At 49.7% G+C, this 69,425-nt stretch overlaps 6 protein-coding genes, 2 long non-coding RNA genes and 3 pseudogenes across 9 annotated transcripts; 3 read left to right on the top strand and 8 right to left on the bottom strand.

Annotated features, from left to right (window-relative positions):
* Positions 1-14,486: 14,486 nt before the first annotated feature.
* Positions 14,487-15,926, bottom strand: LOC112897913 (BTB/POZ and MATH domain-containing protein 1-like). The gene is made up of 2 exons (XM_025966316.1): positions 15,767-15,926; positions 14,487-15,570 (listed from the first exon to the last, which is right to left on the bottom strand). Coding segments are annotated over exons 1-2 (1,011 nt in total). The 5' UTR covers positions 15,768-15,926; the 3' UTR covers positions 14,487-14,560.
* A 1,263-nt stretch (positions 15,927-17,189) lies between these two features.
* On the bottom strand, positions 17,190-18,185 carry LOC112897516. The gene is made up of 2 exons (XR_003229673.1): positions 17,962-18,185; positions 17,190-17,801 (listed from the first exon to the last, which is right to left on the bottom strand). It is a non-coding gene; the product is annotated as an uncharacterized LOC112897516 (long non-coding RNA).
* Positions 18,186-19,226: 1,041 nt separating this feature from the next.
* LOC112898340 lies at positions 19,227-20,434 on the bottom strand (annotated as a pseudogene).
* Positions 20,435-22,868: 2,434 nt separating this feature from the next.
* Positions 22,869-23,755, bottom strand: LOC112898341 (annotated as a pseudogene).
* A 2,167-nt stretch (positions 23,756-25,922) lies between these two features.
* LOC112898342 lies at positions 25,923-30,268 on the bottom strand (annotated as a pseudogene).
* A 3,182-nt stretch (positions 30,269-33,450) lies between these two features.
* LOC112897026 (berberine bridge enzyme-like 18) lies at positions 33,451-35,260 on the top strand. Its single transcript, XM_025965190.1, has one exon. The coding sequence runs from the start codon at positions 33,496-33,498 to the stop codon at positions 35,071-35,073; it is 1,578 nt and encodes a 525-aa protein (XP_025820975.1). The 5' UTR covers positions 33,451-33,495; the 3' UTR covers positions 35,074-35,260.
* A 4,885-nt stretch (positions 35,261-40,145) lies between these two features.
* LOC112898344 (pentatricopeptide repeat-containing protein DOT4, chloroplastic-like) lies at positions 40,146-42,182 on the bottom strand. Its single transcript, XM_025966677.1, has 2 exons — positions 41,116-42,182; positions 40,146-40,293 (listed from the first exon to the last, which is right to left on the bottom strand). The coding sequence occupies exons 1-2, from the start codon at positions 42,180-42,182 to the stop codon at positions 40,146-40,148; spliced, it is 1,215 nt and encodes a 404-aa protein (XP_025822462.1).
* A 1,831-nt stretch (positions 42,183-44,013) lies between these two features.
* LOC112898040 lies at positions 44,014-44,827 on the bottom strand. The gene is made up of 3 exons (XR_003229820.1): positions 44,436-44,827; positions 44,241-44,337; positions 44,014-44,119 (listed from the first exon to the last, which is right to left on the bottom strand). It is a non-coding gene; the product is annotated as an uncharacterized LOC112898040 (long non-coding RNA).
* Positions 44,828-46,675: 1,848 nt separating this feature from the next.
* Positions 46,676-52,363, bottom strand: LOC112897485 (lysine-specific demethylase JMJ30-like). 2 transcript variants are annotated; one of them, XM_025965787.1, is made up of 7 exons: positions 51,547-52,363; positions 50,578-50,787; positions 49,914-50,042; positions 49,680-49,823; positions 48,357-48,449; positions 47,526-47,604; positions 46,676-46,830 (listed from the first exon to the last, which is right to left on the bottom strand). In XM_025965787.1, exons 1-7 carry the CDS (start codon positions 51,994-51,996, stop codon positions 46,766-46,768), a joined length of 1,170 nt encoding a protein of 389 aa, XP_025821572.1. In that variant the 5' UTR covers positions 51,997-52,363; the 3' UTR covers positions 46,676-46,765. The 2 variants fall into 2 exon arrangements, with proteins under 2 accessions (XP_025821572.1, XP_025821571.1); XM_025965786.1 differs by having other exon boundaries at positions 47,488-47,604.
* Positions 52,364-58,797: 6,434 nt separating this feature from the next.
* On the top strand, positions 58,798-62,064 carry LOC112896431 (ETHYLENE INSENSITIVE 3-like 3 protein). The gene is made up of 3 exons (XM_025964396.1): positions 58,798-58,980; positions 59,582-61,567; positions 61,691-62,064. The coding sequence occupies exon 2, from the start codon at positions 59,949-59,951 to the stop codon at positions 61,560-61,562; it is 1,614 nt and encodes a 537-aa protein (XP_025820181.1). The 5' UTR covers positions 58,798-58,980; positions 59,582-59,948; the 3' UTR covers positions 61,563-61,567; positions 61,691-62,064.
* A 1,276-nt stretch (positions 62,065-63,340) lies between these two features.
* Positions 63,341-69,225, top strand: LOC112897406 (probable lipoxygenase 8, chloroplastic). The gene is made up of 6 exons (XM_025965697.1): positions 63,341-63,898; positions 65,801-66,099; positions 66,639-66,879; positions 66,968-67,291; positions 67,410-67,495; positions 67,607-69,225. The coding sequence occupies exons 1-6, from the start codon at positions 63,457-63,459 to the stop codon at positions 69,047-69,049; spliced, it is 2,835 nt and encodes a 944-aa protein (XP_025821482.1). The 5' UTR covers positions 63,341-63,456; the 3' UTR covers positions 69,050-69,225.
* Positions 69,226-69,425: the final 200 nt, after the last annotated feature.

Raw genomic sequence — 69,425 nt, forward strand, 5'->3', positions numbered from 1 at the left:
TTTGAGCCTCTCTAATTCTATCCTCTAGTGTCGATTGAACGCTTAGCACTTGGCTGGAACCTCGAGGAACAATGTGCACGTTTAATCGTGCCATTTCCTCGCGTAGATGGTCATCCTCGGGTCCATAGCTTTTCCGACTTAAGGCATCGGCTACTACGTTTGCTTTCCCGGGGTGATAATGAATTTCCAAGTCATAGTCCTTGACCAACTCCAATCATCTTCTTTGCCTTAAGTTTAAATCCGGCTGGGTAAAGATATACTTCAGACTCTTGTGGTCGGTGTAAACCTCACACTTATTTCCCATCAGGTAATGTCTCCAGATCTTAAGGGCATGCACTACGGCTGCCAATTCCAAGTCATGGGTCGGATAGTTCTGCTCATGAGTCCTGAGTTGGCGGGAAGCATATGCAACGACTTTCCCGTCCTGCATCAGAACACACCCTAATCCTTGTCGGGATGCGTCACAATAAATGATAAAATCCCGGTGAATATCCGGTAGGGTTAGCACTGGGGCGGTTGTCAACCTTTGCTTCAATTCTTGAAAACTTCTCTCACAGGATTCTGTCCAAGCGAACTTTTTCTCCTTCTTAAGAAGTCCCGTCATGGGTCGGGCTATCTTGGAGAATCCCTCAATAAATCTCCGATAGTACCCAGCTAATCCCAGAAAGCTTCTGATTTCACTAACGTTAGTCGGTCGCTGCCAGTTGGAGACTGCTTCGACCTTTTCTGGGTCCACTGCTACACCTTCCGCGGTCAGAATGTGACCAAGGAAAGCTACTCTCTCCAGCCAGAATTCGCACTTGCTGAACTTGGCATATAACCTATGCGTTCTCAGCTTTCCCAATACTACCCGCAGATGTTGCTCATGTTCCTGAATACTCTTAGAGTAGATAAGTATGTCGTCGATAAAGGCTACAACAAACTTATCCAGCTCGTCCATATATACTTTGTTCATGAGGTTCATAAAATAGGCAGGGACATTGGTTAGTCCGAAGGACATTACGGTGAACTCAAACTGCCCGTAGCGGGTGACAAAAGCTGTCTTAGGGATGTCACTTTCTCTAATCTTGAGCTGAAAATATCCTGACCTTAGATCGATCTTGGAAAAGTACTTAGCTCCTTTTAGCTGATCGAACAGGTCATCAATCCTGGGGAGGGGGTACTTGTTCTTAATGGTAACCTCGTTCAGTGCCCGGTAATCTACGCACAACCTCATACTCCCATCCTTCTTTTTGACAAACAGAACTGGGGCTCCCCACGGCGACGAGCTTGGTCTAATGAAGCCAATTCGTTGCAGTTCTTCTAGTTGCTTCTTTAACTCTGTCAACTCAGAGGCCGCCATCCTATAGGGTCTCTTGGCTATCGGAGAGGTTCCGGGAATAAGGTCTATGACGAATTCTATATCCCTGTCCGGCGGCATACCGGGAAGCTCTTCGGGAAATACATCTGGGTATTCGTTTACTACTGGAACTCCTTCTAAGGGCTTGGCTTCCATGCTAAATACCATTGGGTCATACTTACTATCCCGGGTACGGCAGATCACTTGTACTCCTTCGGGGTTTGTTAGGTGCACCACTTTGTCAGTGCAGCCTATGAGACCATTGTGTCGGCTTAACCAATCCATCCCAAGGATCACATCTATTCCCCCAGGCTTAAGTACTACCAAATCTGCTAGAAAGTCTACCCCACTTAAATTGATCCTTACCCGTGGACAACCTAATTGACAATTGATGTCGCCTCCAGGCGTCCGGGTTAATAGGGGTGTTTTTAGTAGTACTGTAGGTATTTTGTGTTTCTCCACATAGCTTGAGGATATAAACGAGTGTGATGCTCCAGAATCAAATAGTACTGTTGCCAGAGCTGAGTTGACTAAGTACTCACCGAGCACTACGCCCTGAGCTTCTTGAGCCTCCTGCGCGTCGATGTGGTTGACGCGGGCTCGTCCAAATGATTGCTGCTTCACCTGCTGGCTGCCGTCGTTGTTGCGGACGGGCACTCGGTTGGCACCGGTCAGGGCTGGTTTGGGTCCATTCACCGAGTTGGAGAAGGCTGATGTGGCCGGCTTGTTCTTGGCATAAGGGCAATTGGCGATGTAATGCCCTATTTCACGGCAGTTGAAACAGGCCCTAACATTGTTGTTGTCGGGGGCGACCTGGCTTGTATTGCTCTGCGGAGCCCTCGTGGTATTCTGGCTCCTGGGCGGGGCCTGTGGTCCTGTCACTTGCGACTGAGTTCTATACTGCATCGGGGCCTGGGATCCTGGTGCAGTGTAGTTGGAGTTCCTCGGCTTCTGGTAGCGGTCTTGTTGGCGGGCCTTGCTCTCCAGGAATTTCCGCTTGCTGTCTTTCCACTCTTCGGCTTTGGCCCTTTCCGTAAGGATAGCCTTGTTCATTAAAGTGTTGAAGTCAGGGTAAATCTGAGGGGTGAGCAGGGTCCGGAGTTCTGGGCTCAGTCCTTTCTTAAACATATCCTGTTTCTTGTCGTCGTCATTCACTTCTTCCGGCGCGTACCGGGCCAATTCTATGAACCGGTGGGTATACTCTTCCACCGACATGCTTCCTTGCTGTAGTGCGCGGAATTCATCCGCCTTGCGCTTCATAGTGGCCGAGGGGATGTGGTAGCGGCGGAACTCCCTTACAAATTCTCCCCAGGTGATGGTAGAGGCATCTTCGGCTGCGGCACAATAGTTTTCCCACCAGGATAACGCTGTTCCGGTGAGCTGGTGGGCTGCCAGAAGGACTTTATCCCGGTCCTGGCATTCGAATGGTTCGAGCTTCCTCTGAATTACTCGCAACCAGTCGTCAGCATCCAACGGGTTGCAGGATCCGGCGAAGGTAGGTGGCTTGGTCCTTAGAAAGGCCGTCAGCTTATCGTTCATATTCTGCCCTCGTGGCTGCCGGTTAATGAGGGCATTCGCCAGAGTCTCCAGTATGAGGGTCTGGTTATGGATGATCTGCGCCAGGTCTCCGAGAGGTGGGGGTGGTGGTAGTTGTTCTCCTTCTTGACTTCCCCCTCGGTTCTGGCTTACTTCTTGCTCTCCTTGGGGAAGATCTTGTTCAGCGGGATGTGCTCCGACACTAGCGGCTACGGGGTTCCGGCCACGGGAGGCCCTCGCGACATTCCGGGGGTCACCTGTTGATCGGGTAGATTGGGGTTACGTTTATGTGATGTTTAAGTTGTTTAATTCGTATATATATAAGGCAGAATCTACCTCCTGCCGGTACTCATATAAATAATCAGCACACAGCAAACCAGCACACAACATCACAAACAACAAGCACAAACCATTTTATTACTGCAAAGGGGTACAACTTAGGGTAAGACTAGGTCTCGTACTACTCGTCTGGGATCAGGCACAACAAAAGTGGCTGGGGACACATCACTAGGGTGGCGCCGGTCCTTTTACTCGCGGGGCAGGCCTTCTTCTGGGGCGGAGAGCGCGAGTGATCCTTGCTCGCCGTTCTCCGGGTTTCCATCGGCCAGGGGTTGCGTTTCAGCATCCCTTTCGACGGCGGCAGCAGAGGTTTCAGGGTTCTCGGGTGGGGCTTGTGTGTTTCTGAAGAGTGTCCCCCATCCTATGATGGGTGTCCCGAGTAAAACATGGTCTTCCCCTATTGCCGGGACTGGCGTCCCACTTTGGGTCCAATCTTGCATACGCCGGTCTCGGGCTTGCCTGAGGCTCTCTTGGGCAACCGCTTCGCTACTGACCGCGGCTGCGGCTCTCGCCTCGGCATGGGCGGCTCGGATCTGCTGTATCCTCACCGCGAGCTCTGCTTGCTCGGCTCGATGGGTCTGTTCCCTCAGAAGGTTGGCTTGCTCATCAAAGAGTTGGTCCAGGGCGGCTAGGTATGTAGCCACTTGGTACAGGGGGCCTTCTTCGTGGCGACGTCGTTCCAGGTTTCTCATGCGTGCTTCCCAGACTGGGGTTCTGATGGCCGGCGGGAAGAACTTCGCCGGTGTGGGGGCGAGGTGTTCTTCAAAAATCCGGCACAAATAACGGAGTGCTTTTCGGATGGCCAAGGGGTAGGTGTCTTGGTGTCTAAACCCTGTGGCGGTCGCTCGCCAAGGCTGGATGTCGGGGTAGCGGTTGCTCCTGGCGATGACCAGGATCACCCTGCAGCGGAGGGTACCATGGTGCTCGTACTCTCGGCTGTAGTACCTTGGGCGCTCTGTAACGCCAAGGCCTTCCAGGGTGTCGATCAAGAGGCTGGGAAATCCAGGTGCAGCTTGGCAATCGCCCTGGGTCCATCTTTCCTCAGCCATCTGAAACAGAAACAGGGTAAACAACCTGGTACAGGTGCAAAAGGGAGTAGGTGATATTTATCATTACAACAAGGGTGGTACAGTTTTCATGGATACGTGGTCATTAGGGTAAGGTTTTAGCTAGAGGTGCTAATCCTATCATGGGGATTCTTCCTCGGTCCTGATAGAGCGCTTCTTTATTGGAAGAAACCGATCCATCTCGTTTTCGGTCTGAGTACCCTTATTCCAATGGGTTTCCATGGGTTCTTCTTCTTCTTCCTCGATCCATCCACCTATTCTGTTGCGACTCTCGTACTCTTGCATCTGGGCTTGGAGGGCGGCTAAGGAATACTCGGCGTTTGCAGCTCTTGTCCGTTGTTCCTCCAGCTCCTGGGTTAACTTTTCAATCCCATGGATTAGCTGCTTCAGTTGTGCCGCCTGTTCGCGGTAGAGTGCATTCAAGCCAGTAAGGTAGATGGACAGGTGGGAGACCGTATCTTCTAGGTCTTCTTCTTCTCGTCCAAGTCCCCTCATTCGGGCAATCCAAGTGCGCCCTCTTCCCTCAAAGGGTGGGAAAAATCCCATAGGGGTCCGCTGAAGGTGGTGCCTGTAGAGCGCACGCAGTCGCCGCAGGGCTTTACGAGCGGCCTTTCGATAGGTGTCGGGGAAGCGGAAACCAGTGGTGGAGATGAACCAAGGGTCCACATCAGGGTAGCGGGTGCTTCTCTCCACAAAAACCATCATGTCGCACCGAAGGGTGCCTCCAGCGATGTACTCACGGTAGGCATACTCCGGTGATTCCATAATCCCGACGCGTTCCAGGCTGAGCAACAATAACTTAGGAAGGCCAGGCTCTGCGTGGCAGATTCCGTTGACCCACCCGTTGTCAGCCATCTGGAACAGGGTAAAAAAAACAGTGGTGAGTGTTTGTGCAGAAAGTTTCTAATCCGGGACAAGTTCTAGGGTCTGAAAAGGGGTCTCGTTCCTAGGGTCACGTCCTACGGCCAGCCTACGGCTCTGATACCACCTGAAGCGTCCCCCCATCAGGGAAGACTTAAAAGTGTTGCTTTATCAGTCCCAGGAGGCTGATAACACTTTTATTACATCAGATGGTACATCACCGTACAACTCTACGCGGTAATGGGCAGTGAAGCGCCACTATCGCGAGGATTACAGCCAAAACCCACACAACTACACTAGCTACGAACAAAGGATCATCAGAGTCTTGCGCCATGCGGAATCCAACGGTGGCCTCAACCACAGGCAAGACTGGGTGCAGGACGAAACCCTACTCGTTGTCTTCGGGGACGTAGTCTGGGTCTTCCGCTGTAAAAATAGTAATGGGGTGAGTACAAACGTACTCAGCAAGTCCAATCACACCCACGGAGGGGGTATAACAGAAATTAATGCAAAGGACGATCCAAGGGTACGGTTAGGGTTTGTTTGCGGAAAACTCGGTTATATGCAAGGGTTCCTTTTGAAAATATTTTCAAAACAAGTTTTCCAATACCAAGGAGCACACGATGTTGATCCACACAGGATCCAAGTTTTAAACTGCTACCGGACTCCCCGTCCGCCGTAGCACACGGCACAACTGCCGGACACTTTCCAAACAACTCACACCAGCCCATCCATTCCCAGAGAAACACTAGTTATGTGACCACACCATAACCTGCCCAATACCGTGGGCACGGCTATTCGAATAGATTTTTAACTCTGCAGAGGTGTGCAACTTTACCCACAGGTGGGGTACCACAGCACGGACACCTTAGTGCCGGTGCAGATCCCAACAAAGCCATTACCCACCTTAGCTAGGCCTGACTAGCCACCACGGGATCCATCAAGGGGTCATTCAACCTACCACCGAGGTTTAACCAGGGCATAAGTCACACAGAGCTTATCCCTTCTCCTTGATCACCCGTTGCTCTCAGCTCTCCTGATGACTATCAGGCTAACTAGTGGCAAAATTCTTGAGAGCACTCATGCCAAGTTAGAGCTTGCCCACTCGTCGGTGTAGTTATTTGCATCGTTCAACCGACGAGTTCACTTTTCAGATCATCGGTTCAACCGGCGTACAGATGTAGTTCTGGCAGAGTTTCTGGTAAACTACACCGACGAAATCAACCGGTGTTCAAAACCTAAGTGTCGGTTCAACCGGCGATAAGAAGTTTCGCGGGGTCCACATGTCATATTTCTCTTGACCGGTCACGACTTCTCACTCGCGCTCGTGTTTTGCTCGTCCCCTCGCCTTCGCCCTCGCTCCCGTCACCGCCGCCGCCGTTCGCCGCCGTCCACCGTCCGCATCATCCGCCGCCGCACACGCACACCTTGCGCGCCGCCGCCGTCACCTGCCGCCCGCGCATTCCCGCGCTCGTTGCGCCGTCGCCCTTGCATTGCCGCCGTCGCGCCGCCGCCCGTACGCTCCCGCTCTTAGCCGCGTCGCCCCAGCCGCCTGCATACTTCCTGCGCCGCTGCCGCCTGTCGCCCGTGCGCACGCGCAGCCCCATCCTCTTCTGCACCCGTGCAAACCCTAAACCCTGCGCCATCGTGCCACTCGCTCATCACCGTTCCACCACCACTGCTGCTCCGCGCATCACCTGCACCGCATTGCGTCGCTTGCGGACCGTACATTGCCTTCGCACCACCGCGTCATCGTCTTGTGCCACCCGCGCAAAACCGTCACCGCACCGCTTTCTGTTGTTTGTCGAGATGGGTCGTGACAAGAGAAAGGGTAAGGAGATAGTGGTCGAGGAGCCCGCTCGCAAGCGGACTCGCGCAGCGAGAGAGGCCGAGAGGGCCGAGATGGTGGCTAAGGCCGCCGAGGAGCAGGCGTCAGGCCGTGCTCGTCCGTTCACGATCAGAGATTCGCCAGCCAGGGGCAGAGGTAGAGGCAGAGGGATGGGCAGAGTCCGAGGTGCCAGGGCCACCAGAGCCACAGCCGCAGCAGCAGCAGCAGAGTCAGAGCAGTCACCTTCAGCGGCAGAGTCCGATTCAGATTCAGAGACAGAGCAGTCTGAGCAGTCTCAGGGGCAGGATACACAGCAGTCACCAGCTCTACGACATTCTGGCCGCACCCGGCAGACGTCCCCCACAGAGGAGACTTCACCAGCGACCGAGCGTCGCACCGGACCGAGGACGCGAGGAGGTCACCAGCCATAGGAGCCTCGCAGGTCCACAGCAGCAGCAGCAGCAGCTCGTCGAGCCGAGGCCCTAGCGGCCGAGCGCGCAGTGTTCCGCATGGACACTGTCGTGCGTCTGGAGCCAGGTGTGCTGCTCCAGAACTTGACCAAGGCCAATGCGGCAAAGGTCAAGAGGCTCAGGTGGAGTGTACAGGAGGAGGAGTGGTTCCCGGTGACCCGTGACAGCAGGGTCGATCGTAGATTCTGGCACTCCTTCAGGCCAGCTTCTACGAGACCTATCAGAGGCGGGGCCACAGGATTTTTCCTCACAGAGTACTAGACTGGGTTTCACTGAGGACAGCCGCAGGGGGAGCCGATGTCAGGGAGCACTTTGATCACTTCAGGGGTCTGCCCAGGTTGCTCTCGATTGAGAGGAACAGATACATTGAGGATTGGGTCAGGGTTTTCTATGCCACAGCTTGGATAGCCCCAGAGCGCAGAGCTGTTCACTTTATGTTTGGAGGGCAGGTATTTGGTTTGTCCAGAGCGACACTTGCAGGGATTCTAGGAGTTGACCTTGTTGACGTCTCTTTGCACGAGATGGTCTACGGTGATGCAGATCCACCTCGCAGGGCCATGATTGGCGGGATTGCACCTTCTCACGAGTCGATCTCTCAGTGCTTCCGCCAGCCCTTTCCCGCCTCCTACGCCAGAGTCCCCAGTCTGCTGACCCCAGAGGCCTACGCTGTTCACATGGCACTCCGAAGGACCTTGCTCCCGAGGAGTGGCTACCCAGAGGGATTCACAGGACTGCAGCAGCTGCTACTTCTTCACATACTCACTCATGAGCCATTTGACATAGTTGATTTTATCTTGGCTGAGATCGAGGATGTCATCACTGATGGGATGGGGGTCGTGCGTCAGTTTCCATATGCTCACTGGATCAGTTTTATCTGCTCTATGATTGTGCCAGCTGAGTCACCAGTCAGTACAGTATACCGCCAGGACGAGGTTCCATGGTTCCCCGTCTACCGTCCGACAGCTCCTTCGGACCGGAGGAGAGGCAGGCAGGCTGATAGAGCTGCCATGGCACGGCTGTCACCTGAGGTACAGGCACGTGTAGCTCTGGAGGATGAGGCGCTGCTAGCCGCTGAGGCACAGCTTCCCGGAGGAGATGATGAGATTCATTGGTCAGACCTAGAGTCAGACTCCTCCGAGGACGAGGAGTACTTCCCTGCACCTGCTCCAGCGAGTCATGATCACGAGGCAGGAGGTTCCGGAGAGCCAGCTCCAGTGACAGCTACTGCTACTACTGTCTCAGAGTCACAGGTGTCTCAGCCGTCTGAGCTCACCGCACTTCTGCAGCAGCTGGTCACACAGCAGAGAGAGGACCGCCGTGCACAGGAGGAGGCCAGGAGAGCCCATGAGGCCCAGCTTGCAGAGATTCAGAGAGAGGCCGCCCGAGAGCGAGCTGCTACAGAGGAGCGCTTTGTCGGCCTCATTGACAGAGTATCTCAGAGGACAGACGCTCAGTTTCAGCAGATGCAGCAGGGCATGATGGCGATGTTCGGGATGATTTCACAGCTATATTCTCACACCGGACTCGCCTCACAGCAGCCAGGACAGACAGGCCTTCAGAGTGCTGGAGCACCACCACTTGTAGTTACACCAGCTCCAGCCTCCACTACTCCAGCTTCTTCCGCGACCCCGGAGATCATGTTCTCATTGTCAGCATTACTTGGGTCTGCGAGTCGTCCCCTCTTCTCTCCGCTGCCTGCGACCTCACTCTTCCAGGAGTCACCCTCAGCAGTGCAGTCAGTTGGCCTCCCCGTCGTACCACAGCCACTACCTTCAGGGGGAGGCGGAGAGGTGTCCTTAGTTCAGCAGTCGTCACAGCCGGCAGCATCAGCTCTTACTACTTCAGATGTTGACACATCTTCTGCTGAGCCGGCTACTACTTCCACGGATCCTCTCCCCGGCAGTGCTAGCACCAGAGCCTCGACGACAGCTACACCTCCAGTCAGCTCAGCACCTGCCGGCACCTCAGATCAGCAGCTACCTTCAGTCTCCGAGGATCCACCATCCGACGACGACGACGACGATGACCCATGTCGCTTTCTTGCAGTACCTCGTCAGCTGGATCCGTAGATCGCCCCTTTTTGGGCTTTGATGCCAAAGGGGGAGAGGGAGTCAGGGGGAGGGTAGCATTAGAGAGAGCTCGTGATCAGGATTTTGTTGTTTCTTATTGTATTATATATTGTATTATATTTGGTTTTAGTTCATGGATATGTACATTTGTCATTTGAGCATGCTGAGCTTTTGAGACATATCTATGGATTTCGTTTGAGCGATTGAGCTCTTTGGTTCTTTTCTTTCGAGTTTGCTTGTGTTTATTCTTGCCATATCTTTCTAGCTCTCTCGTTATTTATGTCTGTGTTGTCATCAATCACCAAAAAGGGGGAGATTGTAAGCATCTAGGCCCTTAAGGTATGTTTCGGTGATTAATGACAACCATTATTGTGACTAATGAGTTTGTGCAGATTTTTAGATCATTATCGCTCATTTGGTTATATGTCAAAAGAGGCCCCTAATTTTCATTATTCAAAAAGGCGATCTCGGCATTCAACTCAATAATATGTCAAGACTAAGGATCTTTCTAGTTCTAAGTGTCATAAGGTTGAGAAGGACACTTAGGTTAGTATAGGTTTTATAGTTTTGTAGTGATCGCACTATTAAGAGGGGTTTAGGCTTAGTAACTTGATTATGGACATGGTCATTTGAAAATGGATGCACACAATGGTCACTCAAGTTTCTAGAAGCTCAAATAAGTGGTTCTCAACTTATATCTCAAGAAATATTTGAATTTCATTCAAGACTCAAGTCAGAAAAGGCAAAATCAGAAAAATCCTATTCACCGGTTTAACCGACGCTTCAACTCTTCTATACGTCGGTTAAACAAGGTCAGCAGAGTTCGACAAGTCAATTCACCGGTTCAACCGATGATATTTGAAAAAGGTCGTCGGTGCAGTTGTCCAGAGACTTTGTTTTTCAGTTGATCAGCGGACAGCTACACTCACCGGTCAAACCGACGATATTTGAAATTGGACGTCGGTGCAGTTGTCCAGAGACTTGGTGTTTCAGTTGATCAGTGGATGACTACACTCACCGGTTAAACCGATGTCACGTCGGTTAATCTTCCCAAACAGTAACGGCTAGTTTTCAGAAGGGGAGTTTACATTCACCGGTTAAACCGACGATGACTATTGGAGGGACGTCGGATTAACCGGCGCTACGCAGTTTTCTGGCAGCTTTTTCTCCAACGGCTCTATTCGTGTGAGCTGCCCATATATACCCTTCCAATGGGTCATTCTACTACTCTTGACACGAGGAAACATCCAAACATACATACTATAGTCAAGAGCCACCTTGAGCTTCAACATTTCATACACTTGTTCATACAATCATTCAAGAAGCAAGATTAAGGACTTGAGTAGAGAGAAGCTTGTGTGCATCCATTCTTGGTGATTGGTTCTTGCTCAAGTGAAGGCCTTAGCTTGTTACTCTTGGTGATTGGCATCACCTAGGCGATCTTGGTGATCGAGGTGATTCTCGCGGAGCTTGCCAAGGATTGTGGAAGCCCGGAGAAGAGATTTGTACGTGGCTTGATCTCCACCACACCGGGATGGTGAACGGAGACTCTTAGTGAGCGCCCTCGTCTTGGTGACTTGGGAGGTGACAATACTCTTTGTGAGTGTCACAACGTGGATTAGGGGTGTGTGCCAACACATCGATACCACGAAAAAAAATCCGGTTGTCCCTTGTCCACTTTACTTATTCAAGCATTATCTTTCATGCAATTCATTCATGTGCTTGATTTAGGAATCACTAGTTAGTTCTACCTTGCTAGGCTTTATCTCTTTTTATCTTATCTAGCTTGTGTAGGTCTTTTAGTTATCCGGTTGTTGAATTGGAGCCTTTCTAGTTTTGCATAGGTTAAGGTTGCTTTATCTTGCTTTAGAAATTGAAATAGGCCCAATTCACCCCCCCCTCTTGGTCCATCGATCCTTTCAGTACCGGCACCCGCCGACGGCCCTAGGGAAGGGACCCAAGATATCCAACCCCCACACGGCAAAGGGCCAAGAGGGTGGAATCATCTGCAGCGCCTGAGCTGGAGTGTGTATCTGCTTTGCATGGAACTGACACGCTTTGCAGGACCTTACCAACTCAGCTGCATCCTGGAGTGCTGTCGGCCAGTAAAAGCCGTGTCGGAAGGCTTTACCGACCAGCGTGCGGGATGAAGAATGACTTCCGCACTCGCCTCCATGGATCTCCGCGAGCAAGTCACGGCCCTCTTCCTGCGTAATGCACCGCATGAGGATGCCGTTGCCGCCACGGCGGTAGAGATCCCCTTCTACCACTGTGTATCGCTTAGCAATCCAGACTATGCGCTCAGCAGATGCTTGGTCTTCAAGAAGAAAATTATCTTTCAGGTAGTCCCGGACCTTAGAGGTCCATGCATCGGGACCTTGCTGAGAATTTGGGCGTGGCTCCCTGAGGTCTTCGGGACCCTCGAGGGACCCTACCTGGTGCGCCAAATGTCAGTGGAATTCTCAAGCCGGGTGGCGGAAAGCACCCGCCTAATCCTAGTTAAGGATGGGTTTGGAGGAGACTAGAAGCGCTCGATCGATGTGCGGATGAACGCAGGAAGGACGCGAGGATTTAGAGTGGTTCGGGCCGCCGGAGCGTAATACCCTACGTTCACTTTGGTGTTGTATTGACTGTGTAAGCCTGAATGGAGAGCAGCGTGAGTTTGTGTGTGTAAAACTTGTCCTCTAACGAGTACACACTCCCTTTTATAGTTCAAGAGAGGTGCTTACACTGTGCGGGACCCCGACAGGTGGGCCCGGCCAACAGGGACCTACTCTATGTGATATGGATATCTCCTTCTCCAGCCCCTTGTCGCAGCCCTCACGATTGAGAAGATAACGTGCGTATCCACAACCCGGATACGGTCGTGTGCTATCCTGCAGGCACAGTGACCGCTGTCAGTGTTACCCAACAGTGGTGATGTGCTGCCACTGTTGGGTGCGACTCTGACAAGCGTGGGGGCAGTGCTGACCCACCGCGCCATTGCCTCCGCGCGCACTGTGGTAGCGCACGCCTCGGCTCTCTTGTTACAGCCCATCATTACGCCGCGCGCGGCGCTATGACGGGACTGCACGCCGCTGGTGCACAGTACACGATGACACGACGCGCCACCTTGGAAATAGGCGGGCTTACCGTGGTGTCAGCCTACCTGCCCCGTGTGTCAGTGGCAGGCCATGCTTTTTGACTTGGGGGAGCCCAGCCCAGCTACCGCATTAAATGCTGGTAGGTGGGCTGGAGACCCGCGAATGGCCTCCTGCCACACGCACGTGGCAGGGCCAGCCCCGCTCCCCCCGCATGGGTGGCACGTGGCAGCACCGGACCCCTCCCCGGAGGGAGGGGGATCCGGGCCCCCGAGGCCGGTTGGAGCGGTCAGGCCCGTGATGGTCCGGCCATCACACGCGGCGGCCCCGGACCTCCCTGGGAGTCCGGGTCCGCGGGGGCTACCCGAGAGCTCCCTTGCCTTCCGTGGCATGCGGAGGCCCCGGACCTCTCAGAGCTCGGGGAGGGTTCGGAGACCATGGTCCCAGCTGTCAGGCCCGGGCCGTATGCCACGTCACCCAGAAGGCGAGGGGGAGATCAAGTATGGTGATACGCTAAGGGCCTGGACACCCTAGCAGGAGGTACCCCTGTCTGTATGTACCGACAGCACCGTTGTGTAGTTAAGAGATATGTTAGAGTTTTTTTGGACCCAATAATGCTTATAATTTTATATGTGATTATTGATTATTTTATCATTCTGCTAAAAGTTTAGCTTTCGCTATAGCTTTTAGAGAAGGCTGCCGCTAAACTTCATAGCCCGCTATTTACAACATTGGTATTTACCCATAGCAAATAGATATTAAACAATAGATTCACCAAACGATATTACTGATGAAAGCAGTCGATGCTGCTATCTCCTGAAGAGTCACCGTCAATTTCAGGACCAAACGAATTAAACAATAGAAGCTCAGATGAAATTTTAGGAACGGTGTACAATATCTCCAACATGCTTAAAAGGATCAGATATCACTCATGCTTGGACACCACATCATAGTTAGGCAGTTTGCAGCAGCACAGAAAATTAGAACTAGCTAGTAAACACCACAAGAGGTTCAAGCATAGCCCAGCTTCATGACACGATAGAGAAACAAAAGCTAAACAAGTCTACTAAGGGTACGTAACATCCATAGCTTTGTGCCTGATCTGTGAGGCCATATCCTCCACCTCGCTTCCACAGCTTTGCATCTGATCTGTGCCACAATATCCTCCACCTTGCCTCGCTTAGACCGACTCCAGCGGCGTACTGTAAACGGTTCGGTTCTCTATTAACGGAGGCTACTGTAGCACCGTATCGCTCCATCGGTATTCTCCAACGCGTGCGGTAAAATGGAGGATATCGCCTGCGTCCCGCACAGAGGCAGGCAGTACCGGCGTCCTCCATCGCTCTCGCCCTCCAGCGCATCTTCACGCGCGCGGGCTGCGGGGCGGCGGGGCGGCGGGGTGCGCGGGGCGGCGCGACTGCGGGGGCGGCGGGGCTGCGCGGCGGCGCGGGAGGGGCGGCTGCGGGAAGCGGGGGGGCGGCGCGGGAGGGGCGGCACGGGCTGCGGGACGGCGCGACTGCGCGGGCGGCGGGGCGCGGCAAGGGCGGCATGGGAGGCGGCCGGCGGGGCGCGGCAGGGGCGCGGCCGGGAGGCGCGGCAGGGGCGGGGCGGCGCGGGAGGGGTGCGGCCGGGGGGGGGGGCGCGGCAGGGGCGGCGGGGCGCGGCGCCGTTCGGGAGCGGGAGCGGTTGGAAGAAAGGATAGAAAAGTAAGATTGTGGGGTATAGAAGATGGAAATAGAGGATGTTGTTGGAGTTAAATTTAGTAGAGAGAATGAAGTTGATACGGAGGAAAAAGATACAGAATGAGATTTGGAGGATATCGCTGGAGATAGCCTTATCAGTAGCACTCGGCGACAACAAAGTTCAATACTACAAGAAGATGACTTTAAAGCTTGGAAATACATAAAAACATCTGGCGTCTGAACTCCATGCCCAGCCATGCTTGGACGACAGAACTGTATGCATGGAGATTCAGGACCCAATCCTCTCCCGCAGCTCATCAACAACTGAAGGGAACTGCTGCACCAACTGAACGAAACCCTTCGTCAACACGGCCTTCTTGAAGTTTCCCCACGTCGCAAAGAAGCCAATGCACCTGTTCTTCAACTCCGGGCAGCTGTACGTTTCAGCGAAGGCTAAGGTAGAAGCAACCGTATCAGCAGACACGGCTTCCCACAATTTCTGCGCGCAGAGAATCTTCAGGCGGTCCAATGCGTACCGGTCAGCAGCAGCTAGCAGATCCTTCATCATCTCGGAGGGAGAGCCCCCAAGCTCGCTGTCTGCAGGCAAGGCATCGGTGTACACGAACCGAAGCATGACCCTAAATGTGGCAGGGGCAATGTCGTGGAGGGTGATGTTCGGCATGGTAGCCTCGGCCATGGATCCGAGGAGCTCAGCTCTGAAGACCGCAGAACGGGCAGCGAGAACTGCTCGGTGGGCACGGAACGTCTCGTCGCCAATGGTGAACGAGACATCCGCCCCGTCCGAGGTCTCCAGCAAGGCCCCGAGATGCTTCCCGATGTCCGGAGCCGGCACGGGGATGGAGCTTCCACGAGTGACCATGACGGCGCAGACGAAAGTGACGTGCCCCTCCGTCAGGCAATGCTCCTCCAGATCAGGCTGGGAAACGAACCGAGAGCAGCCGGACATGCCGCCGGCCCCTGGGAACCACCGAACACCCGGTATGTCCGCACAGTAGCGTGGATGGCCGTCCTTGCCCGTCACGAAGGCCTGGCAGATGGCTGGGACGTTTGCTTTGCTCAGCAGCTCGAAGAAGATGGAGACGTAGCCCTTTTCCGCCTCCGTGAACCCTTGCGGGAAGTACTTTACCCTCCACATGTACCCGCCGGCGGGGAAGGCGTCGGAGGAGACGAGCGTGCCGGCGGCGAGGTGCTTGGTTTGCTCGTGGTCTACCCTGAACTCATGGAAAGCGGAATCGATGGTGCGCCGCTCCAGCCGTGGCGTGCGACTTCGCTTGGCCACTGCATGATCGGCAAGTAAATTGAGTCTCAGCCAAACAAATTATTAGCAGTCAAATTTCACAACAGATTACGAAGAACCCGGCAAATTCTAGTAGTACTCCTAATTCCCAATAAGCATTTGATGCATCTGAGAATTCAGACCAATTCAAAGACAATCCCGCAGCTGGGCTATAGTAATCCAAATAGGGGCACTCACTGCCAAACGCCGGAGATGGAAGCGGCGCCTGCCCCTGGTGCTGGAGACCGAAGACGAGTCGCGCGCACGCTCCGGCCTCCGGTTGCGCCGGAGACGGAGATGGAGACCTCCCTGGACTACTACTTCAACTAGCACTCGCTTCGCTTGCCGTTCGCTAGGGGTCGTCTCTGCGGTTGCCGGCACAAGAGTGTCCAAGTGGGGGTAGTGGGGTACTTATTTTTTTTTTGAGTGGGGGGTGGTGGGGTAGTGGGTAAAGAGAATCCTGGAACCGGTTCCCTTAATGTAACCTCCACTGCTAAAGCGGGCCTACATATCAGCGACCACGCTCGTTAATGTAACTTCCCCCTGACAAAGCGGGCCTGCATGTCAACGACACGCTGTTTCAAGAATCCCACGGGCCACGGGCCTTGTAGACGTCGGTTCGGTGGCAAGGTTTGCGAGTTTTTTTTTAAAAAAAATTGGAATTTAAGTCGAGCATAAAGAAGACAATACGGTTTCTGCAGACCTGGAAGAAAAGAGACGACACTGATACTTAATGAAAGAATAATACCTTCCAAAAAGAAAGAATAATGCTACTTAAGAACGGAGGGAGCACCCAAACGACGCCGGTCTCTTGATCTGTGAAACACATCATGTACTAAAGTCGCCGTTGATTTCAGTTACCAAGCGAATCAAACAATTGAAGCCCATATGAAATTTGAGAAATGGTGCAGAATTGTAGTACGACAGTTACAAGCAGCTCCAACTTCCAACATGCTCAAGAAGGTGAGCTCCCGTGGTGTTCAGACTTCAGATTTGCAGTAGCATATAGAAAACGTAAACAGCTGAAAAGGTTGCGCCCAGCCCAGCCTCAGTGGTTCAGACTACATAGTTAGGCAGTTCGCAGTGTCATGGCCAAAAGGAACAGAGAAACGAAAACACAACGAGGCTACCAAGTGTGCAAAATACCAATAGCATTGTGCCTGATCGGTGTGACAGACTGACAATATCCTCCACCTCACCTCCATAGTTCTGCACCTGATCTGCATGACAACATCATCTGCCTTTCTTCGCTTATCGCCATCTGCTAATCCTTCAAGGCTCCAAGACTATCATCTGGCAGCAACTTAGTTCAATACTACTACAAGGCAATCTCAAAGTATCACTATGCTTGGACACCAAAATATCAACTGGTCTGAGATACCAGTCACCAAAATATCAGCCATGATTGGACCCGCACTACGTCATAACCCAACCCTCTCTCGCAGCTCGTCAACGATGGAAGGAAACTTCTGACCCAACTGCCCAAAACCCTTGGTTAGCATGACCTTCTTGAAATTCCCCTCCATCACAAAGAAGTCAATGCACTTGCTCTTCAACTCTGGATCGGACAGTTGTATCAGCACATGTTAAGGTAGCAGCAACTGTATCAACAGACACAATGTCACCCAATTTCTTGCACATATAAGCTTCAGCTGTTCCAATTCGTACCGGTCAGCCGCAGCTAGTAGCTGCTGCAACATCTCAGAGGGAGAGTCCCCAAGTTCGTCATCTCCAAGCAAGGCATTGTTAGGGTTGATCTCGTCCGACTCGGTCGTTACCGAGTCGGAGTCCTGATCGCGCTATGATCGGGGACATCCAACCGAGATGTGGTTGGTGGGCCCCCATCGCCCAACGCTATATAAGATAAGGTGGGGGCTGCAGGGGCATGGACGCCAAAGTTCGCTGTGCCCCCTAAACCCACCGATAAACCCTAATCCGATCTAGGGAGTGCTGTGAGCGACCGGAAGCGCCGCCGCCTTCTGCACTGCGCCTCCATCGTCGACCACTTCACCGACACGACCTTTGCGCCCTCGACGCCGGCGTCCTCGATCGCCGACATCACTTCTGCATCCACTGCACCACGTCGGGGCCGCCTCCTCAGCCCTCCACATGTGGCCACCGGTGGGGAAGGCATCGGAGTGGACGGCGACGCCGACGGCGAGTTGCTTGGCTTGCTCGTAGTCTACTCTGAACTCGCGGAACGCGGAATCCAGGGCCCGCCCCTCCATCGCCACTGAACAATCGGGAAGCAAAATTAGCAGAAATCCTCACGAAATCAACAGATTCTAATCTGATACTGCTACTGAATTAGTAGACACTCGCTGAATTCAGCGCCAACTCAAAGAAACCCTCAAACTGCAGGGCATTCAGGAAGAGAACGGAAGGGCACTCACTCGCAGCCTATCCGCCGGTGGTGATGGTGGCGACCGGAGAGGAGACCAAGCCGGCCGCTCCCCCGTCCTTCCCGCTCCTAGCCTCCATGCCTCCCCTCCCTTTCGCTTGCCGGGGCCGGAGCGCAGCCTCCGCGTGTACCGCCGAGGATCGCCGCGAGGGGCCGCCCTTGACCCCCGCAGCAACCCCCGCCTCCGCCGCCGCCGCCCGCTGGGGCTCGGGCTCGTCTAGCGGTTACGTGATGAATGCCAGAGGTCGGCGCAAGGTGCTGCTTACGCCTGGGCCTGCTGGGCGGTGCGGATGGCTGGGCTGTGGAATCGGCCCATTTTTGTGAGCCCAGAGTTTTGGCCTGTCATCCAGCCAGGTGGTGTGCATCTGGGCCTCTCTCAGTTGTGGATGGGCCCCTCCCGTAAGGCCGTAATACTTCTCGTATATATGTGTATTTTCTCTTAAGAAACTAAGATGTACGAATTCAAAAATGCAGCACCGCTCTATGCAGTAGAATCAAGCAGTAGAAGCTCACGTATGGAGGTTTGCAAATGGCGACGAACATACTGTACGTACGGGTGGTAACCAATCATGATTCTAGTACTTTCTTTATAATTCAATTTGATCTTATATAATTTTATCTTAAAATTGTATAGAATTAGAGTCCGATTCTTAGATTATCAAGACTAAAATTTAAAGTTCTTTACCACCACTAACTGTACAACAATACATGTTGTACATGTCAAGTACTATAACCAGCATTCTTGAATAGATGAGATGGCACTCATGCATAAATATACTACTACAAGAGCACGTGCATATAATTAGTAGTTAATTGTAGCATACCAAGAGCAAAAATCTCAAAGAGCATCATAACCCAGCAGCTTCGGGACAGGGTTGGCAAGAGAACAAAGAATTTTAAAACGCAAATCAGGCTACTAATTTATGCATGGTCTCTTGCTTTGCACTGCGCCTGAGCTGTGTGACAATGTCCTCCACCATGCATCCTTTACAGTGTCACTTGAAAGCAATTTTGTTCAATACTGCATAACTGCAAGAAGGTGGCATAAGTTGCAGTGTACTTAAGAAATTACTATACATGTCAGATAGCAGTCACCAAAATGTCTTAATTAACAGCATACAAAAATACGCCCGGACACTTTATTATACACTAATAAATAAAAGACGATGCCGTAATCATAAGTTTATAACCCCACCCTCTCTCGCAGCTCATCAATAACCGAAGGGAACCTCTGAACCAACTGCACGAAACCCTTGGTTAACACCGCCTTCTGAAATTTCTCTTCGCCGCAAAGAAGTCGATGCACCTCCGCTTCAGCTCCGGGCAGGCGTGCATTTCAGCGCAAGCTAATGTAGCGGCGACTGTATCCACCGTCACATTGTCCCATAGTATCTGGGCGCACGCAAGCTTCAGCCGGTGCAGCCCATGGCGGTCGGCCGTGGCGAGCAACCGCTCAAAGATCTCGGTTGGGGAGTCCCCGACCTCGTCGTCTCCTCCGGCAAAGGCCTCTGGGTACATGGCCTGAAGCATGGGTCTGAACGTTGCAACAGTCGATGGGTATTGCTGCACCAGCTGCACGAAGCCGTCGGTGACCATGGCAGCTTCCAGGTTCTTCTCATCGGCGAGGAAGGCGATGCACTTCTTCTTCAGGTGCTGGCAGTTGTAGGTCTCGGCACAAGCTAAGGTAGCAGCGACTGTATCTGCCGACACGTTGTGATACAGTTTGTGGGCGCAGATAGCCTTCAGACGGTCTAAGGCGTACAGGTCAGCCGCGGCAAGAAGATGACGCATCGTCTCGATCAGGGCGTCCCCGATCTCGTCGTCGCCGGGCAGGGCGTCCGCGTAGATGAAGCGGAGCATGATTCTGAACGTCTCGGGATCAATGTCGTGCAGGGTGATGGAAGGCATCGTGGCCTCGGCCATGGAGCCCAGGAGCTGCGCCCTGAAGACCGGCGAGCGCGCCGCCAGCACAGCCGGTGGGCGGGGAACGCCTCGCCGCCGACGACAAACGCGACGTCCGAGCCGTCGGCGCGGTCCAGGAGGCGGCCGAGGTGGTCCCCCACGTCGGACGGCGGCGGCGGGGGCGGGTCGTCGCCGTCGCGCACGACGATCACCCCGCACACCAGGGTGACCAGCCCGTCCGCCGCCAGGTAGAGCGACTCGAGGTAGCGCCGGGTAGAGGTACGGTGGGCGCGCCTGTGGCCGTCGCACCACGACGGCGTGCCGTCCGCGCCCATGGCGAAGGCGTCGAAGATGGCCAGCACGTTGTTGGAGTCGCTCACGAGCTGGAGGTAGATGGACAGGTGCTCGCCGCGGTCCTCTTCCTTGCACCCGCGCGGGTAGCAGTTGACCCTCCAGAGGTGGCCCCCGGCGGGGATGTCCTCGTAGCTCACGATGGCCCCGATGGCGAGGTGCTTGGTTTTCGTGTGGTCGAGTCTGAACTCGATGAAACGGGAGTCAAACATCTTGCTGCCGTCCTCTTCCCGATTCGATCAATTCCTGTTGGCTTTCATCAACACCGCCGGTGGCCCAAGAGATACGGTGGTGATGTGCGTGGTGGAGTTGAGCTCTCGCCTTGCCGGCGCTGCAGCGGAGTTACTCTTACGTGCGGCTTGCCGGCTCCTCCTCACGAGTCCAATAACTCCAACGAGTCGTCGTTTAGTTAGTCTTTGGGCCGCTGCGGGCCCCCACAAGCCATCGTGGTCACGTACTCTCATGGGCCGGGCACTTGGTCAGGGTGGTGTTCTTTTTTTCGATTTTTTTTTAAAAAAGGGTTAAAAAAATTTTAAATTCGAAAAATAGGTGCCGATTTGGAAAATTTCTAAAAATGGGCACTTCCCGCCCATCCAACGGGCGGGAGGCGTGGGGCCGGAGGTTCCCGCCCATCCAACGGGCGGGAGGGGCCTGTTCGCAAATAAGAAAAAAATTTATTCACGAAGAGGGACCTCCCGCCCAACCAACGGGCGGGAGGTCCCTTTTCGCGAATAAGAAACTTTTCTTATTCGCGAACAGGCCCCTCCCGCGGCGGCAAAGGCATCCCGCCCGCCCAACGGGCGGGATGTTTTCTTTTTCTTATTTTTGGTCGAATTTATATTTTATAAACTATTTAAAATTCATATTTTTTTCAAATACAAGAATTATTTGCCATACTCTTTTGTATACATATAAATTTTTTTAAAAAAATCAATAACAATATTACTCTGCTTCTCATTACTCATGCAGATCGATCTGATCCACTACACGGAGGTCGAAGCTGCATCTCAGATCACGTTGTTTGACCGTGGAGTACGTGTACTGGAGGCACAGTACAAAGAGAGCTTTCGTCGGATTCATGGTAACTTGACGCGAGCGTTACGTGCACTGGCGTGTTGCAGCAGAGATGACGAGGGGGCCTCCAGTTCATCTCATGCGTCCGCCCACGTATACACAGCTGGCCCATCGACCTCTGCAGCATCGCACGCAGCGTCCAGCGGTACTGCCGCCAGTTCGAGCTGTAAGTCCTTTATAATTATCATTTCGATCAACTTTGATTTACATGACTAATTTCGTATAATTTACACAACTTTGATTTACACGAGAGTATGGTGAATAAAAATTTTGTATTTGAAAAAATATGAATTTTAAATAGTTTATAAAATATAAATTCGAATAAAAAATAAGAAAAGGGCACATCCCGCCCGTTGGGCGGGCAGGATGCCTTTGCCGCCGCGGGAGGGGCCTGTTCGCGAATAAGAAAAGTTTCTTATTCGCGAAAAGGGACCTCCCGCCCGTTGGTTGGGCGGGAGGTCCCTCTTCGCGAATAAATTTTTTTTCTTATTTGCGAACAGGCCCCTCCCGCCCGTTGGATGGGCGGGAACCTCCGGCCCCACGCCTCTAGAAATTTTCCAAATCGGCACCCCTTTTCGAATTTAAAATTTTTTTAACCCTTTTTTAAAAAAAATTCCTTTTTTTCTCTTTCGTGTGGCCCGTTTTGCATTAAGAGAACCTACAAATCGATCGGAAAGGGAAGGGACTAATCCAACCCAGTCGCTTCAGTGTTCATTGTTTACTACTCCTCCGTATTACAGAAGGTTTGTTGCGACCGCTCATAAGTTGAGGCAATTTATGTTTTAGCTCGTAGATTATTAGTAGCATGCTCGTGCGCTACTGCGGAAAACCATATAAATATATTAATTAATATATAAAAATGTATATATTATATGTATTTAATAATAATATAGTATGTTTCGGTCGAGAATTTCAGTCTTTTTTCTATTCTATAACTCATCAAGTACTTATTTTAAATAGATTCAGACTCTTAACTCAACATACAGTCACTCGGATTTTGATTAGGAATTCGATTGACGGATCAAAGAATCATTGCTTGCTTTAGTAATAAAAATAAAGATAGAGATAGAGATCGGAACATGACTATTACGATATATGCAAGCTTCAAAAGCATTTATAATAACCTTGCTGTGAATTATTGTAATCTAGTGCTTGTTTATTCCAGCTTTCAAAATTGTGATAACAGCATGCATGTAAAGTTCAATTCACAATCAACAAGCTGAAACCAACAGAGATAAGATAAAATGCCTGTCAATGATCGTTACACTTACACTACGGTTAATTCCATATGCAGTGATAATGTTGGACTCAAGTATATAACTATATAGTATGTTGTCATGTATGTATATACATTAAAGGCAGCCCCTATAATATTTAGCCCGCTAAAACCAGCTATAGCCCGCTAAACGTCGTATCGATAGCTCTGCCACTAAATACCTTAGCCGGCAATTTAAAACCATGATATACATGCATACGCCTTGATCTATGGCCCCATCTTCTCCTTGAGCTCATCAAGAATCGATGGGAACTTCTGCCTCAACCGAACAAAGTCATCAGTCAACTCGGCCTTCTTCAAGTTATACTCTTCCTCCGCGAAGAAGGATTTTTCAGCTCAGCGCAGTTAAACATCTCGGCACAATCAAAAGTGGCAGCAACAGTATCCACCGCCAGGCCATCCCACAGCTTTCTTGCACACAGAATCTTCAGCCGTTCCAGCGCATACAGATCGGCCATGGCGAGCAGATCCTGCAACATTCAGTTGGAGAGTCCCTCAGCTTCTCATCTCCAGGCAAGGCATCGGTGTAGATGAACCGGAGCATGATTTCGAACGTCGCGGGGGCGACGTCGTGCAGGGTGATGGAAGGCATCGCGGCCTCCGCCATGGAGCCGAGGAGCTGCGCTCTGAAGACCGGCGAGCGGGCGGCGAGCACGGCGCGGTGGGCGCGGAACGTCTCGCCGCCGCCGACGAACGCGACGTCGGAGCCGTCGCCGGAGTCCAGCAGGCGGCCAAGGTGGGCCCCCATGTCCGACGGCGCCACGTCGAGGGCGTCGCCGCCGGGCAGCACGGTGATCCCGCACACGATGGTGAAGCAGCCATCGTCCTTGACGTAGTCTGGCAGGAGATGGCTCCTCTCCACGAACTGTTTCCACCCCCAGTCCCCGTTCTCGCAGTCGGTCGGGAATACATCCAGGGCCCATTGCCGTCTTCTGGGCTTGCCGTCTTTGCCCACCATGGAGGCCTCGAAGACGGCTTTGACGTTCTTAGATTTGTCTGCGAGCTTGAGGAAGACGGAGACGTACTTGCCGTTGTCATCCACCCAGTCCCCGTTCGGGAAGCAGTTAACCCTCCAGAGGTGGCCACCGACGGAGATGTCACGGGAGCTGACGAATCGCCCGATCGCCATGTCCTTGGTCTCCAAGTAGTCGACCTTGAACTCGAAGACACGAGATTCCAACATCTTTGGCAATCTGTTGATGCTCCTGATGAGAGACGTATGTATGACGACGGTTTTGCTTGAGAGCTTTGAAGCAAGCCAGAAGCTAACAGAGATGAGATGGACAAGAGAGGAGGTGATTTCTTTTGGCAAAGGGTCTCGGATACTTTCACATACCATGTGGCCAAGATGGATACCTTGTGCAGACCGGAAAACCAAGGGGGTATAGGTATGCTCAACACAAGAATCATGAATGAGTGCCTGCTCACCAAGTGGATATGGAAGATTATGAAGGGGTCCGAGGAGACTTGGTATAAGCTTCTCAAGGCAAAATATATGCCAGATGGCAACTTCTTCGATTCGAGAATTCGAGAAGTATGAGTACTTCTCAATTCTAGCAGAGCCTACACAAAAATAAGCACCTTTTCAAATGGGCTATTCATCGAGTGGGGAATGGGGCAAAAACCTCCTTTTGGAAGGACATTTGGATTAGGGATGTACCTTTAAAAACTAGCTTTCCTGAGCTGGTCAGCATGTGTAGTGAGCCTGATGCTTGTGTGCCGAGCATGTGGATCTCGGGGGAGGAGACAGTGACCTTTCGCAGGAGTTTAACTCCGGCAGAAGTAGATGGTTTCAACCAACTAATGCAGTCCTTACAGACAGCAAGTCCATCGGCGGACGATGACGAGTTTGAGTGGCTCCTGGACAAATCGAAGTCCTTCACTACCAAATCTCTATACTCTTTCTTAACACACAGGGGTGTGTGTGCGAGAGTCTGAGAATTTGAGGCGGACGAACGTGCCCTTAAAATTAAAAATCTTTCTCTGGCAATTAGATAACAACTGGCTGCAGACTGCTTTGTCCCTAAAGCAAAGAGGTTGGCGTGGGAGCCATCTCTGCTCTCTTTGCGGACAAGTCGAGGATGTCGACCATATCTTTTTTCGGTGCTCTATTGCTCGACTAATTTGGTGTGGTATTCGGGACATTTTAGAGTGGGCCAATGGTCTAGTGTCGTGGGCGACCTGGCGGGAGAGATGGAGCAAGGGCGGGATGAAAATTCCCAAACGTTTTGCTCTTTTCCTTTTTGCAGGCCTAGCTTGGGCGCTTTGGGTGAATAGGACTAAAATGGCATCGAACGTTCCTTTCTTCGGAACCCGCTGCAAATTTTATACTCCGGGATTTCCTTTTTGCAGACGTGGCGGCCGCTATTGAAGCCAGCTGATCGAGAGGAGATGACGGGGATCCTGACGAAACTGAAGGTGTGGGCTGGTGCGCCAAGACCCAGGATGGAAAGAGCGACGGACATTGAGGAGCTGTAGTGCTTCAATTCCTGCTTTAGTCTTGCTGTTTTCTTTTGCTTCTTATTGTAAACTGGAATCTTCCCCTTTGTACCGTACCTGTTGGCTTTCAAACTAAAGCAGAGATTTATCTCCTTAAAAAAACAGAGATCATCGATCTAGCTAATTAACTGCCGAAACTGAAGAGCGCACTAGGGTGTACAGTACATACTGTCAGGCGGCGGCGCGCGGCCGCCGGTGATGGCGGGCGTGGTGTCTGGTGATCTGGGCCCTCCTCTACCTCGGTTATCTGGCGCTGCAATGGGGTCACGGCTCTCCGGCGAGACTTCGGCGATTCCGTCCTGCTGCTGCTCGTTGCCTGCTCAACCTCGCCTAGGGCTAGGATATGAGAACTCGTTTTCGCGGCTTGTGGCTACTTCACACAACCGCGTCGCAGGCCTGGTGGCCATGTGGCCCATCAGGGTGTTACGTTGTGGCCCACGTGCTGTCTATGATGGGCTGTAACAATTCGCAAGAAAAACCACATAGAAACAATATTGTACCTTTTCAATAAAAAATATAGCTACGTTTAGAATTATTCTAAATCAAATATTTATTTTTGAACCGAAGCCAGCAGCTTGAACTGTCGGTCAATATATACTAATAGAGAAGAAGAATAAAAGGGAAAAAATACAAAACGAACACGATTAGTACGTGGCAACCATCACAACAAATCCGCGAGCGGACTCCTTCAACAATATATACGAGTATTGCTTCAATTGACTCCTCTAATAGCATTCATGAAGCCCCAAACAAACAATATAATCAATATAGTAAAACCGTATGCTTGGATGCCTGAAAGCATATACCCTAGTATAGAGTAGTAGTATGTTGGTATATATACATGCCTTCCTCTATGCTCCGAACTTCTCCCTCATCTCTGCAAGAATCAATGGGTACTTCTGCACCAACTGCAGAAAACCATCGGTTAGCAGGGACGGGTCCAACATGTATTAAAGGTATTCAGTTGAATACTTATTATTTTGAGCAATTTTTTTTTATAAATATAGTATATTCTCAAATATATTAAGAGAAAACGAAAAATGAACATCACACCAGCGTAACAGGCTTGAATCCGTGAAGAAGCCCACTAACAGCTCAGGTTGGCAACCTCCCCCCACCCGGCCCACCTACGGCCCACCCCACTCGCCCAATACCCAGATGGCCAGATCACCCCCTCCCCTCGTCCCCCCGGCCCATCCACACGCCCCATCACCCGCCTAGGCCGGCCGCTGTCGGCGGCAGCGAGGCCGCGAGGGTAGGCGGCCAGGCGGGCGGGGCGGAGGCCAGGCGCCTGAGGCGTAGGCACCAGGCAGGCGGCACAGCGGCGGGTGGCGAGCCGTCACCTGGCCGGCGGCAGGAGCGGGCAAGCGGCAGCCGGCAAGACTAAATGAGGTGTATGAAAATTTTAAATTTATCCATTTTTCTTTAAAAATATCATTGCAATTTATAAAATTAATAAACAATTCACAACAACACAGTATGATAATGAGGAAAGTATTTACAAAATTTATTTTAAATATTCCCACTTTGATTGTTGATCATTGATCATTTAGTACGTCTATTATTATCTATATATTTAACAGTTTCATATTATAAATAATTTGTGTAAATTGTGTTGCCGGTACTCAATTATATGCTACTAATATGTACTTTGCACTGTTAAAAATTTGTACTACTAGAAATTTTAAATACTCACCGCTCAAATCCTGGGCCCCCGCCCCTATCGGTTAGCACGGTCTTCTTCAAGTTCTCATCCTTGGCCACGAAGGCAATGCACTTCCTTTTCAGCTCCGGGCAATTATACGTCTCGGCGCAGGCTAAGGTTGAACCAACATTATCTGTCGCCATGTTCTCCCACAGCTTTCTAGCACATACAAGCTACAACCTGTCCAGAGCGTACATGTCGGCCATGGCAAGCAGATCCTTGAACACCTTGATCAATGGGGAACCCCCGAGCTCGTCATCCGCAGGCAAGGCGTCCGTGTACATAAACCGGAGCATGGCTTTGAACGTCGCCGCCGATATGTCATGCATGGTGATGGACGGCATCTTGGCGTCCGCCATGGCGCCGAGGAGCTTCGCCTTGAAGACCGGCGAGCGGGCGGCGAGCACCGCACGGTGCGCTGGAAACGTCTCGCCCTTGACGACGAAGGAGACGTCGGAGCCGTCGGCGCAGTCCAGAAGGCGGCCAAGGTGGCTTCCCATGTCGGACGGCGGCGCGTCGAGGGGATCGTCGTCGTCGTCAAGCAGGACGATGACCCCGCACACTATGGTGACCAGGCCATCCGTCGCGTGGAGCGTCTCGAGGTCGCTCCACTTCACGAACTGATGCCACCCCCACCCTTTGTAGTCCTTTTGTGGGTAAACAAGCAGGGATCGGCTCCCGGCATGGCACGACGACGGCTTGCCGTTCTTGTCCATCATGAAAGCCTCGAAGATAGCTTTTGCCTTCTCAGATTTGCTCACGAGCTGGAAGTAGAGAGACAAATGCTCAGGGGCGAGCTCTTTGCTGATCCCACGAGGGTAGCACTTAAACCTCCGCACTTGGCCCCCGGCAGAGAGATCTTTGGAGCTGACTAATGGATTGACGGTGAGGTCCTTGATGATCTTCGTATAGTCGAACTTCAACTCGAGGAAACGAGCGTCATCATCTTGCCAGCACTACATCAAGAACATAAAAATAAGGCAATTAAATCACGATTTTCCGAAAAAATAATGTACGTACCATTAGTGATCTAGTTGTTCTCCATTTCTTCGATCCTAAGCTCGGGTTAGGTAGCTAGGTCTGTGTGCGATTATTGGTTGCCAACTAGCTAAGGGAGATGCGTGCGACCAATCATCAGTGCAACACCGTGAGCTTGTCCACTTGGGAGTTTTGTACTTTGGATGATCAGCAACTTGACAATGTATCCAGGTTTAAGCAAAAGAAAATTTTCTGTTCTCGACCAACATGAACGTTTGTTCATATGCCGATATCTGAATCTTTTCGTTTCTCTATTCTATTTGTGAAGCAGGGAGAGGCCTCATTGTCTTATCTTTTAGAATTAGAAGTATGATTCTCGATATTTCAAGAATAACAAGAAAAAGGGACTCGAAGAACTAGCCCAGATCGACTCAATAGGATCATCTTGGTAGATTTGTTGTGAAAGACTCTTAAACGACTTTTAGAAAGGCCTCTTAGGTTCAAACATTGTATAATTTTACTTTAGATGTATTATTAAATTTGGTTGTTGCCATTTCTTAAATCTAAGGTCTGATTTTCTGTTTTGCATCATCGGTCAGTGCCTCAAAATCTGAGGTCCTACGGCTCTGACGGGTCCCAATCTAATGGCCTCTGATTCGATTCCAGATAAATCTAACGTCAATTGCCAAAACTAACAGAAACAGATCATGTGTAGCATATATAGCATCCAAGAAAGAGAGAAACAGACCATGAAGTTTGAGAAAACCTAAGAGCAAGCACGCGAGAAGACTCACTGTCCCAACGAGCTGGTGCCGTGTTGTGTTGTGGTGGACTGGACTGGTGGGTGGATGGGCGTAGTGGCTGCTCCGGCCTCTGGTCTCGCACGCCTCGCCGGCCGGCGATGGAAGTGGGTCTTCGCGCGACAAGCCTCCGACTCCTGCCGCCGCCGCTCGTCGCCGAGTCGCCTAGGGCTCGTTTTTACGGTTTAGACCTTCGGGGATGAAAGTGGCGGCCGCCTGACCGGCTCTGTAGAGAATTCTTCTCTCCCACACGCGACGTCGTGTTGGGCGTGGGTCCACCAGAGACCTGTGCAGCGCACGGGCTGCGGCCCAGCATCTCTGTCGGGGCACATAGGGCCCAGCAGGCAGATGACAATGCAAGTTTGGTGCTGGTGGTGGCCTACTAAAGTCGTCTAGACAAAAATATAATGAGAAAAAGGTACACCAGAGACTGCATGGAGTGGCATCGTGGTGCTGGTACAATATATAAGCATCACATGCAATAACGACTTCATCTATCGAATAATGTGCATTGTTAATTTGATAGTACTCCAAGGACTTTTAGAGCTAGCTAGGACGACACACGATTGTGGTCAGCAGATACAAGGACTTTATTATTAGGAGATACTAGAATGTACTAGCTTCCAGATCTAGAAATGATATTGCCAGTACGACACAAACTTGAACCATGTAATAACGGGTCGCATGGATGAATAATCTGTAGAAAGGTATCATATCGAAGATGATAGTATTGAAGCAACTGACAATAGGATAAGGCCCGTTTGCATCCTTGGAATTGAATTTTATTATAATAATTATAATTTAGATATAAATTAATTAAGCTAATATAGTTGTATGTGTAATATATTTGTATATTATTGTTGGCCATATGGGAGAGATACTTATGCACTGCACTTCTGCTATAGGGAAGCGAATCAAAGATTGTGCTATAAGTTGTACATTAAAAATATAACATGAAGATCTATAGAATCAATTTTCATCTCCGACCCTCATGAATTTAAGATAAGCTTACATATATAATTTGGAAAGTTGTGGAATGCCACATTTCAAGGCAAATAGTTTATTCTATTAAGTAGATTATAATTTCTTAAAATGAAGGAATCCAACGAAGCCTAGGAAATTTTGACGAAGCTGACCATATTATTTAAGAACAACTTCAAAAGAATACAAGCGATCTCGCAACTCACTCGACGACCCTCTAGGACGATCGAGTGCTGTAGGTTCATCTGTCATAATCCTCTTCAGAGATCCTAATTGACCCTTATTACAAGTCTTAAACGAGATCAACCTTGTGTTGTTGAGTTCAGTTGTTTGCACTTGGCTTGATCTTTATGGCCTCAGCATGGGAAGGCATGACCATAGCACAAGAATAATCGTGACAAACATGGCTTTTTCAACACGAGAAGTTTTTCTATATTGGGGAACCCCGGGACCAAATTAAATGCGTCCACGTGGTTAGAGTCACGAAATTCGTCTCAATCAAGAATCAAACATTTTTGGCCCTTTATTTTTTTTCTTGTACAAAACGGCAGCTTGACATTTATCCTCCATGCATGTGCTGAAAGTTAGAACAATATAATATAATAATTTAGCATCTTCATGCATAGTACAACTTTACTAGTACTAGAAGGCTAGCTAGGTTATCGTCTAGTACCTCTCCTTGCAATGGATCATATTTTTCAACGTTAGAAGCATAGATCTTTGGAGAAGGCATGGGCACAGCACATGGTGAGGCAACCGTGCAAGGATATCCATGAGACCATGACCAAATATTGTTTTTCTCCTACCCTCATTAATTATTACGTGAGGGCGGTAATATATACTACTGTAAGTACTATTATTTGAACAGCCTGCATTTAGACCCATTTTTTAATTATGGAGGACGTTGTTGTCCATCCGTTCCCCAGTACTTGTCACTTGTCAGCTTCATTCGGCTGCCGCCTGCCTTGAAGCTCTTTCAGAATAGAGATTTTGGTGTCGAAAGATCTAAATAGAGCATCTCCAAGAAATTTTTTATATGTTTAGAAATAGAGATTTTGGTAAAAAATTGCTCTCCAACGGTCACTTTCAATTGGATATCTAAATATAGACATACTCTGTTCCGGATTTCTCACTAGCCAAAGATGGAGAGAGAAAATTGCTCTCTAGACTACGCATAAGATATAGAAAAGCTGTTGGAGAATACAAAGATATAGAAAATAATTTTGACTCAAATAACCTTTTAAATGATAATTTAGAGAAATGATGATTTAGAGAATAGATTTTAGAAAAGCTCTTGATACTGTATCGCCTTGCTTGCCAGGGGTCTCTGTTCTTCCAACCGCTTTCCTGTAAGGCTCTGTACGTACGCTTTCGATTTGACCCTGCAGCTAGCTAGGAAGAACCCACGTATACTGGCTAGCAGCAATGCATGACTTATGAGTAGTTAGTAATTGACCATTTTGCACGTGCTATATTACGAAGCTAGGAAGCTGTTTCAAATTCGAACTGCAGCCAACTAGCCATTTTAAAAAACGTGAGCGGCGCATGAATGTCATGCGTCCTGTTTCAGGCTTGTTAGCAGATGCATGCATCACCGAGCCGTAGGATTGGAGGGTACTTCTTGTTCCGGACGGCTCGATCATAAGCTCGCGAGAGATATTACGGTTCCAGGTGAGATGATGTGTCCAATTCGAACTCTAGCTAGCTGTTCCTGCCTAACAGAGATCGACGTCGTAAACGTCGTCTCTGCATATAGAAAAGTTTGACTTTGGTCCAGAGCGACACTCCAAGATGCCGTTATTGTTGATTTTCTTTTTATGAATAACCAGCAATCTTGATGCATGGTTTTAGTATTTTTTTATCAAGTGTCCGGCAGTGTTTTTAGCACAATATTATATTTTTGCATCATTTCTACTTCTCACGTTCCAAAATATGGTTCGTAGTTTCATAAATTTTAATTTATGCCTAAACATACATTACAGTTTGAAACGGTGGGAGTACCAAATAGCCAATGAGTTCATTGGCCCTGGTTATGGTACCTTGCTGGTTATTATCATTTGGCACTTGCAAAGAAACAGTTAAGAAAACTCAGTACGTACTCATGTACAGTGCGAAGGATTAAGATGTTTCTTTATTGTATTTGGGGTTAGATGTTTTGTTGGTGTAACTCATCTAAGGACTAGTAATTGCAGAGATGGCAATCGTAAGGGAAAAAGAATTAATAATTAAAGTTAATTTTAAGACCAAAATGATTCAAACAAAGTACCCTCTCCTTCCCAGCTAGTTTTAGACTTTCTAAGATGAATTACGAAGAGCGATTAGAAGCCTAACTTAATCGCCCTGCATTTACCCTGTGTCGCTACAGATGTGATTAAAGATCCAAATTTATTTGCACGCAAGCACACCCTACCAAATGTATGTGCATGCAACCCAATTACTAAGCACGCATATATCATTGCAACATGATCGAGGACGCGGGTAGATGCGAGCAGTATTTTTGACAGTTTATGGCTCAAAGCACCACCCTCACAACTCTTATATCCTTGATAAATTTTGAATGCTTAAACGAACTACATTTTGTGACTGATGGAGCAACATATAAACGCATGCTTTCAGATATATTTCACCTTGGTTTATTTAATTATAACATCCACGATTACTCCCTCCTTCCATAGACACAAGCGATTCTAGAGTTCAAAATTTGTCCATAAATGTAATGTATTTCGAGTATATTAGGAGACCATGTTCACTCACCGTACAAACTCACCCCCTTACTGGAAATTTAACCTGTCATTTAATCTTAGTAGTCCACATATATTACAACCATCCGTTTAATCATGTGACTTGTGCCAATCATGTTCTGCCCACCAGGCTCTAATGAGGGATACATGCATCTTTTTCTAGCCGGTTTAAACCATCCTAAAAAACCTCATAATCCTTATATTTATTTATAGATGGAGGGAGTATCCGTGTATCATTTGAGATCATTTCCCGTAGGAAAAAGGAAGATTTTTTATATTCTGAAATGAAGACAGCCACACAAATAAAATTCAACACGACTGCCTGTAGCCTGTAGGGATGAAGCCAGGATTTAGACATAGGGCCTGTTTGTTTCCGCGGCATGCGGAATCGCCGCGCAGCGAATCGGCGGCCTCCAGAATCATGATTGCGACCGCGTTTTCTGATTTTTGATTTTACGTGCAAAGGAGGCCGGCCAACTGAAGCAGCGGCGGAGGAAATCGAAGTAAGCGCGGACCGTTTGGCGCGATTAATTTCGATTCTCGATTTTTCTCACCCAAAAGCCGATTATAATCGTATCCAAACAGGCCCATAAGAGGCCAATCCGACAACCACCATACATGAAGATATATATACAGATGTACTTATTATGACTTCACTAGAGTATAGATAAAAAGAAAATCAACAAACGCCATGCAATACAAAAGAAAGCTAATTGCCTACTAATTAGCGCCAATAGCATATGTGTTTGCAAACACAAAAGAATTACATCTCTATTAACTTGAATTTAATTATCTGTATAGGACCAGCTAAATCGATCAAAAGATTTGATGGTTTCATCAGAACTAACTTGTCTAAATTTAACCAGGTTTTTTAGCAAAAGGTACCATCTACAACATAATATTATTGGTTTAGTTCAATTGACCATGAAATATGTGTTGGTAGTGTATTTATTTGGTATTGGAGAAATTAACAGATTTTCTATAAATTTGGTAAAAGTTAGAGACGTTTAGCTATAGGATAAAACCAAAGTGACCGTTAATTTGGAAGGGAGTACCATGTAACTTCGCGGAAAAAGAAAAAAAAATACTTTTATATTTTGACATGAAGAGAGCTAGCCAGAAATGAAAAAGTTCAACACGTACAACTTCCTGTCTGCCTATATATACCTCTCCTGCGCTCCAATCCTCCAACACAGTCGCCACTTACGACGCATCAATCATGGCAAGAACACCCATACTCGCCTTGCACCTTCTCGTAGCCCTTTGCATCCTCTCCAGCGCGAGAACATCCTCGTCAGCTTCCAGCGATGTCGATGGATTCATCGGCTGCCTCTCCGCGGGCATTCCGCTTTCCCTCATCCACACCCCAGCAGCCAACTCCTATTCCTCGCTCCTGATGTCCTCCGTCCGGAACCTCCGCTACGTCTTGCCGGGCACCACGAGGCCGCTCCTGATCGTTGCGGCCACCGAGCCCGCCCATGTGCAGGCCACCGTAGTCTGCGGCCGCCGCCACAGCGTCCGCATCCGCACGCGCAGCGGCGGGCACGACTACGAGGGCCTCTCCTACGCCTCCGTCGACCCCGACCAGCACTTCGCCGTGCTCGACCTCGCCGAGCTCCGCGCGATCAGCATCGACGCCTCAAGATCCGAGGCTTGGGTCGGGTCAGGCGCCACGCTCGGCGAGCTCTACTACGCCGCCGCCGCCGCCAACCAAACGTTCGGGTTCCCCGCGGGCAACTGCCCCACCGTCGGCGTCGGCGGCCACCTGAGCGGCGGCGGGTTCGGCGCGCTGTCGCGCAAGTACGGCCTTTCCGCCGACAACGTCATCGACGCGGTCGTGGTGGACGCCGAGGGGAGGCTGCTGAACCGAAGCACCATGGGGAAGGACCTCTTCTGGGCCATCCGCGGCGGCGGCGGCGAGAGCTTCGGCGTCGTCCTGTCCTGGAAGGTGCGGCTGGTGGCCGTGCCGGAGACCGTCACCGTGTTCAGCATCCGCCGTCTGAGGAACGAGTCCGCCGTCGACCTCATCACCAAGTGGCAAGCGATCGCGCCGGCCCTCCCCAGGGACCTGTACCTCCGCGTGCTGGTGCAGAACCAGCAGGCGAACTTCGTCGCCCTGTTCCTCGGCCGGTGCGGCGGCCTCGTCGACACCATGCGCGGCCACTTCCCGGACCTCGGGATGACGGAGCGGGACTGCCAGGAGATGAGCTGGGTCAAGTCCACGGTCTTCTTCTTCTACAACACCGCCGACCGGCCGACCGAGGTGCTCCTGGACCGGCGCAGCGCCAACTACTACCTCAAGGTGAAGTCCGACCACGTGGCGGAGCCCATCCCCAGGCAGGCGCTGGAGGGCATCTGGACCAAGTGGCTCGAGCAGCCCGAGGCGGCGCTGATCATGCTCGACCCCTACGGCGGGCGGATGGGCAGCATCCCGCCGTCGGCGACGCCGTTCCCGCACCGGCACTACCTCTACCAGTTCCAGTTCTTCTCTTTCTGGTTCGAGAACGGGACGGCGGCGCTGGAGCGGCGGCTCAGCTGGGTGAGGGGGGTGTACGAGGACCTGACGCCGTTCGTGTCCAAGAACCCCAGGGCTGTGTACGTGAACTACAGGGACCTGGACCTCGGGACGAACGAGCTGGAGGGCAACGTGACCAGCTACGCCAAGGCTAGGGTTTGGGGGGAGAAGTACTTCAAAGGTAACTTCAAGAGGTTGGCGGCGGTGAAGAGCATGGTGGATCCTGACGATTTCTTCCGGAACGAGCAGAGCATCCCTCCTCTTCCTGCTGCCAAAGGGTAGAGAGCTCCATGCGTTTGATCGACCATCCGTGCCAATTAAGGAAAAATAATTAATTCGTCTCTCTCTCTCTCTCTCTGTGTATGTATCGTTTTCCCATTTATTATTTCGTGTGGATTGGAATAAAAATTTGTCTATGTGATGAAGTAACGTGTACTTAATTAAATTGTTCACTTGATCTCTTTGAAAATACTATTGTCTATTTGCCCAATCGTTTAGCTCTGCGTGAAACAAAAGTCTGGAAAAAAGGCGTACATCATTGCTTCCAGATGCGTTGAATGGTGTGCAACGTCGACGGGAACCTTGGGTACGTTGGCGCGCTGCTAACGTGCTTGGAGAGTCCCGTTCGTTTCCGTGTCGTTGTGTGAGACGATAGCTTAGCATGTAGTAGCTAGGTCACTGCATGCAGATAAAAGTTAAATTTTCTGCCATGGTCATCTAGCTAGAACCATGCAATTGCAATGCGATTGAGAGGTCAGCATGCAGACATGCATGCACGACGCGTCAAATAAAACAAAAGACAAGAGATACGGTAGAGGCTAGCTAGCTTAGCTAGCCTGGTTCGATTCGGCATCGTGGACTAAGCGCAATTCCAACATAAGATAACATAAGATACTAGCCTGGTTCGATTCGGCATCGTGGACTAAGCGCAATTCCAATATAAGATAACATAAGATATTAGTTTCTATACTTGCCATGGTCTTCAAAATAAATTGTTATCCAATTATATCTCTTCTCTCTTTTCTCCCCTATCGTCACTTTTTTTATCTTGGTTTTCGCATAGATATGGTTTCTTCATATTTTTTCTTCTCTTCTCGTTAACTCTTCTGTCACCTCAGCTTTTTTTTGCATGGCAACGTATTTAATACTATAGAAACCAGTTGAGTTGGAGGGTTAGGACTGCCCTAACAATTTCATTGTGTAGAGACCAGATAGAGTAGTCTAATCTCATCGTGGAATAACAATAATAATCGTCTCTTCAATCTCTCTGATCGTCACATCACCAACCGTCCTTGTCGCTGATCAGATCAAAGACGTGGCACACCAACCGTCCCTCCATCACCGACAACCGGTCTCTGTGATCCTCCAGGTTCTTCACCGGGCATAGCAACCTGATGGCAACACTGGCTCAGGTAGAAGAAGAGATCAAGCGGGAGATCATGCTACGCAAGAGAGCTCTTGGAGAGTGGGTGGAGGCTGTTTCTTTCCATGATTAGTAAGTACCTTTGTTATGTTGAGTTCTTTGAGTTTCCTAGTTTATATATTTATGTAATCAAAACTTTTGCTTGCTTACTCTCTTAAATGATATAGCAGTGCTCCTGCTGTTTTCCTCACACAAAAAAATCAGCATGCGCGCCATGTTCGTCCGCTGGAAAGAATTGGTGAAAGGTAGAGCTACTGTCAAGTTGCTCCAAAGAAAGAAAAAGAAAAAGAAATTGTCAACGTAGAGTTCTTCAAACTTGCACGCGTATATTAAATGCAAAAAAATTAAATTGGAAGAACTGTATGGCGTCACTAGGCCGGGGGAAATAAAAAAATGTAAATAAACGTCCATCCATAATCCGGCGGCAACGAACTATAGTCACATTAGTCATCATATACACTATTGCATTACATATTTTCAACAAGAAAAAATCGTTGCATTGCATAGAGAGAGTATACAATACAATATGGTTAGTAGTTCCCAACAAGGACACGAAGAAGAACGACGAGATCAAGAAGAGACACATAAAGTCCAAGGCCAACCACCGCCAAGAAGCGCCATGCCTGCCGATTGCTAATCAAATCCCCAGAGCCACGCTTGGCATGTCATCAGCCAGCCAGTGGGGGGAAGGTGCTTTGTTTATTTATCTCTGCACGTCTCACTTAGCTTGCCGCTGCGATCACGTACGTCGCCGACGACCTTCACCAACTAATCGCTCGCTAGTCAATCATGGAGATGATTCTCGGTTTCGTATTCGGCAGGTCGTTGACCAATCAGCTCGATCGACTAATATCGTATACGTCTCCTCTGACTTGCCCTTTTGGGGACCGTTTTGACCCTGCACGTGCAGAGACATGACATTTGCAGGAACTAACCGGGATGGATCGTAACCGTCGTCTTCGGTCTTCCACGTCAGCTGGAGGATATAGACGCTGCTGTGATCCGGTCAAGTCGTGGTACAGTACTCGCCTTCCTCTCAAAAAGGGAAAAAGTTGTGGTACAGTACCCACTGCCTGGCTGCGCGCGGGGCCCTCTCGCTCGTCGAAAACGACCCCTTCGCGCCGGCTGCACCGTACCGGTTTGGACGTAGCACGTAACGATCTCGACACGTGGCCGGCTCCCTGGACGGATAAGTCTACACGCGCATGTGCCACGCCGTCGCTGTTGGCGTTGCACGCTAGTTTCTGCACTCGCATATATACAGGTCGGCTCCGGCGGCCTCCTCACGCCGGGGGCGCCGCCGCCCGACCACGACGGCTAGCTCTAGTGACTGCATGCTAGGTAGGAGGTGCTGCAGAGCTCACAGCCGTTGGGGTCGAGGCCGGCCGGGCGACATGTTTAAGAAAAGGTACGATAATCTTAAATAGTATTGGTGCATGTTTAAGGAAAGAGATGTAATTCTTCTCTCCTTTAATTTTCATAATTCTACCAACTCATATACTAAAATGAATTGAGACATGACTTCATTAAGCAAGAACAAACTAAATTTCAGTAAAATACCCTCACATGAGCAAGAAACACAATTCATGACAAGGTATTTGCAGTTCTCGATCTCACATGGAATATCATCGCATTTAAGTAGCACACTCATATCAATTGTAACCTAATAATTCCAATTTACATGATATAAGATGATTAGATGTCTTTCCCAAAATCACAGCGAACCACAGCGAGGAGTGGAATTGGTGGTGAGGAGGAGCGGAATCGGCGAGAGGAGGAATGGAAACGGCGAGCAACGATACTGGCGGCGTAACAAAAATCACTGCAGCAGGTCAGTGCTGAGAGTAAAAATTCACCCAGAATACCACAGACGTGTCTCAAATAAACGCGCCTATAATATGCGACTCATTAGAGATACGCATTGAACAAACGGATCTGTGCGCATCTGCGATGCTGTCCCGGATATATTTTTCTTAGACATGTCTATGATAAGTAACGAATAGCTGACGTGTATTAGTGCCGACGTCCCTAGTTCTACTTTAGAGGTATCTTTTGTTGCACGATGTGATACGGCATCTCTTTCTTCAATTTTGCTGCTATGAGAAGATTTTGTCAACGGGACGTCCATATTATCTGGCATGCAGTGGCGGAGGCAGGTTTTAGGCTTAGGAGGGCTCCCTCCTTTTTCTTCCTCCCATCTTCTCTTCTTCTTTCTCTTTTCTTCTTCTTTTCCCCTCTCTCCTCCTTCTCCTTCCCCTTTGCCGCCAATGGAGTTGTTGGATAGTAGGGGGCTCCAGCCCCCTGCACCCCCTGGATCCACCCCTGCTGGCGTGCATGCGTATAGAAAAATACGTTATTCGAAGAATAATATCGTAGCGGCCGGCCTCAATGCACCTGATGTGATCATGTATATTGCACTGCACTATATATATATATTATATTGTGTATATAGTATATATTGCATTGCACACATGAAGTCTAGCAGGACCAACCACCACCAAGAACCGCCATGCCTCCAATTAATCAAAATCATCCGCAGATCCACACTTGGCGGTCATCAGGGGGAGGAAAGGTACGGTGCATTGTTTATTTATTCCTGCGCATCTCCCTGGTCGCTAGTCAATCACGGGGGGTTTCTTATTCAGCACGCACGACACCCTGATGATGATTACGAAGACGGTGATGACACGTGCAGCTGACCATCACGTCGGTCGAGTGCGCGCACGTTACCGTCGTCTTCCACGTCCGCTGGAGGATACGCCGATGATCTGGTCAGCTCGATCGTTTTACTTGCCTAGCTACCTCTCTCTCTCAAAAAAAGAAAAAAACTCGTGGAACCTGGCTGCGCCCGCGGCCTCTCGCCGAACTACTCGATCTCTTCGCGCCGGCTGGATGTAGCAGCACGTAACAATCTCGACACGTGGCCGGCTCTCTGGACGGATAAGTCTACACGCGCATGCGCCAACGCCGTCGCGTTCAGTTCGTCGGCGTTGCACCAGCTGCATGCTAGATTCTGCACTCGCAATACACGACGGCTCCGGCGGCGGCCCTCCTCGCGCCGGGATCGACGCGACGACGAGCAGCGGGGGCCCGCCGCTCCACCACCTACCCCGCCATGCCTCTCTCGTCACTGTCTTGTACTACTAGTCTCCTACTACGATTCTTGCACCAAGCGTTGGATGAGAAAGTAACGGCATCAAAATGTTTCAACGTGGCTGTAGAGTTGCACGGCCCCCGTGCAGGGGCAGGCAGGCTCTGTTCCTGCGTGAACAGGACGGTGCTCGAATTCTCTCCGCCGGTCAAAGATTATCGTGGCAAAAGTAAAAACGAGAGTAGCGAGCAATCCCTTCCTTGACGTGTTCCGAATCAGGATGTTCGCGGCAGCCGCGGTGGGTGGGGCCAGGCAGGTGCCCCAGGACACGGGCCGCGGGTGTCTCCCGCTCACGAAGGGCGGCGGAAACTAGCGCATGGGCTGCGCCCCAGCTTCTCTGTCGAGGCACACGAGGCCCAAGAAAATCTGGGGAAGTCACGGAAGGTCCCGTCCCGGCCTGCTACGTCTGACCGTGAGTTCGCATTTTTGTTCAGACTCTGAGCGCGCGAGTCCGCAAGCAGGTTTCACTCATGTAAACAAAGAATCGCATGCAAACCAATTCTTGAGAGAGAACAGACATAGCAGTATAATACAAAGGCTTTGCAGATTGCAGCGTCAGCATGGTAGTGGCACAAAGAGAATCATCAGATGCATAACGACTTCATCATTGGTCGAATTGTTAACTGGATGGATGGATAGTAAAAGTTCAGACGATTGGATGACGATACAATTGTAGTCTGAAACTGAAAATACGAGGACTAACTTCATCAGGTACAGATAGAACTACTGAGGAGCCGCAGAATAGAATTGCATCGCATGACCACATATGAATGAATGTCCCTATGCCCCGACGACCTTCACCCTGAGCTCACCGAGAATCGACGGGAACTTCTGCACCAGCTGAGCAAAACCATCGGTCAGCACGGCCTTCTTGAAGTTCTTCTCGTCCGCAAAGAAGTCGACGCACTTCTTCCTCAGCTCCGGGCAGCTGTACGTTTCGGCACAGGCCAAAGTAGCACCAATCGTATCAGCGGACACATCATCGATCCCACAGCTTCCTGGCACACAGGAGCTTCAGGCGGTCCAGCGCATAGCGGTCGGCCGCGGCGAGCAGATCTTGAAGCTTCTCCGTTGGAGTTGGAGCGTCCCCGGCGAGCAAGCAAGGAATGCGTCGGTGTACGTGGAACAAGCTAGGAGGTGGTGTTCGCCTCGCCCTTCTTGGACAAAACTAAACCACGCACCTCGATCTGCGACGCCATCCCCTACCGGCAACTGTCGCCAGGGACCAACGCGCACCATATGTACCGCCTCGTGGTGCGCGCAAGATCGAGCCAAGCTAATAAGATGCCTGCCGTTCATCATCCTGCAGCTTTCTTATTGACAACCAGCGGCTGATGCATGCGGCGGCAGGGGATCGCGGCTAAGCAGCGCTCGTACGTGCTCCTTGACGTACGAGAAGCGTTTCCGACGCCGAGGCCAACGTGGATAGGGACACGCCACGTGGCAGCGGCGCACGAACTAATTTCGACGTTTCGGTGTGTCGTCGAGAAGCTAGCAACGTCGGGATCGAGGGCACATACATACGGCAGTACTCCGTAATCTACAATGATACAAATCCTGGCACGAAATGGTGTGTTCATCTGGGGTAATGCCAAGCCCATGCATTTGCTCAAAAAGTAAGAGGCTTTCTTGAAATTCACCAGCCTTTGCATAGCCACCGATTAACAGATTCCACACGTGCAAGTTACTTTTTGATGACATCACATCAAACACCCTTCTTGCAGAGGCCATATCACCACATTTCACATACAAGAATACCAGTTTGGATCCAAGAACATCATCTATTCCTCCCTCTAAAGATTGAAGCTCCCAGAGCAATCCAGATTTCACAGAGTATCCATGCACGACTTTCCCAACAAGATCATAGCCTAACTCCGCACAAGCAGGCAAAACACTGACCATTGTCACCGAACTGATCTCCAAACCCTCAGACCACATTTTGCTGAAAAGATCAACAGCCCTTCCATGCCATCCATTTGAAAAGCAACCGCTAATCATGGAATTCCAAGAAATGGCATCTCTGGGATGCATACTCTCAAATACCTGCATCGCATCCTCCATCCAGCCACACCTTGAGTACAACGCGATGAGAGCATTAGCAACCGCACATTCTGCCCCAAGACCCAACTTTGCAAGTAACCCATGAACCACCTCGCCGTCCATGATGCTGCCCAAACTGGCAATGCACTTCAGAACACAGGAAACGGCGTGCGCATCCGGACCAACCCCACAGCAGTGCATCTGCCTAAACAGCAGAACGCCTTCTCCAAAGTCACCAGCCTTCGCGTACGCGCTCATCAGCGAAGTCCAGACACGGACATCGGCGACCTGAGGTGGCATTTCATCAAACGCCCCTCTCGCACTCCCCAGGTCGCCGCATTTGAGGTACATTAGCACTAGCCTCTTCCCGAGAACGCTCCCAATCCCACCCGTTCCACCACCAGATGCGCGCACCACGGCATGCGCTCTCCTCCCAGCCTCCAGAGACCTCTCCTCCCCGCAGAGCTGGATGGCCGCGCAGTAGCCCCGCACATCAACGCCGTCGGAGCCCAGCAGCCTCACGGCCTCCGCGAGGTCGCCCGCCCGACAGAGGCGCTGAATTTGCAGGTTCACGTCGGAGCTCGGGACCCGGTTGGGCGGGCAACTGGTGCTCCTTGGACCTGGAGCAGCAGCGGCCGTCTGCAGGGCTTGACCGGCCGGCGGCGCGAGCACGCCGCACCGGATCTCCATCCGTGGGTTGGTGGCGTTCTTGGAAGGCGGCCATGGCGGCGGGGCGCGGTGGTGGGTGGAAATGGTGGAGAGCGGAGGCGTCGTCATGGAAACGGGGGCGGGAGTTCAAAACCTGTCGCGAAATGCCGTGGCTTTCTTCTTCATGCTGGTTTGGGTTTGCTTGGTTGGATGCAGAGGGCACCGGTGCGGCGTCGCGCTCCGCCGCCCCAGTGCTCAGAAGCGGCAGGAGAGAGCGGGTAGCGCGGGCGGCGGCCGCGCGGGGGAGAGACGAGGGCCGAGGGGGGAAGCAGGGAGGAATCGAGCAGGAGGGAATGGGAAAGGATAAGATAAGTAACCACCGACCAGTCACTTTCTTTTCGTTCTATTTCCATGTTTGAGAATAATATTTTATTTATTTTCGAGCGAACAGCCATGAGAAAAAAACAATGGCGAATCTGGGTAATTTGGTCACGGGACTTTAATTCAGTGGGAAAAGAGATTTTGGGCCTATGCGATCCTGCGAGCTGAGCTGTGCATTGGGCTGCCGGCCCGTTTGTATATTGGGCCAAGAATCCCTACAGGGATTACACGCCTGATTTTTTTTTTTGGTGCGTATGGCTGCATGCAAAGTCTTTTTTTTTTTCCGAAGAAAAGAGCTTTTCGCTGGCCACCAAGTCCTCAACACAACTAGGACAGCCATTCCATACAAGGTCGACTTTCTGAGGGCACATACGTCCCAACGCAGCAAGAGCATGAGCAACTTTCAGGCTCTCCCGATGAAGCCTGCAGGTGTCTGGTTGCTTGGAGATCAAGCTAAGCCTGACTCTGCACATGCAAGAACGAGGGTTGGCTCGCGGGAAACAAGAATGGAGTCCGTTTCCACGGGCCAGGCTTCCGAGATGCAGGTGGCCACCGGCTAATGACGGTATTAAGCATGTGATTAGTGTATATTAACTAATATTAATATTTTTTAAAGATGGTCCCAGGATGACCTGTTCACCCCAGCACCTCCTCCGCCTCGTCCTCACCATGCTCCAGATGCATTCACGTACTCGGAGGGCCACATACGCCGACGGCATAAGACTAGGGGAGAGGACGAAGACAGCGCGAGGTCCGGGACAGGCGGGGTAGATACTCCTGATTCGGTGGACTCTATATATTTAAACTGTTTTTGTATGATACTATTTTATTTTTAATGGGTTGATGTATCGTATTATCGTAATATTTGGATTCTACGTTGCAAAACGTTATCGTTTAACCATCTTCATACGAGTTTTAGATACAGTAATCTTTTTCGTAAAATTGAATTAATATTTAATATGTATACAAAAAAGTATAGCGAATAAATCTTGTATTTGAAAAAAGTATGAATTTAAAATAGTATGTAAAACAAGAATTCGAACAGAAAATAAGAAAATAAGAAAATAGGAACTTCCCGCCCGTTGGGCGGGCAGGACGCATCCCGCCCGACGGACAGGCGGGATGCCTCAGGGGGCTCTTCGCGAATAAGAAACTTTTCTTATTCGCGAAGAGGCCCTCAGGAGGGGCCTGGGAAAAATTTTCGGACCTCCCGTCCATCCAACGGGCGGGAGGTCGCCGGCGCCACGCCTCCCGCCCGTTGATTGAGCGGGAGGCATCCATTTTCCGAAAATTTTCAAAACGGCACCTCTTTTTCAAATTTAATTTTTTTTATCTTTTTTTTTAAAAAAACTCCCTCGTGCCCCGCAAGCGGGGAAGCAGTCGATCTTCCATTGGTCGTTGAGAGCTGAAGCACGAAAGTTGAAGCTCGAGTGGGGAAGCCCAATACTGTCCATCATAAAGGGCCAAAGCGACTTCGGCGTAATCTTCTCCTCTGCGTTAACGTTTGGTGACTGTGAGGGTATTTCTGGATAGAACAACTGCTGGTCCATCAGGTCGAAGCAACATAGCGATTTGACACGCGATTTGACACCAGGAGTACGGTTGCCCACAATCAGATTAAGAAACCGCCGCGAGAAGCCAATCGTCGACTCGATGGATGGAGACATACTGGCCGATCTTCAAAGCTGGGGGAAATGGGGAATTGTTAGCAGAGAAGGGAAAAGGGGGAATTTGTTGGAGGCAACCCCCTCGATTTAAGCAGCAGATACCAAGATCCAGGAATTGTGAGGAAGGGGAAACGAGTACCTCCAAAGTCGACTGCGCGTCCTGTCCTGCGATCGATCAATATAGGAGTTCTCAACCTGCGTAGATGTCTTCAAAACCAAGATGGCATCACAAAAGCCTAACAAATACCACAGATAAGAAAGATAAGCAAAAGAAAAGGATTTGGCTTGCGATGAAATATATGACCAAGGCGAGGCAGATCCACAAGCGCCGGACCTGAGGCGCGAGGTCGGGAAGGGAAAGGGCTCCGCGGCGCTCCACAGCGCCAGAGCAGAATGGCGGCGGGCAGAAGAGAAGAGGGAGAGGGAAGGGAGGGGAAGGGCGTAGCAAGATCTCAACGTGCTACTTCCGTGGGCCTCGGCCACACTAAACGAAGTGGCTTCCTAATGGGCTGCAGTTGGGTGCAAAGGGTACGTTGATGAAATATGGTCTAGGCCCATTCAGGGGTGCAAGCTTCATCGGCAGGTGCCCATTCAAACACACAGCGGGCCTTCGGTTCATGTTCTTATCAAGATGCTCGCCACAATCACATCGGTCACCTTTTGAGAACGCCTCAGATTATGCAAAACAATGTAGACAGCTGTTGTTTATAAATACTAAACACATGATATGTAGACAACAAATAGATAGCTTATTCCTCTTATTATTATTAACTACTAGTATGTTGCATTCGCTGGCATACTTTTGATTTTAATATATGGAGGAAAGTTTATTTGGTTGATTAAAGTTTGCCTCACCTTCTTGGGAAACAGAAAGCATTGAACAATTGAAGTAAATTGCGAGGTGGAACTTCCGGAAAATTATGTGGCAGCAGCTGCATAGTAACTTGCATCAAGTTTTTTTAAACGATTAGTATTGTTGAGAAATGACCATACTGTCTTTAATAATTGTTTCAATCTCACTAATTTCCCACTGATCTAGACATAGACTAAGTTCGTGCCCGTGCGTTGCTACGGGCTGCAAAAAAAATTATAGTGCATTACAAGTAGCACTTAATGAATCCAATCCCATAATGAAGCCTGTGCTTTTTAAGCACCAGCATCAAACAGCTTTGGGGGGTAGCATGGATTGAGATAGGTAAGTGTGAATTTTCCCTTTCTCCTTTTTTGCTGATATAGCTAATTACTCATGTTAGTTTGCTTTATTGATCCTTCAAACTGATTGATTGCAAAATCATATAGCTTTCTGTTAACAGAGATTACGTGCCTTTTTATTTTGTAATACTAATATTTGAAAGCAACAAACCAATTAATAGACAATACGTGATACAGTTGGGCCAACTTTTTTCAGTTCTTTATTCATATTTTTTCGGTTCTTTATTCAAGTTGTCAATGATGAATAATGCATCCCGTGGTAACTTTAGGTTTGGTGTCATTATACTATAACACATTGCTAATGGGCCCTAAACTCTAGAACCACCAGATGGCATAGGAACTTGCCGGATGCTTAATCTAAGGAATGCCCATGTTCAACGAATTGTACTGCTCGTATGTGCTTTTTGGATTGTGCAAAAAAAAAAACATTTCTTTATGCTGTTGCTAGGGATGAATTTTGCATTACTTGAAGGGTGTAGGATTTAGGGATTGTTGTCAGCTGTAAAGTAATATGATTGACAATGTGCCATAAACCCTCCATCCTCCAAATGGCGCTGAACTAAGTGTGTGATGCTCAACCTAAGGCATGTCAAATGCTCTTTGCTTAGGCAATTAATTAACCGTATGAGCATGCTCTTTGCTCGGTCAATTGTCCTTTTGTTTCTTTTTCAGGAGTATCAGCATGACATTACCTTGCTTAACACAATTGCAAACGAGAACACAGTGATCCTGTATAGGCACAAGCAGGCTGCTTTTCACTGCTGGAAACCGAAATTTCCTTAGTGTGCTGAGCAATTTTTTTTTACGGTACCACAAAGACTCACTAATTTCCTTGTCGGTTCGATCAACTGACAGAAAAGTTGCTATTTCCTTGCAGGTTCCGTGGAACTCACAGGGAAATTTCAATTTCTTTGTTGGTTTATGTGGAACTCACAAGGAATTTGGCACACAAGTTAATCAACTATGATAATGACACTCACAACGTAGCTCAAAAACAATACCTTAATTAAAATCCCAAAACATTTCGGGAGGCTCAAGACTATATGATTTATCTCTAGTAATCATTTCAATCTTTAAAATATATCTAATATTGTTTAAATATATTCAAGTCTATTTAATGGAATTTGAATATGTTTCTACCTATTTAATGGAATTACATCGCATATCAACTACATGTGTTGTAAAAATAATATTTAAATTATAAACAAACATATATTCAAGTCTACTCGTATATTGACGTACCACATGCAAATTTGGAAGGATAAATTCAAACGTTTGTATACCTTACACTTTAGTTTACTTTGTCACTTTATAAAATTTGAAAATTAATAATACCCATATTTTCTCCAAAAATTATGAAACTTGGTTGGGGAACAAAATACATGCTTATATCATCACCAAAAATGTTTTGAGTACTTATTATGGACAGTACAGTTAGCAGTTAGTGCTCTATCATAAATAATTACAGAAGTTAAATCCACAGCCAAGTAAAACAAATGATCTGCTCCATAGCTCATCTGAAAGACATCAAGGAGCAGACATGAGATGCATTCAAAGTAAGAACAGGAGTTACAAAAACCATTCTTGGTTGCCTATCTCGCAGGGGTAAAGACAAACATAACATTTACGTCAATGACAGACTAAGCACTAGTGATCCCTTCTACTCGAAAAAGAAAAATTAAATCGATTAGGGAACATAGTTAGGTCATCAGTTCAGGGTAAAACAAACACACTAGTATCTGATAGTAACTTAGTATGATTGCAGCTAACAATTTAAATCACTGCCGTGAAAACAATGATATATGTTAGTACATTAGGCAACTCCAGATATGGTTAGTTTAGGATTGATTGTAATCCCGGGATAACCTTCCTTAACTCTAGGAGAGGCTTCTTGCCCTCCAAGCTATGCACTCCTATATATTCGCCCTAGAGGCTCAATGCAATACATCGCACGCAATATACACAATCTTACAATATACATCAGCGTGGTGAGGCCATACCCACATGCCAGTGGATCAGGAAACATGGGCTTAATGAGGTTTTACCAAGTCTCTACCAATCCGATGATAGAAACATCATGGACGATCAAAACAATGGTATTATGAACATCCTGAAGGAAGATGTGACGTTCGCCACCAGAAGCTAACAGAAAAGCTAATAGAAAGAGATCTCACGTAATGCCACCATTTTGGTGGAATGTAAAGCAGGTCACCTTCCTCCAATATGCCATCCATGAATTCAAGATCTGCTGCCTTCGGGAATTCCTTTTCGTCAAAGTTGTCAAGATCTACCTGTTAAGACAGGTTAGCACAATAAATCACATGCAGATCAACTTGGTTTGTAACAGAACTCAATAAACCTTATTGACAGTACAAAGCTATAGGATCGCAGACTGATAATTGATTTGGGTTGTTACCAAGCGAAGTTGAACAGGGGAATTCCCATAAAGAAAGGTTGACCAGAGGCGCTCAGGAAAAAAATCTGGCACCATCACTAGTCGTATGCTTGGTTGGCATATTCACTGTATTCCCAGAATTATTAAAAGAATAGCTAACCCTATTTTCAAAATCTCATCATCAAGTAGCATATTTGGAGCTGGCAACAGCATACTTATGGACAACAAGGTAAAGTGCTACCTTTGCTTTTGGCATCCAATTAAGTTTTAGAGTCATATGTCCCTTTAGCATACAAGCAACATTGATCTGGAAAAGGGTTCCATCTATATAGTGATCGTTTAAAACAGGTACAGGTTACTTACCTCACTTTGCTTAGCCTAGTTACTCATTCCCAGAACTATAAAGAAATCACTGTATTTTCAGAATCTTGACATCAGGGTTGTTCAAAGGTCATAGCATATTTGTTACAGGTTCAGAAACTTTTAAAAGCAAGAAACACAATAGTTATGGACAATAAGGTAAGCTTCCAGCATTTTCGGCATCCAATCGAGCTTTGTTATTCATGTCACTTTAGCACGCAAACACCATTGATCTCGAAAAAACTTCTATTCCATATGTAATGTACATGTTTAAAATGGACTACTCACCTGACTAGTATTGCTTAGCATTGTCTCTGTCTGAGGGTACAGTTCCACAGATACAGAAGCAGGATAAAGTCTAAAATATTTCCTTCCCAAAACCTGCCAACAAGTAACAAGTAACAACCAAATACATCAACTGATTTAGGATCTTAATCTACACAAAATATGTCACTCAGCACTTCAAAACAAGCACCAATCAGAGTCAATTCAAATAACTAACAGAACAAGAACATCTATAGTTCCAAATAAGTTACTATAGGTTATGGATATCTTTATTATCACCATAACCAATTAAGATAGGCACAAAAGTGCTGGTCTTTTTGTTACAAGTCAAACTAAAGCAAAATATGAGAACATGGCCAATACATCATGGTGGGTAGTGGGTACCAAACAATAAGCGAAGGACCTGGCCTTTAAGAGAAAAATAATACATTCCATTAGGGCAGAAGTGCCAAAACATGAATGATGGAAGGACAACTTTCCTATGGGCACTCAAATAATCAGCAAGATGTTTTCATCACCATTGAGAAAAACGCGATTTGATGTAGCATAGCAACAGGGCAAACAACAATCATGCAGTCAGTTTGGCTTGTTGAACACACAAATGTTACTTTCCAAAGTCAAACCAAAAATTAAATGACCTTTGACTCAGTTACAGGGTTTGGTGGCGTGAAAGTAACTTGGCTCCGACCAAAAGGAAACATGCGAAGGATGCCCTTCTCCAGTATGTCTGTGTGCCCAGCAAATAATTGTACACGTATTGAAACGATAGAAAGGGTTAAACCATATTTTTCCTATGGCTTCTTGTTTGTATCAAGGGCTTTCATTTAAGTTTAAGCAAATAAAATGAAAACAATAGTTAATGTAAGAATTGGCTAAAAGGCCCAATTTTATGTTTAACCTTACTAAATGTGAACAGTGGTTTCTGTAAAACTTGACTGAATGGACTGCTGAAAGCAGCAGGGTTGCTGGAAGTATTTCTTGTTTATGAATCCAAATCTCCACACTAAACAGAATTGGGGCTAGAGCAACAACACCACAATATCACAAAAGCAATAGTAATAAGAAAATAGTAGTAGCACATGGGTATCCATACAACAAATAAATGGGGGACTTCTTAAACATGTCATGTTAAATAGTTAATATTGATTGACCAACAGCTGATCGAGGATGTCAACGTAAATTTAGGTGCCTAATTCTTCTTAATTAAAGAGCCACCTATTTCCTCCTAGGTTGGTCGAGATATGTTTTATTCAATGTAACCAACACGCATAAATCAAGAATATAGACATGAGCAAAGAGGGTGTAAACAGAGAATTTGTGTCATACCTGAGCAAAAAGGTTGTGATGTAGGTCATGATGCAGTGGGGTCAGGGTCCCATTAGGGCCGAACCAAGCGCTAATTGACTGGAGTTCGCCACCGCCAGCAGAACAGTACTCAGGAACTGTAATGTCTTCACGGAGCTCCTTTAACTGTCAAATGATATGAGTAACATCCAATAGCTAGGTAAGTAATTGCTAAGACAGTAGATTCATATGTCAAGCTGTTACACAAGTTATCACCTGGTCAAACAATGGATGCTGTGCTAGATATGTCAGGTTTGCTGAATCACTCGACCACATCCTCTCAAGAAATTGAGAAAATGTGATAAGCTCCTGTTTCCACTCAGTACAAGCATAATTTTTCCCAACCTGTCACATCATTCCTTATGAGCGAACAACATGGATGATATATCACCAAATGCTGAAGGAAGAACACTACAATATTCTACCGGAAAGTAGACCGATCTCAATCCAAACCAAGATATAGTCCAGGCTCTATGTGAAGCAGCAATTTCTTATGGACAGGATTTGCAATCAGTGGAAAATAAAGGCTCTGCATATCTTTGCAAATTGCATAAATACAAGAAAATTTAATAAAGATGATTGGCGATGCCAAATTAGCTAATCTGAAAATTCAAGCAGCTTCTAATAATGAGGCATTAAAGAATTTAGATCCACACTCGTCCTTTTTTTCCATACTAGATTGTAAAGGAATCACTGTAAGCAGAAGCATGGTGAGTTCTCAGGACTGATGATTAACATATGAAGAAAAACATACAAGATTAACAGTTTCAAAAAACAAATGGATGAAGTTTACTATGTGCCCCCACCCCACCCCAAATAACAGAAATTTATTTGCAATTCTACATGTCAGTTATCAATGTCGAAAAGTGTAAGTAGTCACCTCAACAGGAATAGTACGATCTCCAGCTATCCTCTCTAGGTATTTTATGTCCTTCCATTTTGTCCTTGCAGGCCAATGATCAATGCAGCCACTGAGTATAACAGGGGACTCACATATAAAGTAATCACGTATAAATGCCTCCAAAGGAATGCATGATCGCCTCTCAATTTTCTTACGTGATAGGGACTTCACTGGTAGAAGTTTGAGTACCTGAAACAAATTATCATAAAAAGCCGCTGTAGATATGGCAGATTAAATTCATCATTCGGCCACTATCTTGGTCAAATTTAATCACACAAAGGAGAAAGTTAGTGAATAAATTTGCCCAAAAAGAATCAATGCACATGGCAAGCGTTGTGGAGAAATACCGAGTTGGAAAGGGTTAAAAATATCTTTTAGGAGTGGTAACTTAGGACGGAACACCAACAAATTCAGAGAAAGGAGGCAATGAAGTACTCCGACAAAACAATATGACCAGCTAATCCGGACAAGATGCTCTAATTGTCCACTGACATAAAAGAAATGTGACTGTGCTGCTTGGGTATCTAAACCTGGATTAATCAAGAAGGCCCTGAAATTTCTCTCTACCGAATAGCTGGCATGTTCTCCGCTCCTGTGAAAATGACTAGCCTGATAAAAACTGAGGCACCTGTAAGACCAATTAAAGTTAGTGCACGGACCTACAAAGGCACGATAGCACAGCATTAGGCGCCTTGGATGCATTCGTCAAACATGAACAAACGCCGACTGCTAGATGCACACAGCATTGAGATGAAACACTGGTGGGTCAGTGCACGTTTGCGAAGGAAATAAGAACGGTAACCGAACCACTTGGAATAACAATTCCAGACCAATGTCACTGATAACGCCATTCAAAATCAACTCTATGTAGCACTACATTTCCACGACCCAATCCACACGAGCAGATGCGAGATCGCAGTAAGGCGACAGGCGGCTGAGGGTACTCACATCGGCAAGGTCTTGGTCCCCCGCGATCCCTTCCTTCCACCTCTCCACGTCCCCCGCCGCGGAGGCCGCCTCACAGTCCCCGTCGCGGCCGCCGCGGCGGTCGGCGACGACCCTGGCGATGGCGTCCTCGAGCTCCGCGCGGAGGAGCCCCCCGCCCATGATGAGGCCCATGTCGAGAGCCTGGAGCGCGGCGCGCCGGTCGTCGTCGCCGCCGGCACCGCGGAGGGCGGCCACGTGGAGGCAGGCGAGCGCGTAGGCGTCCCGCCACGCGTCGCCCACCTCGTCCCGGGGCGCCGAGTGCAGCTGCTCCCACGCCATCTCCCGCGCCGCCTCGGCCGCGCGGACGTCCCCCGCGGCCGCCTTCTCCGCGGACGCCACGAACACGAAGCCGCCCTCCTCCGTGATCCGCCGCAGCAGCGCCGCCCGCTTCTCCCCGCCGCCGGTGGCCATCCGTCGGGGGTGGTCGGTGCCTGCGGAATTCAAAAGCGAAAAGGCCTCTGCGACAGATATTTCCTGGGGGTACCCGACCGACCCGAGGGAGTGAAGAGCCGTTCTCGACGAGTCGACGGGGCGACGGGGGGGTGCCCGGCGGGGGCATTTACGGCTGTGCCATCGCGGTTCGGGTGAGATATTTTTGCCGGAGATATTTTGGCGTCAACGGCTACGAAGCGAGAGTCGGCGACGGTGCGTTGCGAGCTAGAGGCTGGAGGGCCCCTGCGAAGAAAAGATGGTTCTGGTAGGTTCCGGAAGGTTCAGAAGCCGATTGGTGACTTGGTCCTGTGGAAGAGTAGATAGAAAAGACAAAGGAGGCGGAGGAGGGAGATATTTCCGGAGGCGCCCCGTCAGAGCTCTGTCGGGGAGGTGCTCCGTCACACTGCTGTGGTGGTTAGAGGGGCAAATTGCTTGTTAACACGTGTCCTACGTGTCACTTTGGTCGGTGTTATTTTCAATTGTACTTTTTTCCAAAGACATTTTCAGTTGTACTACTGGGCCTGTGGGACTGAGCAGGTTTCAGTGTTCCAAAGAAAATTTCTCTATGAGTCAAGCTTGAATTTCCCACGTGTACTAGGATGTTCACAAGGATATTTCCCTCCTTAATCAGAAGGATATTCACCAACGTAAGCATCGCGTAGTGCAGTGCTAAAAGGAAAAATCAGGCGGATGCTCCATGCAGGTTCAGTCGGCGGCGAGAGATATTTTGGGGACGGCGACGTGAAGGAGCCTGCGTGTGCCGGGTGCGTCGTGGCCGGCTATTCTTCCACGTCACGCCGGGCACCACCTGTCGAGCGGTTATGTCACCTCCCGCGCCACGTCACCGGCGCCACCGTGACCACGGATCTCCGGCGGACGGCGCGCAGCACACGACAGCGACTCAGGCCAGTCTGCCGCAGTGGGCTCCCGTCCTGCAGGTCCCAAAGCATCCTCCTCGAAGTTCTCTTTTTTAAAAAAAAAATCTTCAAAGATCTTGTCCGCCTTTCGAATCGCAGCCGCAGCGAGTCTTTACCGCCAGCTGATGCGATCTCGCGCTTGGCATTTGGGTATTTAAAAAATATAATCGTCGTTTTTCTCCTGCTGATTGCGCACCGGGCGCCGTTCATTAGTTTGTGCTTGCACTTTGGACGGGAGGGGGCGGTGCATGTTTTGCTGCGTTCAGCAGCTGAAGATGAATTCGTCACGAGTGATGCACGGAAAGACTTTTTAAAAAAAAAGGGTTAAAAAATTTAAATTCGAAAAAGGGGTGCCGGTTTGGAACAATTTGAAAAATAGATGCCTCCCGCCCGATCAACAGGTGGGAGGCGACATCCCGCCCATCCAACGGGCGGGGGGTCGAAAAAATATTTGTCAGGCCGCCGGGAGGGGCCTCTTCGCGAAAAAAAACTTTTCTTATTCGCAAAGAGATCCCTAACGCGGCATCCCGCCCGTCCAACGGGCGGGAGGTTCCCCCGAGGGGCATCCCGCCCTCCCAACGGGCGGGACGTCCCCCCCTCCCAACGGGCGGGACGTCCCCCCCCCCCTCCCCTCCCCCACTATTAAGCCCCCCACCCCCCCCACCCCTAATTCTCATAATATTCAGCAAGAATCAACAAAAAAAGAAAGGGAGGAGAGGAAGAGAGGAGAGGAGAGAAAGTGGCGAAGCCCTGTCCACACGTCGGTTTGGAGGTATATTCTCGTTATAATCATATAATTATCAATTATTTTTACGAATATTTGTTAGGGTAGTTATGCGTAGAATAGTTTTCAGTATTTTCAATAGCTTTTAGAAATATTTGTTAGGGTAGTTCTATTTTAAATAGTTTTTAGTATTTTCAATAGTTTTTAGATATATTTCTTAGGGTAGTTATATTTTGAATAGTTTTTATAGTTTCAATAGTTTTCAGATATATTTCTTAGGGTAGTTATATTTTGAATAGTTTTCAGTATTTTCAATAGCTTTTAGAAATATTTGTTAGGGTAGTTCTACTATAAATAGTTTTTAGTATTTTCAATAGTTTTTAGATATAGTTCTTAGGGTAGTTATATTTTAAATAGTTTTTAGTAATTTTAATAGTTTTTATATACATTTCTTAGGGTAGTTGTGTTTTGAATAGTTTTTAGTATTTTCAATAGTTTTTAGAAATATTTCTTAGGGTAGTTATATTTTAAATAATTTTAGTAATTCAATAGTTTTTAGTAATTCAATAGTTTTTAGATATATTTCTTAGGGTAGTTATATTTTGAATAGTTTTTAGTAATTTTAATAGTTTTTATATACATTTCTTAGGGTAGTTGTGTTTTGAATAGTTTTTAGTATTTTCAATAGTTTTTAGGAATATTTCTTAGGGTAGTTATATTTTGAATAGTTTTTAGTAATTCAATAGTTTTTAGATATATTTATTAGGGTACTTATATTTTTCATGCAGATATGGCGCAGACACCGGAGCTCCTTGATACGAACACCGACGAACGGCACACGTCGTACCTGGCAGCGGTGGAGGGGCAGGAGCTTCACGAGTTGCGCCCTCGTGTAGCAAAGGAGTTGTTGCACCTGGACGACCGCTGGCTTGACAGGTGATACTTTATATTTTTTTACGGAACTAATGTATAGCTTGTATGACAATTGTAACCACAATGCAAAATATATAGGTTACGTGAGGCTGGTTTGCTGCCACTCGCACGTATGCTTCAGGCCGGCGACGGCCAACACGGTGGCGCCAAGAAGCGGATGCAGCTGGATCGCTCTCTACTTGCGGCGTTGGCGGACAGGTGGCGTCCGGAGACGCACACGTTCCACTTGCCGTGCGGGGAGATGGCCCCCACGTTGCAGGACGTGTCGTACCTGCTCGGGCTTCCCATTGCGGGTGAAGCTGTTGGCCCGGTTGCCGTGCCACCTTTCTGGAGGGCGGAGCTTCAGGAGCGGTTTGGTCCAGTGAACCCGCCACTTTTTGTGAACGTACTGGACGCGCCCGGCTCCGCCAAGAGTTGGGTAATACAATTTAGGGTAAGTACAAATATTTTTTAATTAATTTAATTGAATCATATATGACTACCTCTAAGCATTGAACAAATATATTTCAGGCTTAGGATCTCCACCTTCTGGCTGGGCAGTACGAGGTGTCGCGCTGCCTGGAGGCATATCTGTTGTGGTTGTTCGGCTGGACTCTTTTCTGCAACTCTAGCTGGAATTATGTGGACAAGATTCTCATCCAGTACGCGCGCGATTGCGGATGCGGAGGCGGGCCAGGTACCTGGGTGGAGCTAGGGATCGGCAGTGCTTGCTGTCACGTACCGAGGTCTTTGCCAGGCCTGTTTCAAGACGGAGAGGACCGCCGTCATCACAGGCTGCCCACTTCTGCTGTAGCTATGGTCGTACGAGCGATTCGCCATAGCACGCCCCCTAATCAGCGAGGAGCCTTATCCGCCCGAGATGTATGGGATGTGTCACAAGGATAGCCCCATGATGGGTTCGCTTTGGACCGATCGACGGGTAAGCTCTTTAATTTACTGCTGTATGTTTCTGTATATGCAAAGTACCGATGCAGCTGTGTAATTTTGCAGATGAGCTGGGCACATCGGCAGGTCTGAAAAGCATACCCGCAGTTCATGTCATCTGGGCCCCGTACACCGTTGCGGCTGTCTAGACACGTGCGCCGCACGGGTTGTCCTCCCTCTGTACGCGTGACGAGGCGTACTGGCTCACAAAGGTGAACCTAGTGTTCGATATTACCGTCGAGCCATACTGCGTCGAGCGAGTGATGAGGCAGTTCGGGCGACGACAGCACTTTCCTCTCCTACCTCGAGCGTTCCAGGCCGTGCCGCGCAACGTACACGAGTAAGTTTATGATAACTCATTTTGTATTAATTATATAATCGTTATCATAAAATAATATTGCCTTTCAAATGTTTGTAACAGATATTCGCGCAGGGGATATCATGCCAACGAGGTCAACTGGGTGGTCAAGCTGCAGGAGTATGTAGGAGGGTGGCTAGACGCACGTGACGATGTGTGGGACGAGCCGCAGCCACACACGAAGGCGTCTTACCGCGCATACCTCCGCTGGTACCTCCCTCGCACGCGTCCGTACGTCACTCTTTCACGTATCGATGACGCCGAGCATCAGCACCAACCGACCATCTCGGACACATATCCCTCGTACCGTGATCAGGCGCAGCGTGGCGCGGTACGTCTTTCGCAACTTGAATTATTAAATCTTTTTTTATAAAAGATCGATAACAATATTACTCTGCTTCCCATTACGTATGCAGATCGATCTGATCAACTGCGCGGAGGTCGAAGCTACATCTCAAATCACATTGCTTGAACGTGGAGTACGTGTACCGGAGGCACAGTACAAAGATAGCTTGCGTAAGATTCAAGACAACTTGACGCGAGCGTTACGTGCACTAACGTGTCGCGGCAGAGACGATGTGGGGACCGGCAGTTCGTCTCATACGTCCGCCCACGTGTACACAGCTGGCCCGTCGACCTCTGCAGCACCGCGCGCAGCGTCCAGCGGTACTGCCGCTAGTTCAAGCTGTAAGTCCTTTATAATTGCCATTTCAATCACTTTTGATTTACACGACTAATTTCGTTTGTTTTTATAGTCATGCATTCGACATCAATGGGACCTCCTCCTGTAAGAATGGAGCCTCAGACGTTTGGCGCCTATGCTCCAGGAACGTCTCTCCCGTCAGGATCGACGCCAGCTGCACCATACTCTCAGGGCTATACTCAGCATGCATAGTCGATGGGAGCTTCTGCACACGGTGGTCCATTCGGTGTGCCCGACTGGGATGACTGGGAGGGCGGCTCCACCACTTGGTCGGAGTTGGTGGGCGGCGGCGCCGGGCCTGACATCATTGGTCCCTCCCAGACGTATGACACTCCAGGTGCACAGTCCTAGGATGACCCGTTCACGCCTGCACCTCCTCCGCCTCATCCTCATCGTGCTCCAGATGCATTTACGTACTCGGAGGACCATATACGCCGACGGGCTACGACTAGAGGGGAGGACGAAGAGAGCGCGAGGTCCGGGACAGGCGGGGTAGATACTCCTGATTCGGTGGACTTTTTATATTTAAACTGTTTTTGTATGATACTATTTTCTTTTTAATTGGTTGACGTATCATACTATCGTAATATTTGGATTCTACGTTCAAAATGTTATCGTTTAACCATTTTTATACGAGTTTTAGATACAGTAATCTTATTCTTAAAATTAAATTAAAATTTTATATGTATACAAAAGAGTATGGCGAATAAATATTATATTTGAAAAAATTCTGAATTTCAAATGGTTTGTAAACCATAAATTCCAACAAAATATAACAAAAAAAATAAGCAGGGGCACCTCCCGCCCACTGGCCGGGCGGGATGCCTGCCTCAGGGAGCTCTTCGCGAATAAGAAACTTTTTGAGAGGCTCTTGGGAGGGGCCTGGAAATATTTTTGGAACATCCCGCCCGCTGGATGGGCGGGAGGTCCCCGGCCCCATGCCTCCCGCCCAATCAACGGGCGGGAGGTACCCATTTTTCCAATTTTTCACAACCGGCACCCATTTTTCGAATTTTATTTTTAAGCCCTTTTTCAAAAAATAACTCTGCACGGAAAATGGAAAGAGAACGCGTACTGGATCGCCCAATCGGGCCTTGGATGTATGGGCCTAAACAAACCTTAGCGGATCGGATTCGCACCCTGGGATAACTCATCCGATGGCTATGGCTCAAAACTTGTGGGTGGAGCCCCTTTAGGCCCATAAATAGTTATCGGACCGGCGGCCTTACTTGCCACCTTTAGGCCCAAAAACTAGTGGCTCGTTTTCCCGTTCCGAGCGAACAAATACATCGAACCTGGACGCTTCAACGGCAGCTCGTTTGCTAAGGGCGTCCAGGTTCAACGGACCTCTGCCGCTACTATGAACGGCAATGCTGGTATGGAGATTACGCTTTACCGAATGGGTAGGGGCTGAATCAGCAGGGCATCACGCCAATAATAGCAAGCGGTAATCCGTAGTATCTCCTCACGATCAAATCAAAAAGGCAACAAAAAATGCCGCGGTCACGCATGAGATCGACCAGATCGCCAACTCTTTTTCCTGGACACGACAAGAACACAGCCTGTTTTCCTTGTTTGAGCTGCTCTTGGTCTTAGCATTCTCAAGATATTATCGGAGAAAACCTCGGAGGACCTGATCTGATTAGATCTGTTTTTTAAGTAAAAGAATGCAGAGGTTTATCTTGTTGCCAACATCTTTAGTTTCTTGGATCATCGATAAATCACAAAAAAAACAGAGGGCAGGTGAGCCAGGATGGTCGGTTTCACGCTTTTGCAGGATGGAATGCCTGTGGCTGAGATTTTTCGAACAGAACAATCTTTTGTTGCCACGAAAAAATTTGGGAATTCTGCTGAACTGTCTGTAGTCGGTGATGAGGCAAACAGGCAAGTGAGCGAGCCAGGCACATCACGGCTGACCCAGCGCTCGGTAGGAGGACGTGATCTTCCGCGGGAAACATGGTGAGGCCAGCTCACCCAGTTTACCTGTGGCCTGTGGGGATCACGCAAACCCGGCTGTCACACGCACATCAATGCCGCATTGCATCCCGGCACCAACTGTATTTCTGTTTTTTACTCGGTTACCAACTGTATTTTGATAGTATATTCTATTTTTTTTCAATTTCAATAGGAAGTAAAATCGGGGAAAATTTCCTCAAGCGTCGTCGCGTCACGAATGTGTTTCCTTTTTCGCTCGCTCGTGCTCTTCTTTATTTTTCCCGGCCGCCTTCTTCTTTCTGCTCCCTCCCCCGTCCTCCCTCAGTCCCTCCCCCCATTTTTGGCCCCTTTTCCATTTTTGCTCCAAAATAAAACCAGCCGCAACGGAGGCGCAAACCCCCTCCGAACCCGACCGCAAATTATCCTCGCAGCTTCCGCCGCCCGCCGTGGCGTCCGCCCCTTCGACGAGGTACGAACAACGCCGCACCTGGTTGGTTTGGCGAGGAGTTTTTGTTTTTGTTTTTTTTTTTTGGCTCGGATTGATTCCCCCTGTTCGTGCTTGTGGGTGTCCGACGTCGATCGATTCCCCTCGTTGCGTCCGGCTACGGTTAGGGTTCGTTCGGGATTCAGATTGTTCTGTCGACGGGCGGTAGCGCTGGATCGTGGGGTGGTTGTGGATGGTTGGTGCGGTCGTTGGACACTAGGATTGGCATACGGAGTTGAAATTCCTTTGATTCTAGAGAACGGCTGATAATGGTGGTGTGCGTAGAACATTAGATTTGTTTTAATCATCATGCTTGTGATTTCAGCTCGAGCAGTATTGAGTTTTGGTTGCATGTGTATGTCTTCGGACTGCAATGTTTGCTCCGAGTTCCCATTCAATTGCAGAGTGGAGTGAATGGGTTAGTTTTTCAAAAAAAAATTGTCTACTACCGCTGGATTGCGTGGTGTGTTAAAACGTTGTAGTTGCCAGGAAACGTATCCCTGTTTGATTGCAATCATAAGGTTATTCTTTAGTGACTTGCATTGCATTTTTTTATAGATTCTGACCATATGCATGAATTGTGCAGATTGTTCTGGTTCCTCGTTCGGATATATGATGAACAAGGATACAAAGCAACTGAGTACAAGAAGTTCGGTGGTGTGACGGCACTGGGTTTTGGAAGACTAGCAGAACCAATTTTGATGGGCCATCTTGGTATTCTTGCATCTGAATTAGGCGATGCATCAGACTTTGACGTTGATGGCATCAACAGCCTTAGTGAGAATGATGTCAGTGACGAGGAGATTGATGCCGAGGAGCTGGCCCGTCGAATGTGGAAAGACAAGATCAAGCTCAAGAGGATCAAGGAGAGGCAGCAGAAGCTTGCTCTGCAGCAGTCCTAACTGGTGAAGTCCAAGGCAAAGAAGATATCCGATCAGGCGCTCCGAAAGAAGATGGCGAGGGCCCAGAATGGGATTTTGAAGTACATGCTCAAGCTGGTGGAGGTGTGCAATGCACGAGGGTTTGTTTATGGGATCATTCCTGAAAAGGGGAAGCCTGTCGGTGGTGCATCAGAAAACATAAGAGCCTGGTGGAAGGAGAAGGTGAAGTTTGACAAGAATGGGCCAGCGGCGATTGCAAAATATGAGCTTGAGAACTCGATGCTGAGCAATGCTAAGAGCAGTGGGACAAAGAATCAGCATAGCTTGATGGATCTCCAAGACGCCACTCTGGGCTCATTGCTTTCAGCGTTGATGCAGCACTGCAGCCCACAGCAGAGAAGGTATCCACTGGATAAGGGTGTCCCGCCCCCATGGTGGCCATCAGGGAATGAGGCGTGGTGGACTGCTTTGGGCCTTCCGAAGGGAGAAAGTCCTCCGTACAAAAAACCTCATGATCTAAAGAAGGCTTGGAAAGCTGGAGTTCTGATGGGTGTGATCAAACACATGGCCCCGAACTTTGATAAGATTAGGAATCAGGTAAGGAAGTCAAAGTGTTTGCAGGACAAAATGACAGCAAAAGAGAGTCTGATTTGGTTGGGAGTTTTACAACGTGAAGAGAAAAATGACACGTATAGCAGCAGCGATGAGTATGATGTCGACCGATTGGAGCAGCCTCCTCGTTCTACATCATCCAAAGAGGATGAAGGAGACACTCAGCCTGTTTTGCAGATAAGAGGACCGCAAATCTCAACTAGAAAGAAGAAGAGAAGGCGCCGTGATGAATCCTCCAACCAAGTTGTTAGTAAGGAAGAAATGACTAAATCTCAGCAGCAGAAAAGCCCCTCGGACCATCCGCCAATTGCTGAGGATGAGGTTGAAGTGACACAAAGAAATGATAATCCACCAGAAACCGTGAGCACTGCGATTAGTGATATGAACATATTTTACCCAATGGATGTGGTGGGCATGGCTAACCAGCCAGCAAGTCTCAATCATGTCCCTACAATAGGATCTTTGCAACAGCACGCGGATTCACAAGGGAATTTTCTATCTCCTGGTGCTGCGATCAACAACTGCAACAGTAACCAGGATGCAAGCGCTGCTCTCAACAACAACAACAACAGTAACCAGGCTGCTAGTGCTGCTCTCAATAACTACAGCAGTAACCAGGCTGCAAGAGCTGCTCAATCAAGCACTTATCTAAGCGACCCCCCTCTGGCTTGTGAAGGCAGCGACGACATTGTCAACTCATGGTCAGGACACTCGTTTCTGCGGGATATTGGTCGTGGGCCAATTGGTTTTAATCCTTCACCAGTTGTTCAGCCTTCGACGATGCAGCAGCCACTACCACTGCCAACGGATCACCATGCGCCTATTGTGGGTACAGGAGCGCTGTCCGAGGACGGTACTTATAGCTATCCTACGGCAGGCAGTGGGCATCCGGGGACTGTTGCTAGCGAAGCCCGCCAGCTCATGGATGGTTCTTTCTTTGGCGAGGCCGCTGATAAGTTTGCAGGCGACTCTTTTGGCGCACTTCCTTTGAGCCTCATTCCTATCAGTAGTCCGATCCCTTTCCTCGATGTTTTCCTGGACGACGATGAATTGATGCCATACCTGGGCACATGACACAGGTAATTTCCTTTTGAATATCGCTTCACCAGTTAGCCATCACAATATGTCTTATCGATTTCGTTTGCATCACGACCTATACCGGTGTGTCAAATTCCTTACCAGGCCGGCTGTCACGTTTGCAGTGTCCGATACCTGATAACTGCGGGTCGGTGGTCAATCATGCTTGTGCTGCCGGGAGTGTTCGTGGCGTGCTGGTGGGTGTTGCTGCAGCTACAGCTCCTGAACCGTCCCGGGCGCAGTGTCGATTGGCGACTCCTTTGTAAGAATAATAATGTACTTTAGATCTTAGGGTGCTCGCTTGACTGTACTGTGGATGCCAAATGGCATGCTACCGCCGTTAGCCTTGAACTTAGCCTGTAGGAGATGAGTACTCGTTAGGAAGTTGTGGCATCATGCGGCTGGCGAAGGATTCCCGCCTCTGGTTAAAGCATTTTATTTTGTTAGTGTACATACATATTCTTAATTAGTTTCTGTTGGTCTGCCGGCTGCCTGCCCATGTCTGCCTTTGCAAAAATTCTCAAAACTTCATAGCTGTGCTACTTGTGGAACGATGAGCGTGGCAGCTATGTTCATCGAGACATGTATAGCATGGCAGTTGATGGTTTCATGCAGGTTGGCGTGGAGGCTTGCGCTGCCGTGCTTCGGGTGAAGTAGGCTTGCTTGTTCTGCGGCTCCGCGACGTTCAGCGTGCGGTGTGCCGCTCAAACAGCCGCGACCCTTTTGTTGCCTCCTGGCGTGCGTGGGCTGGCTAGGCGCGTCTTTGAATTGGGCCTGATGTCTCAGTCGGCCCAGCATCAGCATCGCCCGTGTCTCTGCATGGGTGAATCGGCGTCTGGAGCCGTGACGGACTTGAAACTGCTCTACTATAACCAAGAAACCGCGGATTAAAAGTTCGTCTCATCAGCTGTTGTCGTCTTGCTGTTACAGTTGCAGGTGTGTCCGTGCGTGAAAAAAAAAAAATGACCGCTGCCTCGGCCGGATTGTACGCACCGACCGCGACGCCGGCGCGTCCCCACGAAACTGCGCAGGACTAACCTCCGACGGTATGAAAACGACGGCTTAGTTTTACCTCGTCGTCGTCGACCCGGCCGGCGGCGACCGCGCGCACGTGAGACAACAAGCAGCGTTGTACTCGCTGACTCGTAGGTGCGCGTGGATGATCGGATCGATATGCGTGTGTCCAGTTGTCCACGGCGCGCGCAAGTTGGGCCGGGGCAGCTAGCTCGTATCCGATCCGCGCTCTAGATGCGCCATGGAACCTTTTCTCTCCGGCCCGGTCCCAGCGTGTCTATCCTCATCTCGCTCTAGATGTTCGGAAGGTCAGCAGCTGCAGCTTTGATGGTTTTAAAATTAGGGTTCATATGTTTCACGGGATATTTAATTTATTTTACTGGTAATGAACAGGATATGTTTTGTTAAGACGTACACGTTCAACTAACTAAGCACACCCTTTTTGCGGTGTAAGTACGTGTTGTGCTCGCAGCGCAAGCTCAAACCTAACCTTGGTAAACATTGCACCGAGATTGAGTGATGGATGGATTACATATCAAAGTCAGAAGAACACAACCCTGTTTATTCTAACCTAATAAAATCTTTCGTTCCTCTCAAAAGAAATAAAAATAAATGCTTTCGTACCACAGCCTTTAAATGTTTCCTACAAGCTCAAGGCAACGTTCGGACGGACAGCACCCTTTTCAAACGAAGAATCTAACCTTCTCGTCGCCGGGAGATATGATATGATCGAGACTGCTATAAATACACGTCCGCCCCAGCTCAAATGGCACCCACACGCCATTAACCATCGCGAACAAGCGCACACGCAAGCTCAAAGCTCGGTTCAATCCGCGGCGCACCGTACCCCGGGTGCGTCTATATAAACACGTGCGGCATGGCTCTTCTGCTCAAGCCATCACCAAGCAGCAGCACCCAAACCTGTTGTGGTTGTAGCACAGCAGCAGCACAAAGCCCTCTCGTCCTCGTCCTTGCCTCCTCTCCCTCCTCGTTGAGCCGCCGCCCGTTGCCGTCGCTGCCGATCCAGCTCGGCCGGCCGCGGCGCGGACGAGGGAAAGGGAAGAGGATCGCCATAGGTTGCGTGGCGTCGGCGCGGTCGGAGGCGCCGAGCAGCAGCACATCAGGCAGTAGCAGTGCGGCCGCGTCGGGTTCGGCGGCCATGGCGGCGGGGGCGGCGCGCGTGAAGGCGGTGGCGACGATCAAGGCCACCGTGGGCGGGTTCCTGGACAGCCTGCGGCCGTCCAGGGCCATCGACGACGTCAAGGACCTCATCGGCAGGTCGCTCTACCTCGAGCTCGTCAGCTCCCAGCTTGACGCAAGTGAGCACTAGCTACTTCTCTCTACTAATAATTATATAGTTTACTATATATGTGCATATAGACATGGTGGATGATCCATGGACATACATATTTAGTTTTTTGCATTCCATCTTTTTATTTTTTTTCGAAATGAAAACATGCATGTGCCCATCGTAAAGGGTTGATAGATGCGTTATTGGCTTTTATTTGGTCGATGCATGTGTATTCGCTTAGCAAGTAATGAATCGACCGGCCTAAAGAATTGGTGCTTCTAGACTACTAGCCGTACCTCACCGGTCCAAGAATTGACATTTAAGGAAAAAATGCTTAATTTATTTGAAATTTTGGTCACGAGAAGAAATTATTTCGCGGAGAAAAATGGAGAACCACTATAAGAAGCTAGTATCTGTGGACCTGCTTGACACAACAAGCACGAGTCCAGAGTTCGACCACGCGCTTCGAGAAACAAGACACTGCAATGGGGGCAAAAAAAAAGTGTAACAGTAGGTCCCGTTTTCCACCGGGCCCTGCTGGTCCGTGGAAAATGGCATGCAGCTACCAGTCAGTATAACCCGTGCAGCACGTTTGCGGCGTCGCTCTCGGACAGTACGAGGGTTGAATAGGCCGCCCTCGCCCAGATCTGGTACATAGTGCACGCAGGCACACGTCGCGGCCCTTCTCACAAACTGTGTTCCATGTTTCCATCTAGGCCATGCATGGTTCAGCCTAGCTCCTCCACTCTTCGATCACTTTGCATGTAGCAACGAGCTAGACATGCCGGTGAAAGCGAAGATGACGGGCCTTTCAAAAGAAGAGCACGCAAGATGTAATAACCACTAATTAAATTTCTCCCTAAGCACAGTCACCGTCGTCTCACCTAATAATAATTACAGACGTGCACGGTTACTAGAAACATAAAGTGAAAGTAAAAGCGTCATCGTCGACTATGCTTCGGCCTAGCCTTTTATCTCCCCATATGAGACGGAGTAACTCGTCTTCGTCTCGGTCGATCGCACCATGTTGCCTATTGTAGCCAGCTAGCACGTGCAAGAAAATGACACTTCGATGGAGCGCCAACGAAGTACAACCACCATCTCTTATTCGTCAACAGCGTAAATTTTTCACATAAATACGCATGCGCAGTACCGGGTGATGTTTTGATTCGGTACATTTTAAGTTTGGACCCGATACTAAAATAACTCCGTGCATCATAGCTTTAATATCGGATCAAATTGTATCCTGTACTAGCGCGCGCGATGAAAGCTTGTGGATTGCTTCCATTAAGAATTCTTATCCTTACCTTGTGGATTGTGGAAGCTAGCAGCTGGTTAGTAGTTATCCACCTCGTACGATCTGATCGTGCTAGCAGAGCAATCCACAAGCTGAAGCTCGTGGTTTGCTGGAAGCTAGCAGCTGAAGCTAGCATCTGGTGAATTCTTATCCTTAGCTGTGTGGATTGCTGGAAGCTAGCAATCCACGTCGTACTATCTGGTCGTGCTAGCTGAGCTAACCTGTTTCTCATTTGCCGTGCACCATGTTACGTTGCACGTATGTGTGGAGTAGCTAGTTTGCCTAGACGAAGAAGAAAGCGAGACGTGACCTGTATGCCTCGCTGTCAATAGAAACTTAAAACATATGATTCATAATCGCCGTCTGTTTTCTAAAGTGTCAAATAAATTAAACAAACAAAAAACCCATTTTTTCCCATGTTCATCATTCGCCAAAGCAGGACGTACCAGCATGTACCACAGCTATACCTCATTGCCTGCCAAACGTTGCATGCATGCTGCTTTCAGCTAGTGCATTATTCAGACAATTTCCTTTTTTTATGCTATCGAGTACTACTGTGCATTGTCTCGATCGCTCATCTACTCACATTAATTGATCCATTATTGATGCTTTAACTTGTCGTCGTCAACAAAGAGACGGGGCAGGAGAAGCCCACCCTCCGGAGCTACGCGCACAAGGTGGCGGACGACGACGACGAGGTGGTGGCCTACGAGGCGGACTTCGACGTGCCGGCGGACTTCGGCGCGGTCGGCGCCGTGCTGGTCACCAACGAGCACCACGCGGAGATGTTCCTCGAGGACATCAGGCTGATGCCGTCCTCCTCCGACGACGACGGCGCCCCGCTCCTCGCCATCCGGTGCAACTCGTGGGTGCAGCCCAAGTCCGGCGGCGGCGGCGACGCGCCGGGGAAGCGCGTCTTCTTCGCCAACAAGGTACAGTGATCGGTAACATGAACGGTGCTATTCGGAATTTATTACCAGTTAAACTGTGCTTTACTGTTACTCCAAGGACCAAATCCCATGACAAAGTAGGTTTAGGATGTTCGTTCATCCACGTCAGACCATAGGCCGTCTGCATCACAAGTCAAACATGCATGGTCTATTTATCTAGTCTTAGGGTGGACGTTAAGCTACGTAGTAAATATCCACTAAATTAATTGGGTATTAGCATGTGCCTAACTGGTCGATATGAACTTATGATAATCTTATTTCTTCATATTAAAAAAAAGGAAAAAAAAGCTAAGGAGAAGGGCTATGGCACTTCACACCACAATTCTCCTGAAAACCACCATCGACAGCCCATGCATGGGCCATGGCATCAGAAGGCTAAATGGGCCCAATCACGGACCACGGCCCAATGACGCTGATGAATTTTGAACTAGTAGCACTGAATGAATATTTCTTCCACTGAAGTTACTGAACTGAAATTTTCTTGGTCACGACTCATGAACGTATGCGTGACGCGTGTGCAGCCTTACCTGCCGAGCCAGACGCCGCCGGGCCTCCGGAGCTACCGGAGGAAGGACCTGGAGCAGAAGCGCGGCGACGGCCGCGGGCAGCGGAAATCCACCGACCGTGTCTACGACTACGACACCTACAACGACCTCGGCGACCCCGACGACGGCGCCGACAAGGCCCGGCCGGTCCTCGGCGGCAGCAAGCAGTTCCCCTACCCGCGCCGCTGCCGCACCGGCCGGCCCATGTCCACCAAAGGTAACATGCGATCACGGCGTCCGCAAGGTCATCGATGGACCATGTCAGGAATCGGTTGTTCACGAGGGATCGCGTGTGTTTTTCGCAGACCCGAAGACGGAGACGAGGAGTGGCGACAACTACGTGCCGAGGGACGAGGCGTTCTCGGAGGAGAAGCAGCTGCAGTTCTCGGTGAAGACGCTGCGGTCGGTGCTCCGCGCCGCCGTGCCGGCCGTGCAGTCCACGCTCATCGACCCCGACCTCGGCTTCCCGTCCTTCTTCGTCATCGACAAGCTGTTCGAGGACGGGGTCGAGCTGCCCAAGGCCGAGCAGCTCGGATTCCTCGCCGGCGTCCTGCCCCGCCTGCTGCAGAAGCTCCGCGACAGCCCCGGCGACCAGGTCCTCCTCTTCGACAGGCCCGCCAATGTCAAGAGTACGTCTTGCACTCTTGCTTGTTTTCAGAACAAAATTGCACAAGCAGGAGGAATTTCTTGCTCTGAATTCAGCAATGTGCAATGGGCATTGATCGATCGGTCACCAAGTGCTTGCAGAGGACAAGTTTGCATGGTTGAGGGACGGGGAGTTCGCGAGGGAGACGCTTGCCGGGATGAATCCGTACGCAATCGAGCTCGTCAGGGTAAGTCTCCAGGCAACCTTTTTTTTTTCTTTCTAAAATCTTGTGCAGACATGTACATTGGTTGAAATGTTCAGGTAAGATTTTGATCCATGTCTGCACAAAACCTCGCAGGAGTTCCCTCTGAAGAGCAAGCTCGACCCGGCGGTGTACGGGCCGGCGGAGTCGGCGATCACCGCCGAGGTGCTGGAGCAGCAGATGGGGCGAGTGATGACGGTCGCCGAGGCGGTGAAGCAGAAGCGGCTCTTCATGCTGGACTACCACGACCTGTTCCTGCCGTACGTGCACAAGATCCGGGCGCAGGAGCACACCACCATGTACGGCTCGCGCACCGTCTTCTTCCTCTGTGACGACGGCACGCTGCGGCTGCTGGGCATCGAGCTCACCCGGCCGGCGTCGCCGGCGCAGCCGCAGTGGAGGCGCGTGTTCACCCCGTCCACGGACACCACCGAGTCCTGGCTGTGGCGGATGGCCAAGTCCCACGTCCGCGCGCACGACTCGGGCCACCACGAGCTCGTCAGCCACTGGCTGCGCACGCACTGCGCCGTGGAGCCGTACATCATCGCCGCGAACCGGCAGCTCAGCGAGATGCACCCCATCTACCAGCTGCTCCACCCGCACTTCCGCTACACCATGCGGATCAACGCGCTCGCACGGACGGCGCTCATCAACGCCGGCGGCATCATCGAGCTCTCGTTCTCGCCGCAGAAGTACGCCATGGAGCTCAGCTCCGTCGCGTACGACCAGCTCTGGCGCTTCGACACGGAGGCCCTCCCTGCCGACCTCATCCGCAGGGGGATGGCCGAGGAGGATCCCAACGCGGAGCACGGCCTGAAGCTCGCGATCAAGGACTACCCGTTCGCCAACGACGGCCTGCTGATCTGGGACGCCATCACGGGCTGGGTGCAGGCGTACGTCTCGCGGTTCTACCCTGACGCCGGCGGCGTGGCCGGAGACGCGGAGCTGCAGGCGTTCTGGGCGGACGTGCGCACCGTGGGCCACGGCGACAAGAAGGACGCGCCAGGGTGGCCAGCGCTGGACTCGCCGGACAGCCTGGCGCACGCGCTGACGACCATCATCTGGGTCGCGTCGGCGCACCACGCCGCCGTCAACTTCGGGCAGTACGACTTCGGCGGGTACTTCCCCAACCGGCCGTCCATCGCGCGCACCAACATGCCGGTGGAGGAGCCCGTCGACGCTGGCGCGCTCGCGGCGTTCCTGGACAACCCGGACCTGGCGCTCCGGGAGTGCTTCCCGTCGCAGGTGCAGGCGACGCTGGTGATGGCCGTGCTGGACCTTCTGTCCACGCACTCCCCCGACGAGGAGTACCTCGGCGGGCTGGAGACCGCGCCGTGGAGCGACGACGCCGGGGTGCAGGCGGCGTACGGGGAGTTCAACGCGCGGCTCAAGGAGATCGAGGGGATCATCGACGGGAGGAACGCGGACAGGAGGCTCAGGAACCGGTGCGGCGCCGGCATCGTGCCGTACCAGCTCATGAAACCCTTCTCCGAGGCCGGTGTGACGGGCAAGGGCATCCCCAACAGCACGTCCATCTGAGTTCTTAGAGCTTAGAGGGCACCTATGGGGTTTCATCAGATCCAGAAACTAATCGAACATTGCAATAAACTTACTAAGACGATGTATATGGATTGGTTTTTCTTTACATTTTTATGCTGGAGTATTCATGCTAGCCTTTGATTCACAAATAATGTATCTGAAAACAGGTTCCTGTATTTACCAAAGAAAATAAATTATCTCTTAAATAGTGATGAAATTACAAGTTTGAGTTGAGTAGGTCAAGGCGTCACTTTAGGCGACAATCGACAGATATAGCCTACAGAAGCCGTATCTGTACCTCATCCACCCACGGCCCATATACAGTGATGTCGTCCATGACGGTGCTACCGCCGACCGGTTCCTTAGGGCATGGCTA

The sequence above is a fragment of the Panicum hallii genome, chromosome 6 (assembly GCF_002211085.1).
Source record: "Panicum hallii strain FIL2 chromosome 6, PHallii_v3.1, whole genome shotgun sequence".
NCBI classification, from domain to species: domain Eukaryota; kingdom Viridiplantae; phylum Streptophyta; class Magnoliopsida; order Poales; family Poaceae; genus Panicum; species Panicum hallii.

Bases quoted from the DNA above. Each gene is read 5' to 3' on its own strand.
- LOC112897026 (XM_025965190.1), top strand. From the start codon at position 33,496: ATGGCAAGAACACCCATACTCGCCTTGCACCTTCTCGTAGCCCTTTGC.
- LOC112898344 (XM_025966677.1), bottom strand. From the start codon at position 42,182: ATGACGACGCCTCCGCTCTCCACCATTTCCACCCACCACCGCGCCCCG. The intron at 40,294-41,115 runs GTATGTGAAATG...CGAAACGTACAG, and splicing joins GGATCCAAACTGGTATTCTT to CTGCCCGGAGCTGAGGAAGA.
- LOC112897485 (XM_025965786.1), bottom strand. From the start codon at position 51,996: ATGGCCACCGGCGGCGGGGAGAAGCGGGCGGCGCTGCTGCGGCGGATC. The intron at 50,043-50,577 runs GTGACTACTTAC...ATGATGTGACAG, and splicing joins ATCGTACTATTCCTGTTGAG to GTTGGGAAAAATTATGCTTG. The intron at 46,831-47,487 runs GTGAGATCTCTT...GATGTCTTTCAG, and splicing joins CACCAAAATGGTGGCATTAC to ATGAGCTATGGAGCAGATCA.
- LOC112896431 (XM_025964396.1), top strand. From the start codon at position 59,949: ATGGCGAGGGCCCAGAATGGGATTTTGAAGTACATGCTCAAGCTGGTG.
- LOC112897406 (XM_025965697.1), top strand. From the start codon at position 63,457: ATGGCTCTTCTGCTCAAGCCATCACCAAGCAGCAGCACCCAAACCTGT. The intron at 66,880-66,967 runs GTAACATGCGAT...TGTTTTTCGCAG, and splicing joins CCGGCCCATGTCCACCAAAG to ACCCGAAGACGGAGACGAGG. The intron at 67,496-67,606 runs GTAAGTCTCCAG...AAAACCTCGCAG, and splicing joins ACGCAATCGAGCTCGTCAGG to GAGTTCCCTCTGAAGAGCAA.